Raw genomic sequence first — 71,731 nt, 5'->3', positions numbered from 1 at the left:
ATCTGGTACAAGAAAACTTCAAAGAGCAAAGCTCGACAAAATGCTGAAGGATCACAGTGAAGTGACTCCGTAAGCTGCTTCATGTAAAGAAATTTATTTATTCGCAATTCAAAATTATTTTAAGCAAACCCTTTCTTGATGTTTACCTGACCGAGTCAAACATCATTTTCGTTTATCATCTGATGAGAGAACCTTTCTCTCTGGAGATTATGCAAACTGGGTGAATACCCACAGGAAATTCGGAACAACCAGTCCACAATTTTCTAGAAAATCAGACTCCAAGTCTCCAAGGCGGAATCTTTTTTGTCAGTTTTTGTCTTAGGGACACCAAGAGAGAAAACTAATTAACACTTCAGCGGTAATATTAATGTTTGGTGCTGCCGGAAGAACCAAGTAAATGGTTTCTCTATAAAGGACCGGGAAAGGACCAACCTCGTTTCCAGGGATTTTCCCTGGAACGAGGTTAAAAATGAACAAGGTGTTGGTGTTGCGTGACTCTGGTTATTTGTACGCACAGGGTACAACGCAGTTAGATTTTGCTAGCAGGAAACTATTACAGTATATAAGCCATTTCATTTGCAATGGAGGCACCGTACCGAGTGGTTAGACCGCCTCCGGGCTTGAAATTTGGATGTTAATGGTAGCTTAATCTTAATGCCTCAATTAAATAATTATATAGCGTTATTTTTTCATTCTGAAAAACGGATTTACACTTAAGGTGATAGACTGGAATCAAGTCTCGTAGCATATTCATATACTAGTGTTAGTACTATAATTGCAATGCAGGTGGTTCAAAGCTCTGTATTTTGTAACTAGTTTGTAATTTCAAAAATGTTTCCCTTATAAATATGATATGATGCTTGAATATTCCTTCTCAAATGCATTAATAATTCATCAAGTTTAAACAAAGGAAATCATGACCGTGACGGTGTTTGGATATCTGATCTTAATTAGCATAGGTTTTTACGATTTTATTTCTCCGTTTTCTCCTTAGTTTTAGTTTGGATTGAGAAGATATATCAAACACGCAAGACAGTGCTTGGCCACATTTCCAAACACCTCGAAGTTCGTCAAAAATACCCCGCTAAGCCTCGTATTTTCAACTCTCTTCTCAGTGTTTGGAAATGTGGTCAAACACTGTCTTTCGTATTTGATATATTACTCAGCCGACTTCCCCCCCCCCCCCCCCCCCGCCTCCCCTACTGGAATCCTTTGTATCAGTTGAATGGAACGCAATCAGAAGTACAGCTTTTGACAAGCGCTTTATTACAGGGTATTTTTTTTTTAATAATGCTCTAACTACACTGCCTAATTTTGTCCCTGCTTCATGTCGTCGCAACTTGTCGAGTCTCTGCAACATTTTCTCTGGTATGTTCGCAGCTCCATACCATCACATCATCCGTTCTTTTTATACACTTCGAAGCTTACCACAATTCTTTACATTTTTTAAATAGCTGCATAGTTTACTGATTTGTTTTTTTTTTTTTTTGAACGTACAATTGCATGGTTTACTGACTGCGTTGTTTTACAATGATCTCGCGTAGTTTTATAAAGCGCCTTCACTTAAAAAAACTAGTGCATTGTCAATGGCCCCATTGAATAAGATAGTCTATTTGTGTTCTTTTTTGTCAGTTCTTTTTTAATGGACCAGGGTGTATCCCATGGCTCTGATTTTCTGGTTTCCACACGAGTTTTTGTCATCAGGAGTACCTCCAGTACCAAATCCGATTCTGGAATCCGCGCTTTCACAATCTTTTTCGTTGTTACCAAGCAAACCGATTTTTGCCTTAGATCTGTAACTATAGAAACTCTCAACATTGAAGCCTTCCTTGTTACAGTTGACCTGCAAAGATGCCTCTGAACCAAATCAGCGTCTTCCACGTGTTACGACCCAGTGAGGTGCCACGGTATTGGCCGTCAGCGATCAGTGAGTACAGAGAGTTGGCCTGTTTGTTGATGACAATGAAGTTGATCTGTTGGCCGATCTTCATACCAAAACAGATCTTGGAGAAGGATGTGTTCCAGTAACTCGGTAACTTGGTCTCTTGTGTGTCAAACCCAGTCTTGCCACCCGGGCGGTTAAACTCGTTCTTGTTGGTCCAGAGTGAGGAACTGTAGTGGAAGGTTGACTACATGAGAGGAAAGAAGAAGACGAAGAAGAAGGAGAAGAAAAAAAGACAGGCTTTCAAAACCATATCAACCTAATTGAACATTCGCGACATTTTTTCCATCGCAAAACGTCTTTCAATTTTGTAAAATGCAATATGGGAAAATTAAGTAAATAAACCAGGATCTTTGTTTTTGTCATACCTTATGGCCATCAGTTTTCATGACCAGTGTCCATCCTCCACCTCCACATCCCCCAATGCCGTAGCTGGTCATGTGACAGTACACAGGAATCTTTCCACTATCAGTCTGCAACACGTAATCTCTATTTACTCGCAACCTGTAGAATGGAAATTAGATGCTTCAGGTTCTGGCAAACAAAGCTATTGTTAGTGAAACGATATCAGTTTACAAGGAAAGCTATCCTTCAGGGGTTGGAAGTAAATCATTATTTTAAAACAATTCATATATGATTACATCTGTAGTCTTGTTACGTCTCTGATAAATGTCAGCGGGCGAGTAAGGATTGTTTTGAAGCAGAACGTGAAAATACACTCTAACTGTGAACTTACTTGTGTTTGTCATACAGTTCCTTACAGGAAGAAGCGAGAACAACTGTGAAGGAACCTATCTGAGGCGCTTGGTATGAAAAAAAGAAAAAAAAAACCGGAAGCAAAAAAAAATCTTACGAAGATCGGTCAATCCAAGTTTACCTGGCGGGGTAACCAGCGCGATAAGGTTTTCCAATTTCTTTTTCAAATCCTTGATGGCTGAACAGACATCCGTCTCCCCACAGGTGCCAGATTCGGCTCCATGTATAGCGAACAGAACGAGCAAGGTTACGCTAAAACAAACAGTGAACAACAAGCGCATTTTGAGAACTCGAGAAGATAAAAATGCGTTATGCGTTTAACTGGCTGAGTGTTGTCGATAACTGACTTCAGTGATTTAGCTTTCCCTGTTTACAAAGTTTACATGACGTTTTCGTACTAAAACAATATGCGCGAATATTTTCTCGCTTGCAGCCATGTCAACCAACCAAACAATTCCAGACTCATTTTTAACTAATAAAAATATGTGATCTCTTTCCGGTGTACGACTGCTGGCGAGAAATAAATTTGTAAGAAGAACGACGAAATAATTGCGAAAGGCTTAAATCTTAACATATTACGTCGGTTTTTCAAGGCGTATTGAGGCGAATTTTCGCGAAATACGCTTCATAAATGAGCTCATAAATAGCCTTTTGTTTGCAAGCCGGTGTAACAGAATAATTACGCACGTAGCAGACTAAATTGTTCTTTCAAAATTGTTCTTTCAAAATTAGGTAGGAAAGATTTTTTAAAACATCGGTTTAAACATTTGTTACCATTAATCAAATCGTTTTGAGTGATTGTAAAGTGCGCCCTTTTGCTTTTCAGTGTCATACAGAGACGATGTCACGGTTGCCAGTGTCATTTACTCTTCATGAAACAATCATAAATAATTATACACTAGTGGAGTCAAAACAAATCAATCACTTCCTTTTGAACAACTGTTGGTTTCGGCTGAGCGATCTTGAATATTTCTTGTGCATATGAATTTATCCTGAATAAATTCACTTTATTGGACATTTACTTAAGGACGTACGCATCAATTGTTTCTGTGTATCCTTACTGCACGCAAATTCACACATTATTTCGGGTGTCTGGAAAACCCGAATAGCGAATAGTCGCGAACAGCGAACAGCGAATAGTCCCGAATAGCGATAGCGAGTAGTGCGAATAGTGCGAATAGTCTCAAATAGTACAAATAGTAGCAAGTAGTGGCAAATCGTAGCAAATAGGGTACTCAGTATCTCGCAGTCAACCTCGCAGCAACGTAGGATGGGATTTTCCCGCTACAAAGCACATACGCTTATCAGGACAAAAGGTGTTTCTAAACGTGATTTCTTCTGTTTTAACTGCTGCAGAAGAGTAAATACGTCTTTGTGAGGTTATCCTTGTGTTTTCTGTTTTCTTTATGTCGGCGATGAACAGCCCTAGCCTGAGTCCGGAGAAGAAAACGTAATAAATTCACTGAAATTCTGTTGCTTATTTGGATAATTAATTAACGCAGGATATTAGATCTAAAGCGGTGACTATTGACGACTACTCGTCACTATTCGACCGTTCGCCACTATTCGCACTATTCGAGACTATTCGCACTATTCGGGACTATTCGCTATTCGCTATTCGCGACTATTCGTTATTAGCTATTCGGGTTTTCCAGACACCCCATTATTTCTCACAACATGCCCTGGTTTTGATAAAAAAAAATGTTATGTTATTATGTTTGTTCTTTTAATGATGGCTACTCCAAGCATCTAGCCCGCACTTCCTAACCGTTGGTTATTTCTATTTTCACTTATCATTTCCGGTGGGTTTGGTCAGGTGGCAACTTTACAGACTTAACAATTTTCTGTTAGGACCACCTTGTTCAGGATAATACACAGTACCACATGTAAATATACTGGTCATTAGCTTTCATTTGAATGGTCACACTCTAGAGTTCCATCCACAAACGAAAAATTAGAACCGCCTTGCACAGTATAATAAACAGCACCACATGACGTACAGCTCAATAGCTTTTATATGAATTGTCACACGGGGGTATATCAACAAACTTTAAAATTAGAACCACCATACATAGTATAATAAACAGTGCCACGTGAAAGGGCTACTCACTAGCTTTTATTTGAATAGTCACTCATAAGGACTAAGTCCACCAACTTAAAAAAAGTTTGAACCACTTTGCACGGCGTCCTAACTAGTACCGCACGAAACTACTTCTCAGTATCTTTCATTTGGATGGTCACACTCTAGGATTTTATCCACAGACTTAAATGTTAGAGCCATTCGCCACCGCGTATAGCATGATAAACAGTACGTTTCGGTGGCACATCAGGTTCGTTTGGTCTCGCCGTGGATATTTTAGCTCGACTACGCCTCCTCCAAGGCGAGACCAAACGAGCCTGATGAGCCGAAGCATACAAAAATGGTACGGTTAGGTATTTAACGTACCCAAATGCACGATACCGTAGTCATATCAGGTCAATGACTTGATATCGCAGGATATCAGGATATCAGGACAGTAGACACGGGTTCTGGCTCCACGGCTCCACGAAGTTGGGTACGGTAAGGCATGAAAGTACTGCTCATGGGCCTTCATCCACAAAAACACTCAACTGATAAATTGATCTGAATGCGGACACAGCACAGTTACTTAAACGCCTGGCTCGACTGGCTAGTGATAAGCTCACAAAGCCATGAGTATCACCCTTACGTTACTTATCTACGTCCGTTACTATTCCATAGAAACACATTGGCGAATTGTTCAAGAATGAGATCAAGATCAAAGATCTTCCTCCAATCAAGATTCTTGTCAAGACTGAACGGACAGGAACTAACGACCTGACTGGACTTGCTGAACTTTTTGATCCATCTAAGAGTTCAGAGACAACATAGACTAAAACGAAGTGAAAAAGTTCTCAGAACAAGCTATTTTAATCGAAAGACACAGAAAGCTCTCAGCGTTTGGTGCCAATCTTTTTTTTTTTTGTAAAAAGAACCAAAGTTCACAAGACTCCATTTTACAGTACCTTTCGTATTGCATTGCTTTTGACGATTGCTGTAGATATTAATTAAAAGTCAAACATGCTTTCCATAGAAATGACGTTTTCGTTCTCATTGCTTCCAGAGTTACATAAGACGCTTCTGACCAGCAATTTTTTTTAAACCAGTTGGGAAAAGTTTAAAATACGGGTGCGGGGGTGGGGGGAAGGACTGTGGTGTTCATTTCCGTCCTCACCCTCTTCAAAGTCAGAGTTTGTCTTTGTCTCGGCACATTCCTTTATTGCTCTTTTCGCCTTACCTAGATGCCATGACAAACGATTCTATTTGATATTTTTCGACGTTTAATGAGATAACCCGATGTTACAGTGGCATTAAAACCTGTGCCCGAGATCTTGAGACTTAGAAGTTTTGTAGTCGTTCAAAGCGCGTCTCAAAGGAAATCTACTGTTTCGTCCATTGAGTAATTAAACAAAGCACTGTATGCATAATAAATGGTGGGGTTATACGGAAATCTTGCCCTGAAATTTTCCGAAGCTTAAAATGCTTGCATGTGCAAAATGCGTGTTGTACATATAGTTTAAATTTTCTATTTCGGCCTCTTTTTGGGTGGTGTAATAAAAAGAACAGCCAACATAGCGACATCAGCGATTTCTAATTTAATCGTCCCGAAACCTAAATATGTTTTGGATATTGAGGTAATATTTGTTCTTGCAGATAATACTCCGAAAGGAAAATTAAAGATGGCGACTGGTACATTTGCCCATAATTCTTAGCGCATTAAAACTTTAACAACGCTCAAACCTAGCATATACAGTGCCATCGCATACACTGTCTTTAGCACAGGGACAAATATTGCAAAAATATGGCTTTCCTTGTACCTTATGGGGTTTGTAAGGATCGCATTGTGTTGTGGTACAATGTACAGCCGCCATCCTTCTTTTATCCTACGAAGGATTGAGAAATGAAAGAGAACTGCGCACTAGAGAATTGCAAACGGTAGCTGCGCCTGCAGTACAAGCGGCAGTCAAAACCGAGCTACCCTACCGAAACGACACGATAATAGTCTTTTTCTTCGCAGTTAACAAAAAATAAAGACTTTGCTAACTTGCTTTGGCCTCTGCTAATCCTTAAATCAAGAATTCTGGGTTTAATTTGACGAGGAACAGCATATTTTTTTTCAAAATGACACGACTTTTATCCTACCAGGCAACAGTGATCAAAGAGGGGGTTGCCAAACCCGCGTGACCAAGTTTTGGCGCCAAATTAAGAGCTTGGAGACACGAAATATAATGTTTCATATTTTTCACTTTTTACAATCTCATGGGATTTTTGGAGTTATAAATCCCTTTTCGTGAATATTAAAAGCCGTCTCTAGTGAGAAAAGTCGCCTGACTTCAATGCCTTTCCTTGTTGACATGCATTTTGACTTCAGGACGGTGCAGTTCTTGCTGAATCCTGAACACCTAGTAGCCACGAGCTTGGCGCGCAAGGACTGGGCTGTGTAATAAATCTGAGGTAAAACATCACAGCTTAGCAAACAATGAAACGCGACAATTTTTTTTTGCCATTACCACTTTTTATTTGTCGTACATCAACAACAACAACAACAACAACAACAACAACAACCACCTTTTTGTCTCCTTCACCCCCACCCCCCCCCCCCCCCCTTCCTGGTTGGGATGCTGGTCAACCTTGGTTGGAATGCTAGTCCATCGCAGGGTTACCCCCAACATTTCTTAGTCAGTACCAATTTATGACCCAGTTGTCAATTTTTACAATGATTGTCGAACCATAAAGCTTTCAATGTTAGTCTGCCGACCCTAGCCGCAACTTTCAAACCAAAACAAGTTCCTTTATAAAGGAACTTTTCTTTTCTAATGCTATTTTTATAACTAAGATTTTTGCACTGTTGCTTCCATGAAAGATTTGTGCGACTTATTTTGTAATGCTGCTGGCAGATGTCTTACGATAGCCAATGTCGCTACAAATTAATGTCTCGCCTGAATTATAACCAAGTCTAATAAATACTTTTCGAAAAATTTGAAGTAGCGCTTTAGCAACTCGCACGAAGTGCAAAAAGCCTTCCCGCTCTGTGCCGTTATCACACAAGCTGTATGAACCGTTGCCTGATATGTTCGCTATTCCACGGAAACATACCTTGTACTGACAAACCTGACACAACTGGCTCTAGCATAAAGAGCTTAAACCCCAGTCCTTCCCAATTACCGTGACAAAGAGATATGGTATTAATTAATATTCACATCAAAAATGATTAAATTCTGAGTTGTTTGAATAGGTATCTCCTTGCGCTGGAATTCTAGCAAAATTTAAAGATTTATGGCTCTATTGTAACCCGTCTTTTCGGCTAAAGTGGGATCTGATAAAACGCCGGTAAAAAAAAAAAAAAACCTTTCAACCTAGGGGAGTAAAACTTAGCCAAAACATTACTAGTAGATTGGTCTATTATTTGTTTTATTTTGGTAATCATAGCTTAAACTACAAGGACGCAGGAAACTTCGCAAGTTGATAATTACATTTTAGGCCTAAAACTGAAACGCCAACCTTTAACGTCAGATAAATTTCATACGACTTTACTCGATCTTTTGGAATGCTCAGCAAAGTAGTATTTAAAAAGTTCAAGGGTAAGTGAGTGAACCTACCAGCATTTGTTTGACATCCATCTATTCATTGATAAATAAATAAATAATAAATAAAATAAATATACATTTATATAGCGCCATTTTCCACTAATTGTCCATGGCGCTTTACAATACTTTAAAATTAAAATCCTAATTCTTTAAAAACCTAAAATCCTAAATCCTAAAAGTTAAAATCCTAAGAATTAAATACGCTATATAATACAATTAGGCTACAAACAAAAAGTAAAAACTACAAATCAAATGCACGCTTAAAAAGATAAGCCTTAAGATTAGCCTTAAAAACTGTCTGATGATGAAAGTCTGATCTGGAGGGGTAGTTTATTCCAGAGCCTTGGTGCTGCCACGGAAAAAGCCCTTTCACCATACGTTTTAAGATTTGCTCTAGGCTCATCAAGCAACCTGTTGTTTGAAGATCTTAGTGTCCGACCAGAAATGTTAAATCGCAGTAGGTCTCTAATGTAATCAGGGGCCAGTCCATTCAGAGCTTTGTAAGTTAACAACAATATTTTGAAAATAATCCTAAAATGAACTGGCAACCAATGTAAGCTCCTTAGTATTGGTGTGATGTGTTCCTGCCTTCTAGTCAAGGTAACAAGGCGAGCTGCTGAGTTCTGTACAAGCTGAAGTCTATTAATCAGATACTTTGGGAGACTGTACAGTAGGGCGTTACAATAGTCCAAACGCGATGTTATGTAAGCGTGAACAATGGTCTCAGTAGTACTCTGGGATAGGTATCGCCTAATTTAAGCTATACTACGAATGCGGAAAAATGCGCTCTTGCAGGTTATTTTAACGTGTTTTTTGAAATCCAAACACTGATCGAATGCAACTCCTAAATTCCTGGCCTGTTTACTAGACTTGATTACTTCATCACCAACTCGTATATAGTCGAGGGGTGGTCGTGGACGATATTTAGAACTAATAACCAAAAGTTCAGTCTTATCCCGATTTAACTTAAGTTTGTTGCGCAGCATCCAGTCTCCAATGTCCTTAACACATAATTCTACGGCCATCTTTGAGCTTGATAGATGATTAGGACAGTTGGACGTAAACGACAAGTACAACTGTGTGTCATCTGCATAGAGATGAAACGGTATGCTATGCTTTCTGGCTATGTCACCCAGCGGACTTGTATAAAGGGAATACAACAAGGGTCCCAGTACAGAACCCTGTGGTACCCCGTAGGGTAAATTCTTCTTTGACGATTCAATTCCATTAACAGAAACAAACTGTTCGCGTGAGTGAAGGTACGAATGAAACCAATTAAGAGCAGTGTTCCTAATACCAAAGCGATTCTGTAGTCTAGATAACAAAATCGAATGATCGACAGTATCAAACGCAGCCGATAAATCGAGCAATAGTAATATAACCGATCTGTTATAGTCAATAGCCTTCAAAATATCATTTTGAACTCTCACAAGCGCAGTCTCTGTACTGTGATGAGATTTATATGCCGACTGAAATTCTTCTAATAAACCTTCATTATCATTAAGGTGGTCCATTAATTGTGCTGCAACTGCTTTCTCCGTAACTTTGGATAGAAAATATAAATTCGAGACAGGACGAAAGTTAGAAAATAGTTCATGATCAGCTCCACTCTTTTTCAACAACGGCTTCAACATGGCAACCTTGAATCTATCAGGTACTTGGCCACTTGTAAGAGACAAGTTAACTATACGAGTGATCATTGGAAGCAGATAATGACGGCACCCTTTGAACACTGAGGATGGAATTGGATCAAGTGTACAGGACTTTGAACACAGGTGAGTCACAAAACCAGATACGACCTCCTCAGTGACCAGTTTAAATTCACTTAGCAGCTGACCAGCTAGACAGCTTTCAGACTCAGCATTGCATGAAGTAACTTGACCGTCATTCAGAGTTCCATCAACTTTGTCAAGATCATTGCGGATTTTAACAATTTTGTCACTAAAATATTCAACGAATGATTCGGACAGAGAACAGTTATTAGGCCCAGATGGATAACGCTGGACTGGATTGGAGTGCAGAAGCTTCTCTATTGTCTTAAAATGAAGTCCAGAGTTCCCTGAGTTTTCCTGGATCACTGATGAATAAAATGTGTCCTTCTCGGAGGCAATCATGTCATTAACAACACTGTTCTGAAACACATACCGTTCTCTATCTGCAAGTAATCTTGTACGTCGCCAGTTACGTTCGAGCTTCCTCCTTATGTTCTTTTGAACACTAATGTCAGTTGAATACCAAGGCGCACAAGGACGAAGAACTACCTCACGGGTCCTTTCGGGGGCATAAACATCAAGGGTGGACTTCAAGACCCGATGACAGGAATCAACTAACGAATCCAAATCACGCCGTGATTCATCAAACAAGGACGAATCCATGATAGTGTCATTGAATTCAGCATAATCAATCGAACGCAGCTTCGGGTGGCGAATAGTTTTTGTTGGAAATTGTGGTTTGTGCAATAATAAATGCATTAAAATAGCGTAATGATCAGAAATCAAAGGGTCATGAACCATAACATTGTCTATAAGTTTACACTGATTTCTAGTAATGATTAAATCCAAGATATGACCACCTGTGTGAGTCGGCGTAGTCACCCATTGTTTCAGATCGAAAGACGCTATTAGGTCACAAAAATGCAATGCGTTGACATCACGCGAAGAATCCACATGTAGATTAAAATCACCGACAATTAAAAGCTCGCCTGATGCTGTGGCCAATTCCTCAAGCAGGAGAGAAAATTCACGATAAAATGTTGACAAAGGCACAGATGACGGTGGGCGGTAAATAATTATCATCCTGATCATCTTTGAGCTCTTGAAACGAACATCCAAGAATTCGAACGACTGGAAGGAAGTGTTCCACTCACTATTTTTGCATTTAATATCCATACTTTCTTTGAAAAGCAAGCCGACACCACCACCTCTCGATTCCCGTGGAACGTGGATAAAATCATAACCAGTGGGACATAAATCACCAATCTCAACACAATCAATATTTCCAGGTCTGAGCCACGTCTCCGTCAAAGCAAGAATATCAATATCCTTGTCAACAACGTCTTTCAGTACGCTAGATTTATTCCTTATTGACCTGGAATTGAGCAAACAAAAGTTGATCGCGTGAGAAGTATCCTGGGTGTTAGCAACTTGTGAGATCTGCACCTTCACGAGATTGTCGCGATTAAGCAAAGATGCAAATTTCGAAAAACGATCATTTCGATTTGAAACAACCGTCGTTATGCTCCTCTGCCTCGTTCGTGACTTCGCCCATACACCTGCTCTACATCCTCTTGTCCGAAGCAAACTGAAATCCTTTAAGACCGAAACCAGATGAAAAGGCAAACGAGCCGGCGAAAAACGCCGCACTGATAACAACTCACTTCTTGAATATGTAATAAGTTGTGGCGACCGAAACGAATGATGATATAATCTTCAAAATGCTATAAATTGAGTCCATCCATAGGGCGAAAATCATCAGAATAGGCTAGAAATACAAAATAAATCAAGAGAACGCGAACGACACCGGCAGCCATCTTGGCGCGCATAATACATCGCTGACAAAATGGGAGTTTACCCGTTTAAATTGTCTCTTACCCCTGAAGTGTGCCACAAAGGTTACATTTTGAACTTCAAAATGCTATAAATTCACGAGGGAGTTATTGATTGAACAAGTATTCGCAAGAACCGTTAAACAGCCTGCAAATGACTGATCTATAGCTTTGTTTGGGATAAAAGCAAGTCAATGATTTTCCACTTTAAACAGAGACTAAAGGTGGCAAATGTGCCACACTTTACGTCTAGAGAGAGAAAGAGAAAAAGAAAGAAAGAAAGAAAGAAAGAGGTATCTGATAATAGGCTCCCCTAGCCTATTATTAGGCACCGATTTTTTTCTTTCTTTCGTTTTCCACTTGGTGATGTTAAAGTTTGTAGGCCGGATTCGATCGTCGTTTACACTAGAGTAACTCAAGGCAGTCAGTGGCGACCTTGATTAGTACAAAGCTTAGCTCTTTTAGGTTTTCATATTTTGTAAAGAGCGCTTAGTCAATCGAGATGTGTTTCGTATGAAAATATTTCTTTCTCTTTTTTTCTTTCTTTCGTTGGCTGTATTTCGGCTTCATTGAAACTTTCAGAATCTTGGTTTGAATTTCATTTTGTGCATGTAGCTTAAAGTTTCCATTTTGTCCTCTTTTTGGTTGATGCAATGTAAGAAGCTGTGGGGCATAACGAAATCAACAATAAAATCGTCCTAAGACTAAAATATCGTGATCAGTTGAATATTGAGGTATTATGTTTTTTCTCGCAGATATATTGACTTTCACTGAGAACTGAGGGAACTGTTCACCACAGGGCCTTAATGTTTATGTTTGACTAAGGTGGACAGAAACCAGCCCAGGGCTTGCACTCCCCGATTTTTGCATATAAATCCGAGCGCCCCAGCATTAGTAAAAAGAAGGAACATCTATTTTTTTTGCCATCACCACTTTTTATTTGTTCTACAGTACAAAGCGTATCGATGCTAATCTACTGAGCCGTTAAAAGCTTGTTTGACAGGACGGCATCTTACAAAGTTCTTATCACTGAACTAGAATGTATCCCATGGCTTTGATGTGTTTGTCTCCATTATCACCGCCATGCATTGCCACGTTTCCACAAATGATTTGTTTAGGTGATCCTATACCGAACCCGATTCTCGAGTCACAGGTGGTGCACGCGTTCTCGTTGTTACTAAGAATGCCAATTCTCGCCCTACGATAACTGTTGCACACGGCATTGAACCCTTCCTTGTTACAGTTGCGCTGTAAGGAGGCCTGTGAACCAATCAGCTTCTTCCACTTGTTACGACCCAGTGAGGTGGGGCGGTACTTCCCGTCAGCGATCAGTGAGTACAGAGAGTTGGCTGGCTTGTTGATGACGATGAACTTGGTCTGTTGGCCGATCTTCATACCGAGACAGATCTTGGAGAAGGGTGTGTTCCAGTAGGTCGGTAACTTGGTCTCTTGTAAGTCAAACCCAGTCTTGCCTCCTGGAAGGTTAAAATCCTTCTTGTCGGTCCAGTGCGGGGAATTGTTGTGGAAGGTTGACTGGATGAGAGGAAAGAAAAATAGGCAGAATGGAAACAAAATCATAGATTACTTAATTCCAAGTAACACACTATATAAACAATTGTCATCAATCCTATTCTTTCTCGTTTTCAGTCTTGGAAACTTAAGAGTTTTCATCGGCTTAGCTATTGTGGTATTCGAGCAAAATTATCATACAATCTTCTACAAATATGTTAAACGTACGCGCAAGATTTTGGGTCCTTTTTATTTTTTAGATCTCATTTGTGTTTTCTATATTTTGGGGGCGTTTTTAATAAAACAATTATTAGCTAATTACTCCACTCGCGCTTGTAGATCATTGTATGAGATCATTATAGCCAACTCGGGGGTACGCGCCTCATTGGCTATAAATCATCTGTCATATCCAACACGCACTCGTGAAATAATTGTTAAATGTACCTTGTTTCCGTCAATCTTCATGACTGGTGTCCATCCTCCTTCTCCACATCCAAAATCTCCCACGTGACAGAGAACAGAAATTGGTTTTGAGTCAAAGTGAAGAGTGACCAGCTGACTCACGTTGGATCTGTTAAATGATGAAAAAAATCTTAAAAGAGGCTACAGGAAATAAATTTAATTCTATTGAAACAACACTCCTTTTGTCTGTCTGTCTGTCTGTCTGTCTGTCTGTCTGTCTGTGTTGTTGTTTCAAGGTAGTTTCCAGTTTTTGCAGCAAAAGTTCGGAACATTGTATATGCAATTTTAACGAGGAGACAGTGTTCTTTTTTCTCAGTTATATAGATATATAGAAAATCATTGACAGGTGATCTCCTGGATTTGTGACTTATGCTATTTGTTTTTTGCCACAAATGGCACCTATCAAATGGTAGCTCTAAATCTTCGGGTGATAGCTTCTACAAAAAACCAATTCTTCAAATTAACGAAGGGTTCTTGATGAAAATGAAAAGCACTATTGTTATGTACTAATGTTATGTAAAGTTGTCATCATTTCGCTGACGAATGATACCCTAATATTTAGCCACAAATGTCCAAGGGTCGGTTAATTGTCTGTTACAAGTGTTAGATGATATGCGCCTGTCGATAAATCGTATTTATCTCGTAATATACTTCTATGCTTCTATGAGGTAATATACCATATTGATTTACACTCTTATCAGTTGGAAGCTAAAATTTCATCAGCTGGTGTAGCTACTCTCCAATGAATCTCACGTCAATCCTTTTGTAAAATCCATTTATTCAAGAGCGATTACCGTCAGGGAATCGACCTACCGTTGAGAAGAGAAACTTTACATGCATTGAATATAGTATTCAAACGAGGTGGTATTAGAAAGCTAATGCTATGACTTACCTGTAAACATCATAAACTTCCTTGCATGATTCCACACCTATTAGAGACAGACACATTGATGCTAACGCAGTTTCGCTCACTCGCTGACCCTGGCCATGAATAGTTCCATGGACCAAAAGTCTGTGGAGCAGGACTGGCGCGTCGGTCAGAGCGCTCGCCTGCCACTAAACCGCGATCAGGAGTTCTTTCCAAAAAAGAGAACGCCTGATCATATGTATAGCCTGCCACCAATGTGGCGCGGGCTTTAAACCTGGACCCGTCGTCACTGGTAGGTTGAGTTAATGTTTGTTTTTCTCATCCCTGCGCGGAGGTTTTATTCACCGGGTTCTTTGGTTTTTCCTATCTCCATTAAAACCAACATTTCAGATTTTAATACGATCTCTATGAACGAACACTTTGTAACGAGATAATGAGAGCTTTTCCTGTTTGTTGTGTAAATACAGTACATTTAAATTATTTGGCAAGTCAATCATGCTAGCCATAGAAACAGATTTAATTTTAAAAAGGTATATACTAGAATTTTATCGTGGAGTATCAATAAATCGATGGATACATAGATACTGTAATTAACAAAAAAGAAATTTGAGTGACTTAGTACCCCTACACTGACTGTGTTGGGCTTAAAAGATTTCTACAGGTTAGTTAACAAAGTGCAGCTACTGACGTTTACCTTTTTCGCAGTATTCTCCAATGAAACTTTTTTCACAACTACATTTGAATGTGTTCTCCTTGTAGTTTGGCACACAGGTACCTCCGTTGTGACATGGCGAGGAGGAACAAGGTGACTGAAATAAGATCATAAGCACATGATCAATATACAAGACTTGCTCTCATTACGAATCAAAATCAGAAAGCAAAATGAATATTAGTTGGACATTCTGCTTTGTGGATGTGTTGTGATTGGATTCACGTTGAGTTGTAAAGTGCTTCCAAACTCTTTTATAGAAAACAATCGTAAGAAAATACGCGCGCTGATTGGTTAAAAATCGTATTCCTATCAAACAATTAGATTATGAGCTCAAAATTTCTATAGCGTGATAGTTGACGAAGGCGAATCAAGAGCGAATAATCTAATTGTTTTAGTATAAATCTACTTGTCGTTCAAAACGTTATCCAATCCTCTTCATTAACACCTCGAAAACGCCAAGAAGAGGCCGTCATTCTGTTAACAAGCGCACACTGCTACGCTACTCACTATCTATAACGGAATAGATAGTGAGTAGCGTATAGCCAATCAGAGGAGGGCATTCGTGATAGAACGCTAGTAGATTTATACTAAAATTCGATAGAAACACGGTACATGTTTTCTATTTCTTAAGTATCGACTTGTTAAGTCATTAGTTTGTAAAATTCCTGCATCTTGGAAGCTGTGCCATATTCAGAATCCGCTATATTCCTCTTGGATTTCCGGCCTCTCTCTATACTAGAGAAAAATCTCCAAAACTGAAGTTACAAATTTGCTACAGCTATAAAGATATTGGAAGAAAATAATCAAGAAATATTGTTCCTTGTGTCTCCCCCGGGAGCTTTCTATAATAGGGTAAATTTGAAAAAGGGAGCTGAGAATACGTTTCCTCCGACTCATACCTTAAAATTCAGTAGAAGTATGATTCATCTTTCATATTACGTTATTAGACAGTGAATCTCACCATGATGGAGATGTGATGCGAACTTTTGTTTTGTTGATATTTCTCGGGGCTGTTGTACTTATCGGAAGGCAGAAGCTCACACCAAGGTTGTTTACGGACTGTTTGGGACGCAGCCAGGTTAACAGAGAAGCATGAAGGATTCCGCAGGCATTTAAAGCAACAATCAAATTCGTCAGTCGCCATAGTTGTTCCAACATTAGGCACATTCAGAGAGTGGAACTCGTGTACTGAATACAGACGCTCGTTATAATTCTCTTGCAGAATGTTTGATTCTGTGGGAAGTGAAAACAATGCGACCAGAACTTAGAAGACGTTTTAAGAAATATTTGACAAACTAGCTATTCTATTACGCTACGAAAGGTTACAAAGAAGTTTGAGGCCCCTGGCAATAAAGAGTAAGTTTATACGAGAGTTTGAATTTTCGGAAAATTTAGAAGGTATTTATAGAAATGTCACTAGGTCTTACTCTCCAACAAGTGTTTTAATAGAAATCTTCTTAGTTTTAAAAATTCAAACCGTCATAGTATGTCATTCTTTACTGAATGCTAGGGGCTTCAAACTCGGTCATTTTGATATTTTCCAGATGCTTTTTGCATTTCTGGCATTCTTTAACCCGTAGCCCATAATTGTATTAAAAGTAGGCCACGTGATGGCCTAGCTGCAAAGGGCCTATTATAGTATTGCAGAATATTGCCAAGGGGAATTTTTACAGGAAGTTTCTTATATCTGCACTGTTTTCATGAACCAGATACTATACGCTACAAACAATTTTCAGTCCTGTTCGTGAGCGTATGAGTCAAGATCACCATAAATAGACTGTTTTCCTTGATGACGTTTGGTCAACTAACTACAGGGTGCGCGCCTTTCGTTTGGATGACACTAGTTCCAAGATCACTAGGAACTGTTTCCGTAGTGGCGATAACATCCAGAGTAAACTTCGGCGTAATTTCTAATATAAACATGTTCTAGCTAGAAAAACAAACTGTCTCCGATTCATGTTAATTATACGTTGCAATGTCAACACGATGGTAAAATGAAAGTTCCGCCAAAGCTTACGACAGTGCGTCGCGTCAAAATGTGGTATATATGGTGCAACATTAATTATTTCAGCTAACGCCGCATTGAAAATAGTGAATAACGATCGAAATTCTCGTCCACAATTTTTATGTTGCAAAGCTAAGCAAACCTGCGAAAAAGGGCCAAAGGGGAATTTTATCGCAAATTTCCCAGCACCATTATCATTCAGAAACACTTTGGCGTTTGCAATTAGGTGCTTGCTGGGGAATAACGGGATCAGACAGTTCCGACTTAACCAAAGACTACCCTGCAAATTTCGTTTCTGTGCCATGTAACACTCCTTTCACCATGATAATTTAAGCCCGAATAGTCCTTTCAAACTTTGGCCAGTTGCACGAAACATTCACTATGATATGTTTAATCCCCTGATGCTGTACATGGAATTGAGAGAAAAAAACTAACCACTTTATTTAATAAGAGACAGCAGCTCTCATCATTTAAGGATTCAGTTATTCTACCGAACTATATATACATGCATTTTTAAAAGTTAAAATATAATACATACTCATTATTTCAAGCTGAACTTGCTCATTGTATTTTATCAATAAAATACAGAGATCGAATCTTACCTGCAGAACAGCTGGCTTTGTTCATAACAGACGACAGTGAGGCGACAAAACAGCAGACAAGAAACAGTAGATTGCTAAAAACCGCAATCATGATCGAATACAAAATTTTACTGCGATAGCAATTTTAACAGCGTACCTTTCAAGTTGCAGCAAGTGATGAGTTTTTTCAAAACTGTGAGAATGAGAGGTTTTTAATTTGAATCGAATTCAAGGTGCCACTCATTTTGGAGCTCTTTTGATTTGCAGGTGTCCATTTGAATAATGTAGTTGTCGGAATATGTTTTTCTTAGACGGATGAAATATTTGACACCAAGTGCGTAATTTAAACAAATCGACAATATATAACACGACTTTTTATTGACAATATTTCGCAGGCTGACTTTGCTCACGAGCGCGTCCGTTACAGCGTTACTACATCATGGTTAAAAATGCCGTTTTCCGCCAATTAAAAGCAGTAAGTCTAACTTTCATAACCGCATTTCTTTTCCTTTGACATGTCAGAACATATTGAAATAGTAATCAATGAGAATCCAAGGTTTTGGCCGTATGTCAACGGGTAAGTTTGTCCATGGAAGATCCTAATTCAATTATGCCTGCAACATCACATGACTCTATTGTGATGGCGTTGCACTGGATATCAATATTTAAAACTGTGCCATTTGGCGCTGGGGCCTAATGTTTCATGGATTGTTGCTTATCCTCACGCAAAACAGTCCACACCAAATGATTAGTTAGAGCTGTGTTCGCATTACAAAATTAAAACGCTTTGTGGAATAAAACTGCTTCTGTGTAATGACGTCCCATTGTCTAACAATATTGACGAGTCTAGTGAAACTGTGGCCTTTAACTTTAGTTTAAGATGCTTGAAAGTTGAAAACAATTTTCCGTGTAATAAAATTGCCTTTGATGGTCAGAACTTTTGACATTTCTTTGTCAAATTACAGTTTTATTTCCTGTAACGATCATAAACAAGAAATGCAAAATACTTAAAAGCAGTAACAGTTCACTTGGGATGAAAAATCAATCTTTCCTCGAGGCAGAGTAGAATAAAGTAAACTTAAGGTGACCGAACACAGTTTTCGCGCGCGCTTTTGCTGATGCAATTCAGCGCACGCACAAGGATTGCAAGAAACAAACATGCCGTCAATAGAGCGATCATTTTATTTACTCAACACCCGCAGTATCTGTGCTATTTTTCTCTATATTTGAACGCAGTGTATTGATGGCTTTAGTCTTTTATTACAAAGATATATTAGAAAAGGTAACGATGCAAAGAACCCTGCAATTTTCAGCTTTTTCTTTGTTACCAAAAGAACCCAGTTAAATGCAACGCACGCGCAGTTGCTCGAAAACTTGAGACCGATTGCTTTTGCAGAAACTTGCCGATTTCTAACGATCCAGTCGTTAGAATTTCAAGAAATTTGGCAAAAAAATAGTTCAGAAACCACGTGAATGATCTATCACAAAAAATCTGAATTTTGACATAGGGAATTTTAAACAATTCAGAACATGCAGTGAAAACGATTTACGGCGAATTACGAAAATCGTCTATGTCAAAATTTTATTAGAACAGTGTTGACAGAAGGGATTTAAAGTCAATTCGTAGTGGGCAAATGATGAAAAACATCTAACGACTGGATTTTTTTTAAATAAACAAAAACCATTTTTTAAGCTTTGTTTTTAACCAGCCCCGTTGCCATGGCAACAGCACACACCTTAGCCAAAATGCGAGAATAAACCCTTCTGAGGTTAACCTTGACTCTTGCAAAAAACGGGCGCCAAAGCATAAATAGTTTAAAAGTAATGGTGAATTAGGCATAGGCACTTGAAAACTGTGTTCGGCCACCTTAAATATTGCAACAGACATTTAGCCACATTTATTACATGTATACCCACACCAAAAATACACTTCACACTGCACTCTTAAAACATTAAGCAACAAGTTGACTATTTTAAAGAGGTATTTGCGCAAACTAAGGCGAACGTATTGAATATCACTAACACTACGTGAAAGATGGCATTTTGTTAAGAAAGCTACAATGGAATATGAATTTTATTTATGCACACAAGCTTGGAAGTTCTACAAACAATAATTAGAAGCACATGACTGTTTCCCATGAAATTACGTTCGTAGTCATGAAATGAAAGTCGCGAGGTCGAGCTCCCTCGTAGTCAAGGAGTTTCTTTATTTCATTAGTGGTCTAATTTGTTTTGTCGCTTCTAGGGCATTTCACAGGCAGTATTGGTCTGTAACTAGGATCGGCACTACTATATAGATAAATAAACACTGGAATTCACGGGAGTGCTATATATCGTAAGCAGCGGGCACATGCCGATTTCATGCATAACCAAGACAACTCTACCCTGATTAATAACGTTAATAAGAAAATGAAAGCCATCCAACATTTTACTTTGTCTGGGCTAAAATTTAACAGAGGTGTACATACAGACCTTGCATCGTGAGTACTAGGTAATGAAAGCAAATTTCCCAGAGAACGAACGCGGAAGGTAAACGACACACTGAGAAATAACAGCGTTTCATATTCGTGGAGAAATCTTCAGCGAAAAATTAGATAAGCTGTTCACAGCAGAATGTAATTTATAGAGCATGCTCACCGTCGAACACTTTGCTATGAAAGAAGACAAATAAACACCTGTCTAACATTGTATAACGTTAAAACCATACAATTTATTTCATTTAAAAACCTTGCTCATGTAAAGCGATCTCTGATTTGCTGTGGAGTCATCTTGCATGAAGCTAGGTAAACAAAGTTTCGTGAAGTCATTCTATTTTGTTGGTTGTATTTTAATTTACCATTGAAATGAAATAGGAAACGGCCGCTCGCTGTTTACAAAGCCCCAGGCAATTATACTCATTACATGCATGTAAACCTCAGTTCCTATGCTGCTCTGGTTTGTACGCTAACATCTAATTTCTTTTTTTAACGTCTGGATTTTTCGTGTCTGCATGACCTTCATCTTCTCCTTTAAATCGCCCTTTTTGGAAGATTTACTTTTCTAGAAGTCAATGTAACTGACTTTTCAAAGCGAAACCTTGCAAAAGAACGAATCAAACACGATGTACCGAAATATCTAAAAATCATATAACGTTCCCGTTTACCAATGGAATAGTAATGGCAGATGCGCCTCATTGCACCAAGATGTATTCCATGGCCTTAATGTGTACATTAAATTCGGCGTCCTCGTTTCCACACGTGTTAGTGTCATCGTGCCGTCCTCCTGTACCAAATCCTATTCTGGAGTCACACTTAATGCAGTCTTTCTCGTTGTTTCCAAGGATACCAATTCGAGCTTTACCCAAAGTGACGTGAACGCTAGCCGTGTTGAACCCTTCCTTGTCACAGTTGGATTGCAATGAGCCCTGTGATCCAATCAGCGTCTTCCACGTGTTACGACCCAGTGAGGTGTTGCGGTATTGCCCATCGGCGATCAGTGAGTCCAGGGATTTGGCCTGCTTGTTGATGACAATGAAGTTGATCTGTTGGCCGATCTTCATACCAAGACAGATCTTGGAGAAGGGCGTTTTCCAGTAGGTCGGTAACTTGGTCTCTTGTGTGTCAAACCCAGTCTCTCCTCCAAGAACGTTGAACTCATTATAATCGCTCCAGTACCCCGAATTATAATGAAAGGTGTTCTGCGAAAAAATGGAGCGAACATCATTCACTGTCTCTAAGCCTGGGGGGAGGGTACTCCCAGAAAAATTGGGTGGGGTTGTGTGGGCCACTTTCCGAAACCCTTACCCTAGTTAGGCCCAAAATCTGCGATTTTCCATACCCTGTTTATGACCTGACCAAAAAATCCGATACCGTATTTATGACCTGACCCTTAAATCAATACCCTGTTTCCGACCTGACTTAGAAATAGCTCCTTAGTTCAGACCGATTTTGAAGGCGTTGTGAGGGGTTTTCCTTCAATGTCTCATCAATAAATTTGCTGAAAAAGTAGCTTCTTGTAAAAAACTATACCCACTTCAAGACTAGGGTGCACAAACCATACCCTATTTATGACCAAATTGTACAAAATCGATACCCTATTCATTACCAAAATGGCTGAAAATCGCACCCTTTGGGGCCGCACATAGCTATATAGCACATATAAGGGAGATCCCCCCACCCCCCCCCCCCCTCCCCGCGTCCGGCCCTTTAAGTAACACATCAAATAAAACCGCCCATATTCTTTTTTTTATTATTATTTTCAGACCTAAATTGCAACCTGGAACTTAATTAAACAATCTCTCCATGCTAACCCAGATTTTTTTGAGATCATCATTCAGCGAGAGTGACAGCTTAATAACTTTAATTTATATCGTATCTGGGAACAAATTTCATTCGATTAAAAATATAACACAAACTGCGGTAATAAACATTTTGAAAACTTGCATTTTATGAACTTTTATTACCACTGTCTGTGTTGATTTGGTTTAATTAAATTTTTGTTTTTTACTGAACTCGTTGTTGCCTATACCGGTAGATTCCGCGTTTATTTAATGCAATTTTTCAGCAGCTTTTTTTCTTTTAGTCCATTTTATTATCTCGTCATCAGCATGAGTGAGAGTTGATGTCATAGAAAAAAAAAAAAAAAAAAAAAAAAAAGAAGAAATCTGTGACGCTACTTTTTTTGGCATAAAGTGACGTCTTAACTCAGAAGTTCGCGTTTCTAACCTCCAGAAGTCATATCTGAACATTCTCAGTTTTTGATACTGGGAACCCTATTCATGTCAAGAGACGATCATAGTCTCTTTCTCCTGGTCGTTGCCTGTAACCCCATAAAGCTCTGTTTCTAATAGGCCGCACGTTGATGGCTTACCTTGCTGCCATCAGTCTTCATGACTGGTGTCCATCCTCCATCTCCACATCCAAAGTCTCCCATGCGACAAAGAACGGGTGTTGGTTTTGAGTCAAAGTAGAATGAGACCACCTCACTTGCTGTGGATCTGTTGAGAATTTCAGAGGAAAAAAAAGGAAACTACGGGTAACTTCTACTTCTCGTTAGCTTTCGTTGGCGAGCTTCGACAAACAGGGCGAGATGCTAAGGGTCTCATATGATATTTTGCCAAAAACAGTTCGCCCATGAACCGCGTAAAGCTTTGTACTTTATCGAAATTAGCCCAATTAAATTTTTCATGACTTTTGCCCAATATTGTAGTCCATCTCAGATAGCCCAAGGTATTTTTGTCCACCTCTCGGACAATTCGCGAGCACTGAAATAACGAAGTATGAAATAAGAATAACAATAAATTCAGCATGGTTCTGGTGAAAACAACGAAAAAATACCCGGACAGGACTCGAACAGGAACGAGCATATTTAAAATCAAATTGAGGCTATTGTTTTAATAATCCTTCACCATACGCAGGATCTTTCGAAAATTGGGGAATGACGCCCTGGTATTCCACAGTTTCAGCTACCATATTCGGCCACGTGACGCGTTGAGACCAATCGCGTGCGTGCAAAAATATTCGATAGATTAAAAGCTCGAATTTTGTCCTTTGACTTTATATGTTCGGAGAAGTTCACAGTTTCCCTCGAGCTTCGCTCTTGGAGAGCTGTTCGCTTCTCGGAACACTGAGATAATGTTCGCGATAAATATCCGAGCATACACTGTCGCGCAAAATAGTGACTATTGTTTAATATATAACAATCTAAATCAACTGGTATCAAAAACCTCTGGGACAATATTCTCGGTAACATCAATTACACTGCAAGCTACTGTACTGATTAAATTTTGTGCTCAAATTGTTTAGATATATTAATGTTCAGTATGTGCAGGGAAGTTGAACAGTTAACAGGAGAACAACTTACTTGTGAAAATTGAACACTTCCATGCATGACTTCACAGCTGAAATATACCAAAAGACACTGCCTCAGTAAAGGTCACGCCTATAAATCCATGTGCCCAGTTCTTAATCAAAAATATTGCAAGAGGTGGTGAGCTTTGAGTTAAATTACTCTTCAGACGATTGAATCACAACCTGTTAACAAACACATAACCAATTGCAAATTTGAGTGCAAACCAGTGCACAGTTAAAGCCTGAACCATACTGCTTTTACCAGCAGCTGCACCAGGTGTAACTGTTCTTAATTGTTTCTTAAGTTGAAATACTTAGTGCCTCTTCATGGCATTTACCTTTCTCGCAGTATTCTCCTATGAAAGTCTTTTTGCAACGGCATTCAAACGTGCCATCCTTGTAATTAGGCACACAGGTACCTCCATTTTGACATGGCGATGAAAAACAAGGTGACTGAAATCAGATTATGATGTTAAATTATTAACAATTATTATATGGCTAGTGTTTGTAGCGGATATGACGCGCGCTCTGATTGGCAAATTGTAGGAAATTATTCTCCCGTAATGTCCACGGGCCCATTACGGGTCCGCAAAACCAAAGTAAAAGCCACATAATAAAAAAAATTATTAACCTCGAACGTTCGATCTTTAAGGGAGAATCTCAAACCTCAGCCTTGCCGTATCAATACGGCAAGGCTGAGGTTTGAGATTTTCCCGTAAAGACCGAACGTTGGAGGTTAATAAGTAGTTAATAATGATTAAGAATTATCCCACTAGCGCGCGTTAGATATGAGCTGGTAGATAGCCAACGATGCGCGTAGGGTCGAGTTGGCTATAACCATCTCATATCCAACAAGAGCGAGTGGAATAACTGATTTTCCCCATGTGGAGTTCCTTCGCGAAGAACAATAGGATTGAATAAAAAAATATGGTCAATGGCACACATGTCTTTGCAGTGTATAAAAATAAGGTTGACGGGCCTACACGACTCCTACGGTTCGTGTACCTTTACTGACCTTTCTTTGCTTCAGACGTGTTTATGAAGAGCACTGTATGTTGTGTTATTAGGACGAATTTTTAGTAGAGTGGCGCCGTTAGACTGTGCTATCGAAAATTTAAGAGGTAATACGTCTGTATGGCTTTTGCAGTTATCCGAATGGCGCTTCGCAGAGTATGTGTTATGTGCTTCGACTTTGTTTGGGCTCATTTCTATTGCAAGTTATGTTTTAATTTAAGTCTCCTAAGTATTTTCTTTCAAGGGACTAAGTTTGAATTATTCCGTGAACATGTTGCTTACTTGTGTTCTTTTGTGACGCCAGGCCCGGCTGTTTTGATATAAGAACTGTTTGCAAGTACAGTATGTTCGTCCAGTTTTTCTTCAGACACCGCCGTAGCTTTACTTCGAGAAAACTATACGTTTGCATCAGGACGTCTTTATGTTTCTTGCATCAATTTGATCGAGCCGGGCCCGGCTGTTTAATAAGAACTGTTTGCAAGTGTAGTATGTTGCTTCTTGTCACGGATATCATATTTATATATGTATCTTCGTCCAGTTTTTCTTCAGAGACCGCCGTAGCTTCACTTCGATAAAACTAAACGTTTGCATAACGACGTTTTTATGTTTCTTGCATCAATTTGATCGAGATTACGTATATCTAGCTGGATGTTTAGGTTTGTTCCTCCTTTGTTCGTTCCTGCACCACATGATTGGAATGGAGCTGCTTATATTACGAGCAAGTCTGTTGACTGTTTTGCATTTTGACATCTGCAGACCACTGAAAAACACAAGCCGGCGGTCATGTTACGGGTCCTGTAGGCGGTCTATAAGTGGACAGAAGGAACTTTTGTTAAATTTGTCCACAGGCGTTCTTTCGCTTTCTCTCGCCGTTTTTCGAGATGTGCCTCAACTAACTTAACGCCTAGAGGAGTCTAAAACCTCACGGAGCTTGCCTTCTCCAAGGCAACCACATATTTGCAGGCGATTCATATTTTTCAATATTCCTTCGAGTTTCATTGCTTTTTAAGTTAAGTAGATATAAATATAGAGAGGGAGCTCGCCATCCAGCCGTTCACTCGCTACTATTAAGTTTTTTTTTTTTTTTTTGTAAGAATAATTTTTTCCGGCCGAGGCTGAATTTTTTTATTTTTCTGCTGATTTTAGGCTGAAAATATTCTTGTGAATATGCTTTGATTATAGCGTATGACATTTCTGTTTCGAAGGTATTTGGTGTCTGGATGGTGTTAAAGTAATTTTTGAGCTAGCCTGCAGGCATGAAAGCCTGATATCACGCACATAACTTCTTGCTGATATATTATCAGCATCGAGCATACGGCTAGTGCTGTTTTTGTTGCTTTTGGGCTAGTTTTGCCGTTTAGAGAAGGAAGAATTTTATACGGTTTAGTTAAAGATATATGATTATGTTGCATTTAAAATTTTCGACACTCAAAATTGCATTCTTTTCAAAATCTTAGCCGCGGGGATTATTTTTGAAATATTCTTAAAATTTCGCGACTTTCAGCCTCGATATTGTTATAAAATACATCCTTATCAAAACGAAAGAGTTTAAAAACCTAAAATCCCTTTCTTAATTGGGTTAATGTACATATCAGTTCACGTTAGAGAATAAATATTTGTATAGTCCAAAAGGATCAGTTGCTGCGTGGCACAGATAACACTTAAAAGCTGCATATAGTAATAATACAGTGTCAAATTAAAAACGATGTTTATAGCAGACGTTTCGGGCCTAGCCCTTCCTCAGTGCTAAGTTTTGAATCATGTTAGAGAATAACCCACCAATATGGAGTAATGATGAGAACTCATGTTTCCTTTGTATGCCTCAGGGTTGTTGTATTTATCAGACGACAATAGCTCACACCACAGCTTTCCGTTGGTCCCTTTGGAAGATGCCAGGTTCACTGAGAAGCACAGGGGATTACTGAGGCATTTGAAGGTGCAAGCAAAGTCGTCGTGCGCCAGGATTGTCCCAACACCAGGCACATCGAGGCGGTGAAAATCACTCCTTAAATACAGACGCTGTCTAAAACTCTGTTGTAAAATGTTTGCTCCTGTGGTAAAAACAACCATTATTAAGTTTTAAAGAATGTTATGCAGTTTAAAGAATATGGTCAAACGGGGTTAAAGGAAATGAAATCTCCCAGACTGTTATTGGCGATAAAGGTATATGAGAAATATATTTCTTTGGAAGCGTGCACACGGGGATGGCGTAAGAATCAGGTCATTCCTAGAATAAAGTTTTAAGCGCCAGTAAAATATCACAATCTGTGCAAATTACTCCCAGTACTGGTTTGATAGGTGGAGTGGAAATATTGAACATCAGTTTATAATCCAATCATGTAATTACTTATAATCAGTTTAGAATGAGCAAATCTTAACACTGGATAAGGACTTCATACGTTGATGAGACGTTAGTCTTCAATCTCTTTATTCGAATACTTTGGCCTTCACTCAGATACTCCTTTAGCATTCTCTCGACGATTAACTAGAATCATTTGCATTTTTGTGCTTTATGTATATTTTACAAGGCATTTAACTTCGACAGGAAAAAACAAAGGTCTCATCAAGGATTGGAGAGGGTATTCTTGATGCTCTTATCGGTGAGGCGGCAGAAGCGATATAACCAATATTCTTTTGCACTTTTAATTTGAATGCCAGTATAACTGAGGATTTACAGAGCGAGTGATATTTGAAAATTCTCTGAAAATTTCACGAACGTTTAGGCGAGTGCAATTATTATTATTTGAAAAAATGTTAATAAGCTCTCTTGAGCGGTCTACATCCTTTATTAGTCAATCTTATGATTGCCCTTACGATTACTCATTAAGAATATGACTGAGTAAATTACAAAGAACGCCTGTATAAGTTTGCACTGCAGTGTAAATTAAAAATATTAACGTTCAATTTATGTTCTCTCAACCAATCACCACGACATGACTTTCTCAGTCGATAATTAAAGCTGATATTCAATACTTCTTTTTGCACCTCCACAGCGGGCAAAGTTTTCTACTGGACTTGAAAAACCAAAAGTTGAAATCAGCCCTCATTCAAAAGACGCCAACTAATCGCTGTTTACTACATATTGCCCAAGTTTTTCTCAGGTTCTCAGCAGATGGCGGAACTGAAAAAGGCAGATTTTCACTAACTGCTAACGCGAGCGGTAGCCCACTGTTCTGGTTTGAAAATAACATACTTCGCAGTGTAGCTTTTATTTTGTTGCTATCTTTTATTCATTTCGCTCACCTGATCCGAAATGATTCACCGAGAAACCTTTGAATGATCGAAAAAAGTTCAAGTGGCTAATCTGCATGCTACAAATTAAAGACACTAAATGGAAGTGATCTAACCTGGAGAACAGCTGGTCTGGTGTAACACAGTCGATAAAAAGAGGATGACACAACAGATGCCAGGTACAGGCATGATGGAATGTAAAATCGAATCTCGAGGGTAAGAACAAAGATAAACTTTGACGACCCACAGTTGAAACAGCATCCGTTTGTAATTATCCTTAGACTCCGTGCAACCTTGGGTATGTTGAAAAGGAACGGCCAATCAGCGTTGAGGCCAACGTCTATTAGGCAGGTGCTCGTTTGGATAACAAGAACCAGAAAATTTATACGTGTGAAAACGGTGATATCATGTTGTTATGCTCAGCTAGATTTTTCTAATATATTCTTTGATAATTCTACAACTCTCTTTGTTAATCAACTTGGTCGTTAATATTACAGCTGCCAATGTATTATATATTTCCCAAGACTATTTTCTAAGCCATGAAAAGGCGAGTTTTTACTTCAGTTCTAAAAGGCACAGTTCTCTTTCATTATTTCTCTTCAGTGGCCATAGAGTTAGTCTTAGTCTTTTTCCTTTTAAATTGTCCATATTATATAAAAACGTAAGCCTTATACGTTTTGTCCATTTAAAAGCGCGCCTTGTACGAGCATGAAAGTGAAACATATCTTTGCACAGGGCCAATGGCATAACGACGATACAGCGCCCGCAATACAAGCAGGGACTCTCTACATTATTATTATTAATACCGTTGCCTTGGACATAAATTTTTAATGCTCTAGCAGTTGGCGTTAAAACCCCAAGTGTTATTGATTGCAGCTCATTGCTCTTAAAATTATCATGTATAACTGCCCACCACAATAAACTTGCAGGAGTCGTGTTGACATTCTGAGAATATTAAAACTTCGCCTGTAATTTGATAGTATCTGTTCTCTGTCAAACTCTCGCCCTGATCTCTGGCGGAATAATTTTCCTTGCCCCGTTATATTTGCAGTAGTAGGGGGTTTACCAAACCACGACGGCAACGGCGACGGGAACGTCACTGAATAAAAGTACAATGGCTGCGTGCAAGTGCGATATAATTCTTGGTACATTTCTTTGCCGTCCTCTGCAAGACAACAACGTGAAATGACCCAATTTTGCGTTGCCTGGAGAACGTGAACCACAACGGCTATTTTTTAATTTTTATTTCAAGTTTATTGCTGTGTTCGGGATTTAGTTTTGCAATAGTTTTGAGAGTGATAAACAACGTAAATGACTTTAGAGTATCGCGAGATTCGTAGATTTAATATAAATTCATTTTTTAATCGAAGTTGTCCTCGGCCTCGCCGTCGTGGTTTCGTAAACTCCCTGGCGAAAGCTGAGGAAATTGTCGCAGTGTCGTATCTTTACGCGTTACTTTCTTAAATAGAGCCCCAATCTAAAGGCTAATACGCGAAGACGACAATGAATTGCTGATGCAAAGCAAAATTTCTTTTTGTTAACAGGACTTTTCGTTTCAAAAAACATTAGAAAACACCCTGCAAGAAGCGCAGGCGCAGGCCTGAAGCTGTACTGAGATTTAACAACATTTAACAAATATGGATTAGGACTGAGCTTGAGTTTTCTGTTTAACAATTAGATTATGAGCTCGAGATTTCTATGAGGTGATAGTTGATGAGGACGAAGGCCTCATAAAAATCGAGAGCGAATAATCTAATTGTTTTAGTAGAATACTAACTTAAATTAACGCAAATAATGGTTTCCAAATATTTTTCGACGCATTTTTTGAACTTTACGCTTTAACAAAATCGCATGTATTGAATTGTCCTTAGTAAATTTGCAGTTGTTTACGCGCGCGCGCCGGTTTATCAATAATTTCAAGTTTTTAAAGTCAAGAATATGTTTATGTCCTTCTTTCAGTCTTCTCGGGAATTTAATTATCCATTTACTTCCAAAACTTCGGGAAAACGTCGCATTTCGTGGACGACCGATAGCTACTGCATTCTAATGGCTGATAGTATACGAGTAGCTCAGCCAATCAGATTGCAGCATTTGCGTTGGTATACTAGTAGAATTCTACTAATAGGTGATTGTTTTGATGAGGTCGAAGATTGAATTAACCGAAATCTCAAGCTCATTAATTTGTTTTTCAAAACATGTACTGGTGCTTACGGTGGATTTAGCCACTTATATTTCTTGAAGTGTTTTCTAAAATTAATAAATTCGTCTCCACTAAATTGTGTAGAGAAACCGCTTCGTCTGTTCTCGCCGGCTATAGATCATGTTTTAGCAGTGCAATGCAAATCAGTTTTTGTTGCCTCAATAGCGAATATGCTTTAACATAGGTCAGTGAATTTCAGCAGTGAATTGCAGTTCAGCTAAGTCTTTAAAATGAAGTAGAAACAATCACTCCGATACCAGAAAAAAAAAAACAAAAAAAAAAAACAAAAAAAAAAAAGAAATGGCCTGCTTGGTTTCGAGTGTCAGTAACTGCGAACCACTTAGCTGAAAGCTGGGTAAAATTGTTGCAACAGCAATACTCGAAGATCTTTGAAATAGTTCACTCTAGACTTACTTTTGAAGCAATATACCTCGTCGAAAAGAGATTAATCCCATACAGTCATGTGAATAAATGTTGAAATAGCAACACCTGACTTTAAACAAAGGTTTGAATTGTTAAATATCAAGACTAACCATGCAACAAAGGGAGAATCTAACCTGAAGAACAGTTGGCGTCGGTTATCAGAGAAGAGAGCAAGAACAAGAAGCTATTTCTCAGAAAGAAATATTGTTTCGTTTCCGCAAAGATATTCAAAGTCTGAGAAAGGCTGGGGTTTTGATATCCTGTGCATGAGAAGTCCTGGGGTGAGGGGGATATGTGCTAATGCGCCGCTTTGCACCGCACTGATCTGCTCAGTTGCCAGAGCCTCAGGTTTTTCGTCCAGGTGAGGTTTAGTCCTGAACCTATTGTAAAAGAGAAAGGGCTAATTAATTTAAGTTGTCTACACATGTATCAGTTATTAAAGTCAACGCGCTTCGAAATGTATTTACTTGTGATACTTCACTTTGACTCTGCCCTAGGGGACGGGGGTGCTCTCTTATATCGGCTATATAGGTATGTCCAGCGTCAGAGGGACATGTTTTTTTAAGACATTTTAGTCAGAACACGTAGGGGCCAAACCACCCCACTAATGTTTCATGAAGGCTATATTTGCTTGGTTTATGTATTTCTGAGCCAAGTTTGGCAGATGAGCTTTCTTTGTTCTCCAGTTTATTTTAATTTGGAAGTTGTGACAAAATGTCAGATTATGACGTCATAATCGATGACGTCACCAAAACGTGCTATAATTTTTTGTAAAATCTGATAAAAAGATTATGTCATTGGAAAGGCCTTGACTTGAGGAGTAAAATGCCGGAAACCGTTTTTTGCTATGATGATTATTTTTCGAGATATGGTAAGTTAAATATTTTTTTGTTGTCCCCCCCCCGGAATTTGGTTAACCATACTGTCCTTCTTAAGTCAGTCTCTCTGGTTTTTTTTTTTTCAGTTTTATTCTAGGAAGGCTAATAATCTAGAAAAATAGAAAGCCTGATGTTGGCAAAAATCGTATGGTTTTTGAAATTTGATTTTCGGCTTTGTTAGGATGGTATTAACAGTAAAAAAAAAACGGGTGACGTCACAGGTTATGACGTAACGAAACTAATTTTAACGCAATAACACTAGAGGGATAATTTTTTATTCCTACGTGAAGTAGAGTACCGATATTGGTCATTCTGGTCTCAAACTGGGTATCGTTTTCGCACCCTAGTCTTGAATTAGGTGTGTTTCTTAGAAGAAGCTACTTTTTTCATCATTATCGATAAGACCAGCAACTAAAGCCATTCACAATACCTTTAACATCATTCCGATCTAGAGAACTACGGAAGGTCTGAAACAGGGTATTAATTTAAGGGTCAGGTCATAAATAGGTTAGAAAAATCGCAGACTTTGGTCTTAAATAGGGTAAGTGCTTTGGGAAGCGGGCCGCACAGCCCCGCCAATTTTTTTAAGAATTCAAAGTATTGTGTGTGAGGCTAAATAAAGCTTAGAGGCAAAAGAAGCTGACGCATAATTTTTCCACTTCTGTGCCGGGCAGTCCTTGATTCGAATCGATGCGGCACTCTACGTTTCGTTGTCAGTGACGCAGTATATTTTTCTTTTCAAAAAGGATGCCCCATGTGTGACGACAGTTGTGCAATTATTCCTCCACTTTCGCTTGAATATTATGAAGCTAAAATAGAAATGCTCTCAGTGTTTTCATAGAAACCAGCTCTTGAAATGCCGCGGTATGTCGAAACACAAATTTTCTTATTTTTAAGCGCGCTCTAAGAAGTAAAGCTACTGAAATTGTGGCGGAAAATTCGAGAAATTCAACTAAATCTGGAAAATGTCGACACCTACGATATGAAGAAAACCTCATAAAACAGCCATATTGTGCCTATTTAATTGCAATATAGCAACGTTAATTAAATTACAATATGATGAATTAGTTACCTTCCACAATATATCGTATCTGTAGTATCGTCCAAACGTATGGGGCGCCGTTTGTAAATTTATTATTTAGACCGAATTTATGCCATTTCCCCCTTATTTATAAATAATTGGAAGTGCCACAAAATTTGTTTATAAATAAGACACAAGAACTTGTCCGTTGATATGTAAATAATTATTTTAGGTACGTTCTGATTTATAAATAATCTTTTACCATAGAGTTATTATATATAAATAATAAACTAAACAACTTCAATTATTTATAAATCAGGTCATCTCTAAAATAGTTATTTACATATCATAAAGTTTGTAAATGCCATTATTTATAAATAAATTACTTCGCCGGGGGTGTAAATTCATTATTTAGAACTAATAAATTTCACCTCACCGAGTGTAAATTTATTATTTATAAATAATGAACTTCACTGAGTGTGTAAATTTATTATTTATAAATAATAAACTTCACTGAGTGTGTAAATTAATTATTTAGAAATAATGAATTTCTCCTCGCCGAGTGTAAATTTATTGTTTATAAATAATGAACTTCATTGAGTGTGTAAATTCATTATTTAGAAATAATGAAGTTTCATTTCGCCGACTGTAAATTTATTATTTAGAAATAATGAATTTAACCGTGTGTGTAAATTCATTATTTAGAAATTCATTATTTAGAAATAATGAAGTTTCATTTCGCCGACTGTAAATTTATTATTTAGAAATAATGAATTTAACCGTGTGTGTAAATTCATTATTTAGAAATTCATTATTTAGAAATAATGAAGTTTCATCTCGCCGACTGTAAATTTATTATTTAGAAATAATGAATTTAACCGTGTGTGTAAATTCATTATTTAGAAATTCATTATTTAGAAATAATGAAGTTTCATCTCGCCGAATGTAAATTTATTACTTAGCTCTTATTAACCGAGCTGGAGGTCTGTATGGGAGAATCTTGACCGAGGTCGTGAGTACAGACCGAACACAGTGAGGTCTGTACACACGACCGAGGTCAAGATTCTCCCATACAGACCGACTTAGCTCGGTTAATAAGATGTTTATTATATGGCAAAGAAGAAAACTTTAATTCGTTTAATGTAACTGGTTTGTCGACAGTTTGCTTGCGAACGGCGATGAGCTTAACTTAAACCTGCCGAAATTTGCTCGTTCTCTTTACTTGTTTGTTTTGTCATCAGGCTTTTTGGCAGTGCCATAAATGATTGAGAAGAAAATAAAAGAAAATGGTGAACATTTTTGTATTTTAGTTTGCTACTTTGTCAACGCAAAATGAAACCGGTCTAGTTAGATGCCGGTCTAGATGGGAAAATCTAGACCGCGGTCAATATCGATTTCAGCCAATAATATTCGTGAATTCGGTAGTTCCTAGTGTTTGTGAGACGCAGCCATATAATAATTAGAAATAATGAACTTCACTGAGTATGTAAATTCATTATTTAGAAATAATAAAAGTATGAATGACTGACCCAGCGTCTCTTGCCCGATCGATTTCGGAGGCTTTTTCTCGCGCTATAAGTGAGACAGTTAATGCTGCCATTGCTCAGGTACGTATGCAGCCTGAAATTCAGCAGTGGCGGATCTAGGGAAGGCCCCCCCCCCCCCTATTTTGGTTAATTGAGTTTAAGCGAGAATCACGCTTCAAATATCTATTATGTAGTTCTTATTCACTCAACAATTCGGCAGCTCACACTGCAACAGGAACAACGACAACGACAACGACAACGACAACAACTACTCCAACAACAACAACAACAATTTATTGGTATTCCCATATAGATGGTGTTACCTAAATGCAGAATCGCTAAATAAAAATTCAAAAACGAAACAAAATACAACAGCAACCAGAAAGAAAAATAAAAATAGTTAGTTACAAGATTCTTCATTTTAAGTTCCAGGGTTACAAAGTTCTCTTATTTGTAGTGCTTCATATGTAAAGTAACCTAGTTTTTTTACAAATAAAAGTATCAGCATTGTTACTCAAAGGCCGAGGTAACAGGTAAATTTTAAGCCAAGAAATTGCTGCATGAAGAAAATGCAGAACTTTTAAAATCGGGAAATCGAATAATGTCTTTAGATGTTTAGATAATTCTTTGTAGCCTGTGAACAGGCTCACGTTGGAGCACAAACGCGCTCGGCGTAGCTGAGAGCGAGAAATCCACGGGCGAAGCCGCGAGAGGAGAAAGTCACTTTCTTGGCGTCTCTTTCCCGCCGATCGCTATTCCTCTTCGTCACTCGCGTGTTTGATTCAAACGTGAGCCCGCTCGCAGGTTAAATTCTTTGTGACCTTTGTGACCTTTGGACGGATAGCTGTGTGACACACTTTGTTTGGCTTGATGAAGTCACGGCTGGGCATGTCTATTCCAGGCAAGTCTAAAGATCGTACACGTGGAAAGCTAAATTCATTTACGTTTAAACCATTATTGAATTTCAATAGAAATCAGACCTTTCACTTAACACGCCAAGCGATTTTTATTTTCTTCATGCAGCAGTTTCTTTTCTTAAAATTTACCTGTTACCTCGGCCTTTGAGTAGTTGTTCCTGTTGCAGTGTGAGCTGCCGAATTGCTGAGTGAATAAGAACTCCATAATAGAGAGTTGAGGCGGGGGGTTGGGGGTGGGGGGGAGAACGGGCTCCCCGGGCCCCTCCCCCAGATCCGCCAGTGCTGAATCTCAGGCTACATACCGCCGCCGTTACCTACTTGAGCAAGGGTAGCATTAACTGTCTCACTTATAGCGCGAGAAACAGCCTCCGAAATCGATCGGGCAAGAGACGCTGGGTCAGCCATTCATACTTTCATTATTTCTAAATAATGAATTTACATACTCAGTGAAGTTCATTATTTCTAAGTAACAAATTTACACTCGGCGAGATGAAACTTCATTATTTCTAAATAATTAATTTGTAAATAATGAATTTACACACATGGTTAAATTCATTATCTCTAAATAATAAATTTACAGTCGGCGAAATGAAACTTCATTATTTCTAAATAATGAATTTACACACTCAATGAAGTTCATTATTTATAAATAATAAATTAACACTTGGCGAGGAGAAATTCATTATTTCTAAATAATGAATTTACACACTCAGTGAAGTTCATTATTTATAAATAATAAATTTACACTCGGCGAGGTGAAATTTATTAGTTCTAAATAATGAATTTACACTCCCGGTGAAGTAATTTATTTATAAATAATGGCATTTACAAACTTTATGATATGTAAATAACTATTTTAGAGATGACCTGATATATAAATAATTGAAGTTGTTTAGTTTATTATTTATATATAATAACTCTATGGTAAAAGATTATTTATAAATCAGAACGTACCTAAAATAATTATTTACATATCAACGGACAAGTTCTTGTGTCTTATTTATAAACAAATTTTGTGGCGTTTCCAATTATTTATAAATAAGGGGAAAATGGCATAAATTCGGTCTAAATAATAAATTTACAAACGGCGCCCCATACCAAACGCCCCAAATTAAATGCGTGTTCTTTTCCCGTAAACAGCCACAGAATAGGGGCGGGATTGTTATTCCTGATAAGTGTTCTGATTGACCAAAATTATGTCGCCGTAGTTGTGATCTTTATCACATTTAAATCAAGCACGGAAACAGATATCTTCGTTTCTCTAGAATACATCGTTTCAGTAAGACTTAGGAACATTTAAGTCGCCAATTATTTCTACCAGCATAACATTTTAATTTCCTTTTCTTTCCGTGTCACGAAATAAAATTTAGTTTCGAGAAGTTACTTTTGCTGAGCTTGTTTACCTTGTGAATTGCAAGCGTTTACCCTGATAACATTCATACTCACTATGTCAATAAATCACTCTCAAACGGAAAACAGTACCATTTCTTTGTTGAACTAAACAAAACTAACTGCTTCCATCGGCTTCAAAATATCGCATTGGTGGACAAATCGCGTGGTGTGGTGGTGTCTCTACTTCGAAAATATATTTCTTTTTCACTATCACGATCAAGTCCAGTTCGCAGTTTTCTTGGCTGTGTTAGATAATACCGAGAAACGAGAGTTTCATTGAAATGTTGCAAATGATACATTTTGTTGCGATGCACCGAATTCTGGCTGAAATTTTGCCGCCGTATTTACATTAACAATTACGAACTTTACTCTGATTGGATATTATAAATCGCCATGTAAATAGTTCACCCCTGAACTGAAAACAAGACCGTTTCGTTTTTCAGGAAACGAAAAAAAAAAATAAAATAACACAATAAAATGAAACTGAAACCATGATCGACTGCAAACGCGAGAAGGGTCGAAATGATGTTGTGCAGCATGAAAAAATATATACATTTTTAAATTCATGATCAGTTTTCGCCAGTTTAGTAAACAAAGAAAAGCATTCTCTGGCATGGTGTCGGATCTGCGCATTTTTAATAGAATCACGAAAGAACACAACGGAAAAGGGTTTTCTTAAAAACATTCTACCATGTTTGTATATACGAATCATTATTTAGAATCAAGGAATCTACTAAGACAGTAAGGATGAAGACTAAAAATGAAAATGATAAATCATTTACGCCAAACTGGAGTTTTAAGTAGTTTTTATCGTGAAAAGTCGAGCTCTAGTTTAATTCAAATATATAATTTTCTTTTGTCCTACTCGATTTTTCTTTCTCATGCTATCATCCCTGGCAAAGTTCAATGAAATGCTTATAATGAAGTGGAAACGGTCACTTCGTCACTACAAAAACTTTATCGCCTGCTTGGTGTCGGAGTGACAGCAACCGCGAACCATTTATCGCTCAAACCTGGAAAAATGCTTCGGCAGCAATAATAGCTGATCTTTAATATATTTTACCCCAGCTGACTTGCTTTTGTAGCAACAAACCTCGTCGTCGTCAGTCATGTAAACAAATGTTAAAATTGCAACACCTGACTTTAAAAGCGTGTTTGAATTGTTAAATATTATATTGAGATCATGCAAAGAGCGACAATCTAACCAGAAAAAGAGTTGGCCTCGGTTATCAGAGAAAAGAACAAGGATAAAACAGGCATTTAGCTTTTAGTAGTCAGTTTTTATGACCCTTGTTTTATACCCTGTTGTACTTATACAATCTTTCCGCAAAATCAGAATTGCTGCTCCGCGACAACATTCTCTCTCGGAGTCTAGGATTAATTGTAACTGGAATCCATTTTGTTAGGTTTTTTCTTTTCGCCTTAAAAACAAGAATTTTGGTCCTTTTTTGGGGGTGGTAATTTTGCGGAGCTCGTATCGAAATTATGGTTGGAAAAAACTCTTAGGCGTTTAAAAATTTAACTAAAATGTTAAGTCGTGATCACTTATATGGAAGATAATGTGGAGAACAGCTGACTTGCGAGACAAGTAAAAAATGTATGAAAGTTGTACAAAATAAAAGGCTGTTTTATGAAAGGTCAGGCGAATTTGCTTGACCGAAGTTCCTTTTTTGCGGTTGTCATGGTAAAAAAAGGATAACATCGAAGAAAATCAATTTCATGACAAACAGGTGGGGCCACTGACGTGCTGTTTGCATTTAAGTGGATGTGACGAAACCGCGCCACAAAGGTGGGCTCTCTCTAACAAAAAAAAACTAAGCATAAACGAACCCGAGAAAACACGCAACAACTACCTAAGTCTACAAGCATTTATTATAACAATTACACTAAAATAACATTATACTTTAAATAGGGTAACTAACAATAATACAATAAGCTAAATAATTAACCTTAATTTATTTACAAGAATATAATAAACAAGCTAAATACTTCAATACACTTAATCTATTTACAAGAATATTCCTTAAAAAAAAATAGGCGTTTCCGTAGTTCAGTTCAGTTCAGTTCACCTTGCGTTTGAAGTCCTTGTCCATGAACTTGACCCCAACAACGTTCCACCAACACATGACACACACAACGAACCAATTCAAACTCCCGTTTATTACTCCCACCTTTCAACTTACTTCTTCCGATTACGTCTTCACTCAGTCCGGTATATTTCAACTTGACTTCTCCGACTTACTCCAGCTGTCCGGTTTACAACGGCCGACTTCGACAGAACTTTACGCTTGTCCTTCGATTGCTTCGACCAGCTATTTAGCACTCACGTTCCCCGGCAAATGGCTCTTTGTCGTGGATTTAGGAATGGTTTACTGATGGCTTCTCAGTAATGAAAATGTGCTTCCGGACGTGTTCCTGCCACTTTCTAGCCTCGCTCGTAACTACACTTCAACCTGCTTCTTCTACAAACAGAAAAACCTCTCAACACGTATCACCCCAAAAAACCCTAAATATGTAAACGCAAGGTGTTACAATCAAAGAAAGGAAAAGAAAACTATTGGTCAAGGACCAAACACAAAAGCACCGAACAGAACTGGTTACACAATGAAAGAATACAAATCACATAATGGAGTGCCACGGAATAAACACGATTCCAAACAAGCCGTTCCCATGGGATGTAATTAAGCATTCCATGACACCTACACCAAAACTATTGTTACGGAATAAATATGATTCTAAACATGCTGTTCCTATGGGATGTAATTAAGCATTCCATGACAGTGGAATGACATAAAAACGAGAACATCGATCGGAAGGACAACGTACATTTTTTTATAAATAAAACTAGCTACTAAACAAAAGCATACTTATCCTCATACAACAGGTAACATTCCCACCTTCCTGTTTAGATAGGTGGGGCTCAAATTCACATAAATGAAAAGGTAAAATAATAATTCTTTAGGCGCTAAACATTTGAATCATCTAGCTAGAATCGCGGCATCTTTAAGGAGCCCAAAATGTGTAAAGCAGGTGACTTTGTTGACTGGAACGGACACAGTAGATAAATGATAACTTGCTTTTATGAGGGTTTGAACAAAAATTAAAGCAGCTTATAGATTTTTGTTAATTTATGAAAAATATACACGTACTATTATAATTAAATCGATTGGCAAAAGCGAGTTAATGAGACAAAAGGCTAGACCCAAACCTTGTCAGAACAGTTCAACTGTTTGGAATCGTAGTAGTAAGTCAGTTTTTTTCAAGAATTCAAGATCGCTAACATCATTGGATCTGCTACGTTGGGGCTTTTAGTGAACTTTCATCTTGGTGGAAGGGGAAAGTGGAAGGGGAAAGTGGAAGGGTAGGGTGGAGAGGGGGGAAATTGTTACTGTCGGAACTTTGTAATATAAGGAGTTTGAGGGCGAGTAAAGCACTTCATAAAGGAATCTGCATCATTATTGATTGATTAGATGTAGTAGGCAATCATGATCAAGCGCGCTCTATATTTTTTCTGACACCTTTTATTTTCATTTCAGCAAACAAAGATTTCAATTGTTTAGCATCAAATCATTTGACTGTCTCTTAATTAATAGTTACATATGCTTTAAATTTGTAGCTGCTGTTACATTTAAATGCTCTAGTTTATCAGTCTTTACTCGTTCATTTCCAAATTAGCCGCCAATATATAATTGCGGTACATGTGATTGTTACACTGCTTATGTTTGCTTTTCTACCGAGTAACATCGTGAGAAATAAATATTTCTCTCTAAGAATGTTACATAACAGTGACTTCGATAAACTTTATCCCAACTCTTTCGTCTTTACTTCCTTTGTAAACCTCGAGAGTAAGACCTTTGCTGAGTAGCAGTCGCTTGCTGTAGGCAGCGGTCTTCACAAAGCCTCCGTCATGCGCAGTGTAGCATGATCCCCAGTGTTCGTTTAACTTGAGCGTGATGACAAACTGACCGTCATAGAAGTAGTCGTTTGGTCTGGGGGGACTGTTCATCCACATTCTTCCACTCAAACTATTACCAGAAATTCCTTCCATCTGAAAACAGGGAGCGTAAGCACCGTAGTTACCTCTATCGACCGTCTCAAACCCAAGAAAGTTGACGCCGTCTGACACACCATATATTGGATCGCTGTCCTCTTTCTCTCCAATACTTTCATCCATAGAAACCACAATTTTGAGAGTAATCAAAGTTGAATCTTCCAAGATATCGGCGGGAATTATGGGTACCTTAAGGAGAACGGCGTAATCCAATGCCGGGCCTGGCTTGAATGTCAGCTGTTCAGTGGTACTGGAACGAAATGGGTCGATGTACGACGCATGCGCCTCGAGCCAAGAGGGTGTCATGTTTTGGTGGTAAATGACCTTGTTTTCCTAAAAGATAATATTGTTGACACTGATTGAAATTTATGTAAAAGAAATAGAAAGTTCTTTTTTGGGAGAAAAAAAGGAGAGAATTGGGGAACCGTTACAAATTGTAGTTTTTGGCAGAGCGGGAACGTAGTATTTTTTTGAATATTGCCATGGACAAGACGTGAGTACGAATCCATTCTGATTCCGAAACAATCGTTCTTATTGGGAAATATATAACGAGAAAGGCATGCCCTTTCCTGTGCTGATAAGTTTGCAAAGCTGTCAATAAGATAATAAAGATTGGAAAACGAAATATTATGTAGACATGAGCTATAAAAGAAAGCCTATTCATCCTTCGCGCGCGCGTTTTCCGAGAAAGGATCACTGGTATGCATTGTAACTTTGAGGCGAGGTTTTCTGTGGATTGTTTGGCTTTATGGTTTGGTAAGTAGTTTCTTAGAAATCGAGTTTGAAATAAAAACTAGCGCTAAAAGGTCACGACGTTTCGACCTCTCCCAGGTCATTTTCAAGTGAGTAAAATTTTCTAAATTAGCATAAATATGTTAAAAACAAGTTATAACAGATAAAAATGTGGCGAATGCTAAAATGTGATAAAATATGTGAAAAAGTGTTAAAAATATACAATGGAAAAATAAAATAATCTTAGCAATAATTGCTCTAAACAAATAATTTGGGGCGACTTGAATCGCACTGTTTGTTTAGCGTTGGTTTCAGTTCTTTGATAAAAAACATTTCAAAAATAAGGCAGTCAAATTTGTTCTGACACTTTCTTAAGATTCGAAAACTCTGTGTGATGTCTTCTGGCTCCATATCGTGCTGCTCTCTAAGGTGTTTTCGATTGCCGATAATTGTGTTCTTTAATTCGTTGGTGTAGGTGTCGGCACGTGTAGCCAACATAGCCTGCATCACACAGGCCACACTGAAATGAATACACCACGCATTGTTGACTCACAAGAGACATTGTTGACTGACATTTTTGCGTTCGCCACATTCTTATCTATTATAACTTCTTTTTAACATATTTATGCTAATGTAGAAAATTTTGCTCACTTGAAAATGACTTCGGAGAGGTCGAAACGTCGTGACTTTTTAGCGTTAGTTTTTATTATGGCCTAGCTATTCACGAAAAGTCCAAAAAAACCTGGTATCACAAAGCGTTTCCTCATGTAGTGCCTGCTCATAGCCTAAAAATCTCCGAGAATACAATAGTTCAAGTATCCAGCATTAGCAAGCGCGATTCCTAATTTTGCGATTTTAACCCATCAGTACGATCGCTTATTTATCTCATTATTTGATTATTGTTAGACGGTTCAGCAGTGCAGCAACTGCTATTTTTGACCACTGCTATATTTATTATTATTTTGGAAATGTACTCAAGCAAGATTGATGTATCATAAAACAGACCCTACCAGAAGGAAAAGATGATGGGAAGTTTTGCTTGCTCTGTAATCTAGGGAGTTTCTGTATCTATTAGAAGACAGCAGCTCGCACCAAAGTTTTCCATTGGCATCTTTGGAGGCGGCCAGATTGACAGACAGGCAATAAGGATTCCTGAGGCATTTAAAGGTACAGTCAAAGTCGCCATATGCTGTAGACGATCCAACTCGAGCCGCATTCAGGTAATGGAACTCGTCCATTGAAAACAGAAGCCAATCATGCGACTGAGACGAATCGTCATGTTCCAAAACGTTTGTTTCTGTTGTGAGGACAATAATATATGGAGTATTTTGAGTAAAAAATATTACAATTTCTCAACATAGATGTGTACGTTACGTTTTCCTATGCTGGTCTTTCCTTATGAACGACTATGACGGCCACACTATCTTCTTAACGAAAATGAACAAGGTGTAAATTGATAAGACTCCATCAATATCTCTATTCAGTTTAAATTTTCTACTGTCATCAAAACTAACCAGACAAAGAGCAAATTATCCTACCTTCCTGGATGTTAGGTAATTAATCTGCATGTTATTAACAAAACAAGAGCAAAAATAAAAACAAAAACAAAAACAAAAACAAAAACAAAACAAAAAATAAAAAGATGTAAGAAGTTTGGCTAAATGTTTGATTTCAATATATTAGCACTTTAGTTTTTCTAAATTAAAGCAACCTTGATATACAATGGGAATGAGGTTAATTTTCGATTCAGTTGGGAAGTTTTGTGGTTAAAATAAGCCGTTTGTGACGGTTGACGGTTAAATGTACGTTAGGTCATTTCACGGCTAGTTTTTTGAAATGACGTTTATAACACGAAATTAAAGCAAACATTTTGCTGTAAGTTTCTATGAATGCATAAAATAATACTCCTATTTGGAATTTGTGCATTAAAAATTAGGTTTTATGTGTGTAATTAACGTAATTAGGGACTTTAAGCAAATCGCTACGGCTGGCGCTGATACGGCTGCCGGAAGTAAATTTCCCCCAAAATGAGACACTGCGCGTGTACGTCGGTTGCATCCAGCGGTAGTGTAAAATCTGACTACGTGAGTCGGGATGTTTTGCCGCAGTGGCTACTACGTCGGGTTTTTGTTCGCTTCTCTGACCCTTTTTAACGGACTTCTCGGCATTTTAAGAATTCCATTGGATACTATGTCCTTTAAAGTCAATTTAAGTTAAAGATTGCGTAAAGGTTGTCTCTCACTAGCTTGTAAATCCGTATCCTGGATTTACGATATGTTTTGGCAAAGGTGTTGGAATGGCATAGTGAGTCAAGTGAAATATTCGTGTTGAGCACGAGGTTGTTTTTCTTCGGTTAAGTTTGCTTTGAGGATTTGGCGAAGATGTTTTATATTTGGATAACTATACGATGCTATTTTGCTTCTTTGAGTATTGATATATTTGTGTTCTTCACTCGATATTCTTTGAGATATTTGTCTCTGAAGTTATATATTTCATCCATCAAATTGTTACTGTACGAAGTGTATGGCATTCGCTTTCGCTTAGAAATAATCTGTTCCTGCTAGGAAGGCGAATAACGACCATCGTAATTTGAGCAAAGCCATTTGGCTGCGAGAAACTAAATAAAAAAGATTTTAAACTCCTTAGCCGATGTTTCTTTCATCTTTGTATTTCTCTTTTCTCGCTGAACTTAAAATTTGGCAGACCTCCGAGACGTACTCTCCCCAGACCTTTTCAGTCACGGAAGCCGTAGTTGCACAAGCCGTAGTGATTTGCTTAAACACCCTATTACTTCCCCTTTGGTACCGCTGGACGTATCAATCGCCTGCTCCTAACATTAGAAGTTAAAGGACTGCACTGTTAATGTATCTTTGTAATATAATCAAAGTGGCTGTGAACCACTGAACTTGGAAAATAAATCATGAAAGGGTGTTATGAGGCATTGCTCATTAAGGAACTACTTGTGATGTGAGGGCAGTCTAGCTTTCGAACAAGCCCATAAAGCCTTTTTCTATGGAAAGCCATAACTTTCTTATGTGGTTGTTTATCATTATTTGGTGTGGTTTCTTCATTATGTGTTGTAGTTACTTCATTATGTTGTGTGGTTTCTTCATTATGTGTTGTAGTTACTTCATTATGTCTTGTGGTTTCTTCATTATGTCTTTAATGTAGTCCTGACGTGACGTGTTTTTATCATGATGTTGTGTAATAACTTCATTACGTGGTGTGGTTTTATTGTGATGTACTGAGGTTTCTAAGTTATATTTTGTGCTCTTGTCATGATGTAATGTGGTTACGCTATTATGTTGTCTGGTATCTTCGCTATGTGGTTTGATCATAACGTGATGTGGTTTTGTCTTTATGTCTTCTTGACCTCACTTCCGATACCAAGCTATAGTATCCAGGCTTCTTGCTATCACGAACTGGTTAAACCAGTTTTTAGATGGGTCCCAGTTCCTTCTCTTCCCCGGTGTTAAAGACAACAAAATGGGGGGAACAAGCAAAGACACTTTGTCAACCATACTTGATAAGATGCACCTTGGGCATCTTATTGAGAACTTCCAGCGTGAAAAGGTAACTGTGGATCAAATACGTAAGTTATCTTCTGAAGAAATGGAACTTTAAGGTGTGAACGATCGCAACGCAATGATGAATTTAAGGTCAGAGTGTTTAAACTACGGTAGCAATCCACCGCCAAGGAAACCAGGAACACAAGCGTGTGGCGCTCCTGAGTACTTATAATTTCTAAGTCAGATTTAAAGGGGTGCCTGGAGGATGGCTTTAATATTGACGACATTGCGTCGTTACGTTTTCTTTCACAAAGTACTGTTTATCGTAGAATGGGTCGTTACGGCCTCAGTCAGTTGCAATTCACAGAAATAACAGAAGGTGAGCTTGATGAAGTTGAAGAGGAAATAACTAGGGAATATCCTTCTTATGGAGAGGGACTGCTAAAGCAAATACTGGCAGATCGGGGAATAAAGGTTCAGAGGATGAGGCGCTGTGACAGCATTCATAGGTTCGATCATGAAGGAGTCGAAAACAGGAAGGTAGGTCGTCTACGTCAAAGGACCTATAACGTTCAGGGTCCATTTCTTCAGAAGATAGCTCACATATTTGATCCACAGTTACCTTTTCACGCTTCAAGTTCTCAATAAGATGCCCAAGGTGTATCTTATCGAGTATAGTTGACAAAATGTCATTGCTTGTTCCCCCCATTTTGTTGTCTTTAATACCGGGAAAGTAAAGGAACTGGGACCCATCTAAAAACCGGTTTAACCAGTTTGTGGTAGCAAGAAGCCTGGGTACTAAAGCTTGGAATCGGAAGTGAGGTCAAGAAGACATAAAGAGGAAACCACATCACGTGATGATCAAACCACATAGCGAAGATACCAGACAACATAACAGCGTAACCACATTGCATCATGACAAGAGCACAAAATATAACTTACAAACCTCAGGACATCATGATAAAACCACACCACGTAATGAAGTTATTACACTGACAACATCATGATAAATACACGTCACGTCAGGACTACATTAAAGACATAATGAAGAAACCATAAAACATAATGAAGTAACTGCAACACATAATGAAGAAACCACACCAAATAATGATATGAGAAAGTTATGGCTTTCCATATTTTTCCATTTAGGGGTGTGTTGGGATATTTGCAAAATGAAAAAGTTCAACGTTAAGAAACTGTTTGTTACTCAGGCCTGCCTACACGTTTCACATTTAATGTATCTGTTCATGTCTTCCTTGTGCTGTAGTGAGAAACGCCAAGATCATTTTGCTTGGTCAAAAGTGAGGTATAGGCTGAGCAAAACACTTGAGCCTGCGGTACGGAAATAAATAATAACACGTAGTATTTTTGCCTTCCGGTAACTGATGTGTAGCTAGCGCAGTGTGATAAGCACGCCACGCGAGACGTTGAGAGTTCGATTCTTAGTGATGAGTACTGATTATTTTTCCTTTTCTTCTTCATTGGTTTTTCTTTGTCTGTCAAGAAACCATTTACCGAAAGGCAGCGTTTGTCTTTCCGTTTCTTGTGTTAAAAAAATCGCCCGGATCCTTTAATCATTTGTTTATATCGATTGCTTTTGAACTCACAATATCACGTGGGTTTATGAAGGAAAAAGCACGAATACTTTCCCTGAATGGAATCGCTAAGGAAGAACCATAAGTGTTTTCCTTACAAGGAAAAAAGTCGTTATACCTTCTACCTCCTTAGAAGGCTGATGTTCAAAACCCGGGGGGACTCCTATATTAAAAGGTCTAGGATGCTCGTCGTCTCGGATACAAAATCAAAGATTCTGGTCTCAGTTAGGGTGTTGATGACGAAACGACACAATTTCTAGCTGTCAAAGTATCCTTTAGGGTGTACTCGAGGAAATAATAATAAAAGAAACGCTCTCATTTAATTTCTGTTTTCAGGCTTGATTTCTGCTGATCTCGATCTCGAATACGCGAGTCGGGTCTACAAGTGCGCGCGGGATCCTTTCTTGAACAGTGGCTAGTGATCGAGCCTCTTCCGTTTTAAGTGGTATCTTTTAGGAGTCTAATAGAGCTCAAGCAACGTCCACATTAGTCTCCCTTAGGAGTAACATTCATATTTTCCGACCAGCATCCCTTGCCTTTTCATATTGATGTACCCCTAGGTTTCTAAATGTCTAACGGGAAGTGAAGGAGTAAAGGAGTAATGGAGTGAAATCGTTCCACCACTACAACTTGGAAAATAAAAAAAGTTTAAAAAACCGTCTATCATAAATAATTAACCTTATCCCATTTAAGTCAGTCGTTAAGTTCTTAATTAAGGATATTTAAGACATTTGCATTGACGCTAATATTGGCTTGCTTATTTGACGGTTGACTGTAAAAATACCGCGCTTTGGACAGTTGACATTTAGTTTTTCGGTCATTTGACGGTTGGCGGTTAACAGTTAACCCTATTGAGACCCTCGTACTGGCCCCCCGCCATCGGCAACAGGAAAGTATTTCAGTATTGAAATAAAAAACTGTGTATCCGACACTGGTTTTTCATAATATATATAGTTGACGCTTTTCGTTAGGCGGTCGGATATCGTTAACTGTTATCAAAAAATGTGACACTGATCACCATTCCCATTTCAACTTTAGGGAATGTGAAATGTATATCACTTCCGTTGAAACATGCGAGTTTGGATTGTATCGTAGTCGAGTCGAGTTCATTTAAATAGATATTTTTCTTTTTTCATTTTACTTCCATCCCTGGTGGAAAGGCTTTTGCGGTCATTCAGATAGATAGATAGATAGATAGATAGATAGATAGATAGATAGATAGATAGATAGATAGTTGGTGGCAATTTCCTCCCTTGCAACCAGAGGCTGAATTGCGGAGGAACCAGAGAGGTGACATCGGACGTCAGCATATGAATGCGCACTTAAAACATTCAAACAATTCAAACATCATGTAACCAGGCATTATTATTTTGCAGGCCTGTTTTTAACTTTAACGTCCCAGTAGCGTGTATCTTTGAGTCTTTAAGGGCGACGCAGTGTTAAATATTAGCTGGGCAACTGGGGTAAGCTATGGTTACGTGACGGAGCTAAACGGTATGGCCAATCTAGCTTTTCATCTCTCACTGACACTGACACAGCGAATCATTTATAGCAGAAACCTAGAAAAATGCTGCAGTAGAAATACAAGCAGACCAACTCACCAGTCACCTCGTCGCCTATTGATTCATTCCATTCAGAAACGCAATGTTAAAATGACAACCCCTGCCTTTAAACAGAAATTTATGCAACAAGCGAGAGTCTAACCTGAAGAACAGTTGGCGTCGGTTATTAGAGAGGAGAGCACCAAAAACACAAAATAGAATGAAACGGTAAGCATGATCTTCAATTTAAAAGTGGAGAAGAGTCTAGAGGATGTTATGTTTCTGAAAGACGATCTGTTATGACTTTCGAAGCATGCTCAAGTTAGTTTTAAGTTGTTCCTGTTTATGAATGCTTTTAATTAAGTGGTTGTCAAGGAAAAACTGACCCGCCTTCTTTTTACTTGGCAGTGATTAAAAATAAAAGAAAATTGGTCTCTTTAATTGTAAGCAGGTGACTTCGTGGAAAATTAAACAGCTCGTGATTAAGAAAAGGCAAGCCGTTGCATAATTATTTTCTTATGATGAATTTCTTTTTACATAAAACGCTCAACGTTTGTAACTTTCGTCGCAAACGGTTTTGGTAAAACCTCTGTATCATTTTGTTTTGTGTTTGGTGGGAAAGGGGCAGGGGATTTTCGGATTATCGATCGCGTATATGAACTAACATGTCGTCTGATCAAAGATTTCGTTGATTATTTGGTTCCATATTTGTGGACAATGTGAGAAAATTAATTATAAAAATCGATGTTCCAAGCAAACGGAGTAAGATCACGCGGGAATCTATGTAATAGGGCATTTAGCTTTTACTGGTCAGTTTCTATGAGGCTTGTATATAATTCCCGGCTGTACGTATACAATTTTTCCGCAAAATAAATTGCTGCTTGAGAGGCATTATTATTTTGCAGGCCTGTTTTTAACTTTAACGTCCCAGTAGCGCGTGTCTTTGAGTTTATAAGGATGACGCAGTGCTAAAGATTAGTTGGGCAACCGGGAGAAGTTATGTTAACGCGACAGAGTTAAACGGTATGGCCAATGACGACGCGAAAGTTTACAGTTTATGGTAAGACAAACTTTTCATCTCTCGCTGACACTGACAGCGAATCAGCAGAAAACTTGAAAAATGCTGCAGGAGAGACACAAGCAGACCAACTCACCAGTCACCTCGTCGAATATTGATTTATTCCATTCAGAAATGCAATGTTAAAATAATAACCCCTGCCTATAAACAGAAATTTATGCAACAAGCGAGAGTCTAACCTGAAGAACAGTTGGCGTCGGTTATCAGAGAGGAGAGCACAGTAAAACACAAAATAAAATGAAACGATAAGCATGATCTTTAATTTCAAAGTCGAGAGGAGTCTAGAAGATGTCATGTTTCTGCAAGACGATCTGTTATGTTCAAGTTAGTTTTAAGTTGTTCCTGTTTATGAATGCTTTCAATTAAGTGGTTGTCAAGAATCACTGACCCGCATTCTCTTTACTTGGCACTGATTAAAAATAAAAGAAAATTGATCTCTCTAATTGTAAGCAGGTGACCTCGTGGAAAATTAAACAGCTCGTGATTAAGAAAAGGCAAGCCGTTGTATAATCATTTTCTTATGATGAATTTCTTTTTACATAAAACGCTCAACGTTTGTAAATTTCGTCGTAAACGTTTTTGGTAAAACGTCTTTATCATTGTTGGTGTGGTTTGTGGTGGTGGTGGTGGTAGAAGGGGGGAGGGGAATCAAATTTGATTATTTGGTTCCATATTTGTGGACAATAAGAGAAAATCAAAAGCAAATGTTTTAACTAGTCCGATGTTCCAAGCAAACGGAATACGATCACGCGGAAATCTATGTAATAGGGCATTATGCTTTTACTAGTCAGTTTTTAGGAGCCTTGTATAATACCCGGCTGTACGTATACAATTTTTCTGCAAAATAAATTGCTGCTGCGTGACAACATTCTCTCTCGGAGTCTGGGATTAGTTTTAACTGGAATCAATTTTGCTAGGTGTCTTCTTTTTGCCTTAAAAAAAAAAAACATTTTGGCCGTTTTATGGGGGTAGTAATTTTGCAGAGCTCGAAAGTATAGAAATGGAAATTAAGGTTAGAAAAAACCCTTACGCGTCTGAAAATTTAACTGCAATGTTAAGTCGTGATCATTTATATTGAGAATAATGTGGAGAGCAGCTGACTTGGGAGACTTGGGAAAAAAGCGTGCAATTTAGATAAGAGTGTATATTTAGCTCATTGAGTAGGAAAGCATATTAGTCTGGTTCAAGTTGTGGGAAAGGAGAGTCACTTTTCAATGTGCAGTTTTACCCAATTTGCTAAACTTTAAAAGTTCCTGTTTTGCGGTTGTCAAGGTGCCACTGACGTCTTGATTGCATATAGTTGACAACATGCAACCATCTAACATTGGAGGACTAAGTACTTATTGACTGAGTGGGAAGGCAGGCGGGAAAATATTTCTCTCTCGGCAAGATCTCGCGGCTTCGCCGCTCACAATCGCAGCTTCGCTGCGAGAAAACAAACAAAACGAACGACGAGAACAAACCTCTGGCACCCAGGGTATGTGTTGCTTGCCGTCGGTGAAGAAGCAAAAACGTGACTTCCATGCTTTGTTTTCGTTCAATGTATAATAAAATAATTGTTAGATTCTGGATATCGTGATATCCAGAATAATCAAGGTCTCGGTACTTCTACCTAGACCTTGATTACTCTGGATATCACAAAAACCTCATCTAATAATTGTTTAAAATAAAGCTACTGGCAAAAGCAGACCGCTTCCATCTGTGAGGTTACTCTACCACTCTCGTCTCAAGAGTCTGCGCGTTATCGTATGAGATAAAATATCCTTTCGGAGAACTCCCTTTAAAACTGACAGGTCGCTTGTTTTAAACTGTGCAAGGAGCCACTATATGGTGGTAGAATCTTATTCTGTGGCCTTGCAATTGGCTGCACTCATCTGACCTGTTAAGGCTACCAATACTAAAGACACCAACAAATGAATTCACATTGGCAGTGAGCTTTTTTTGTCTCTTTTATGGCGATAAAGGCGATTTGTAAATGTAAACTTGCAAAGAAAAAGCCCAGAAAGTTAATATCTTTATAAACAAGTAACTACGCTTAAACTTAAACAATTTATTAATAAGACGAGACTTTCCGTAGAAGCCCGCAAAACCGCGCAGCGTTCCACGCAGCGCAGCGTTTATAAATTTCGTGATAAAAAAATGTAAAATCAGCACATTTGCCCGGTGCTCTGTCAGGCCAGAGCTTATCACGGTTTCTGTAGCATGAAGCGACTAGGAGTATTTCTACTCCCCCCTGGATGGGATGCTAGTCCATCGCTGGGTTACCCCCATTATTAAATTTCCCGGTACCAATTTATACACCTGGGTGGAGAGAGACTCTGTGAATTTTAAGTGTCTTGTCCAAGAGCACAACGTAGTGTCCCCGGCCAGGGCTCGAACCCGGAGCGCTCGGTCTGGAGACGAGCGCACTAACCATGAGGCCACCGTGCCTCCCTTTCGTGATAAAGGGTCTGGGTAAAATTCTTTTATCTACGAGTGTCTGAACGAACGTTTCAAACGATGTTTTTTTAGTACTCCTCGATTATTTGTTTCTATCTTTAGAAGGTAATTACGGAATTTTAATGGGGGGAGGGGGTAATAATAAATCGCAACTAGGGGTTTGAAACGTAATTACACAATTTTCTGCAAAGTAAATTACTGTTATGCCACCAACATTTTCTCTCCGAGTCTAGGGTGAACTGCTTGTGAACGCAATGTTATTCGGTCGCCTTTTGTTTTTCCGCAATAACGAAATGGTCGATATATTATCATGCTGGTAAGTACATTGATGCGGGGCTCAAATGTGTACAAATGGAGAAGTCAAATGAGACCCTACATTAGGCGTATGAAATTTCACTAAAATGTCAAGTCGTGAGCATTTATTTGGAATATAATGTGAAGAGCAGCTAACTTGCCAGACAAGTGAAAAACATATGAAAGTTGTAAATAATAATATTTTATGGAAGTTAAGGCAAATTTGCTTCACCAAAACTTCTGTTTTGGGGTTGTCATGGTGAAAAATGGGACACGACGAAGAAAATCAATTTCATGACAAACAGGTGGGGCCACTGACGTGCTGTTTGCATTTGGTTGGAACAACATCAAAACGAGAACATCAGAAGGACAACATTTATTTTATAAATAAAGTTACTGAGCAGAAACAGAATTATTCTCATACAACAGGCAACTGGAAGACATTCCCACCTTCCGGTTAAGATAGGTGGGGCTCAATTTCAGATAAACGAAAAAGTAACATAAAATCCGCTTAGGCATTTTAAAAGGTGAAAAATCTAATTAAAATCGCGGCATCTTAAAAGAGTCAAAAATGTGTAAAACAGGTGGCTTTGGTTGTTGGCTGGGACGGACACAGTAGATAAATGATAATTGCTTTTATGAGGCTTTGAACGAAAATTAAAGCAGCTTATAGATTTTTGTTAATTTATGAAAAATATACACGTGCTATCACAATTAAATCGATTGGCAAAAACGAGTTAACTAGACAAAAGGAGAGTCCCAAATGTTGTCAGAACAGTTTAACTGTTCAGCATCGTAGCAGTAAGTCAGTTATGTTCAAGGATTCAAGATGGCTAACATCAGTGGATTTGCTACATTGGGGCTTTCAGTGAACTTTCAGCTTGGTGGAGGGGGAAAGTAGAAGGGTAGGGTAGGGAGCAGGAGGAATTGTTGCTATTAGAACTTTATAATAAGGAGTTAGAGGACGAGTAAAGCACTTCATAAAAGCATCTGCATCATTATTCATTGAATAGATGCAATAGGCAATCATGATCAAGCGTGCTCTATATTTTTTCTGACACCTTTTATTTTCATTTCAGCAAACAAAAATGTCAATTGTTTAGCATCAAATCACCTGACTGTGTCTTAATTAATAGTTACATATGCCTTAATTTTGTAGTTGCTGTTACATTTAAATGCTCTAGTTTAACAGTCTCTACTCGTTCATTTCCAAATTAGCCACCAATATATAATTGCTGTACCGTGTGAGTGCTAGACTGCTTATGTTCACATCGTGACCGACTGATATTTCTCTCTAAGAAGGTTACATAATAGTGACTTCGATAAACTTTATCCCAACTCTTTCTTTTTTACTGTTTTTGTAAACCTCGAGAGTAAGACCTTTGCTGAGCAGCAGTCGCTTTTTGTAGGCAGCGGTCTTCACAAAGCCTCCGTCATGCGCAGTGTAGCATGAGCCCCAGTGTTCTTTTAACTTGAGCGTGATGACAAACTGACCGTCATAGAAGGAGTCGTTTGGTCTGGGGACCCTGCCCATCTCCATTCTTCCAGTCAAACTATTACCAGAAATTCCTTCAATTCCAAAACAAGGAGCGTCGCCATTAGCGTAATTGTGTTTATCGACCGTGTGAAACCCAAGAAAGCTGACCCCGTCTGACACACCATATATTGGATCGCTGTCCTCTTTCTCTCCAATACTTTCATCCATAGAAACCACAATTTTGAGAGTAATCAAAGTTGAATCTTCCAAGATATCGGCGGGAATTATGGGTACCTTAAGGAGAACGGCGAAAAGCAATGCCGGGCCTCCCTTGAATGTCAGCTGTTCAGTGGTACTGGAACGAAATGGGTCGATGTACGACGCGTGCGCCTCGAGCCAAGAGGGTGTCATGTTTTGGTGGTAAATGACTCTGTTTTCCTAAAAGATAATATTGTTGACACTGATTGAAATTTATGTAAAAGAGATAGAAAGTTTTTTTGGAGAAAAAAAAAAGGAGAGAACTGGGAAACCATTACAAATTATAGTTTTTGGCAGAGAGGGAACGTAGTATTTTTTTTGAATATTACCGTGGACAAGACGTGAGTACAAATCCATTCTGATTCCGAAACAATCGTTCTTGTTGGAAAATATATAACGAGAAAGGTATGCCCTTTCCTATGCTGATAAGTTTGCAAAGCTGTCATTAGGAAAATAAACATTGGAAAACGAAATATTATGTAGACATGACCTATAAAAGAAAGCCTATTTACCTTTCGCGCGCGCGTTTTCCAAGCAAGGATCAGGGGAATGCATTGTAACTTTGGGGCGAGGTTTTCTGTAGATTGTTTGGCTTTATGTTTTGAGTTTGAAAAATCTCAGAGTACAGAAGACAAAAGCAGTTAAAAACATTTGTATACAAGAAAAAATTATTTAATCCTGGATAAGCGTTGAACGGCTTTCGAACAACCCGGCCCTGATTACAGAAAGTTAACCTTGGCTAATCCCGCGATCCACACGAAAAACCAGTACATGGTCAGAGGTCAACTTAAAAAAAAAAAACTGTGAGCTCGATCAGCGCTAAAATTAAACCCGCAATATGGTCACGTGCTACTGGTAGCCAGATACCTTGTTTTGACAGTAACAGCCATGTCAATATCAAAGCTGTTGGCTATAAACCAAAGCTGCATGTCTCGGTCATCTTAGTAGCTGGACTATGGCTGCCATGTTGCGCGGGGCTGTTGTCGTTGTCATCAGGGCGCTTATATGTGGGGCGGTGAAACAAGTGGGTCCGAGCAAAAAGGTGTGATGCAGTAGACTGGGGTCTACTAAGACGAGCAGATTCCGATTACTTGCACTCGAACTTAGATTTTTAAAGAAATTCCACGAAACTCCCTTCTATACGAATTAGCAACTTCTTTTGGTGCATCTTTTGTTCGGAAGCAATTGGAAAAGGTGAGTTTTTCAGGGCTGAAAACAGAACTTTAAATTTCGCGCTGTGAAATGAGTAAGACCTGCTCGCGCTAGTTGTACGCGTAAGCTTTTTACTTAAGAATAAAGTTTATGCAAGAAAACTCTCTACTCTACTCTGGTATCGAGTTATTTCTCAGAACAATGTTTAATCATAACCAAAATCTGTTTCGATAGTTTCTTATTGTTTCTGCTCGTTTGGCGAGTGTGCAGAAGCTTTTGAAAGGAAAATAAATCTGACGCGTGAAAGTAGCAAATTTGCATAGTGCAGCGCGTGCACTTTCAAGTCCAAATCGGTGTTTTCAAGTGAATTGTCAATATAAAATCTTGACAAAGATTATTTTCGTCATCTTTTGTGCTGAGATGATGCAACAATTATCGCAACGCTATAAGGCTACTATCATCATGTGTGTTTCTTCAACATAGTGAAATTTTATACTGCGAAAATGAAATAGACGTGGAGTTTTGAGAACTCAAACGACAAAATGGAAATTGAATCGTTACTCGGGTTGATCAATGAAAGCGCTACCGTAACTGTGCTGATTGTTTCTGTTGTGTTCCCATATTTCAAGCTAAACTTTTAATGTGTTCTCAAACATTCATCAGTCTTAAACATATTTAAAGCCAGAGATATTGTTTGAGTTCGATGTAGGTTTTTTACACGAAAGAGTAGAATTGAAGTCCAATTTGTCATGTTTATAGCTACAAAACACGCATCGGCGGGCGCTCTTTTTCTGTCTTTTTCATCGGCAACCAGCGATTTATTGGATTTTCTGACAAACAAAACTGAGCAGTATTCACAGACGAAAGTTTTTGTGCCTTGATGAAACATCGCGTATGGTTTGCAATCCAGGCGAAACTCAAACTCAAAATTTTATTACTTTTCGGTCTCTATGGCAAAATCCAACCAAGCGTGTGGCAAGAGTAGAGAGACTTTGAAGTTCTAAAACGCTGCTATATCCAAATATATCCAGCTGGTTTTCTACTATGTTATGTAAAGGCTATCGATATTCAACATATGTAAAATTTAGAGTGGAGTATTGTGGAGTACTCGTAAAAGAAGAAGCAGATCACGGCTTGGTCATGATAAGCGGGATATACCTGCATTCGACACTGTCTTAATTCACTCAAATTTGGGCAGCGTACGACAAAAGTACTTAAGCATCATTACAACAGACATAAACGTCTTGACTTTTGGGTCTAAAGCATCAAAGAGGATTTTAAAGATACACCACTGGTGGCTCAACAATAACGAAAGAAAAGTTGATTTCCGGTTCGTCGAGAGGAAATTTTTTGCAGCCATTAATCTCACCGTAAGCGCGGAAGGAGAACTCGTGCCAGTCCTTCTCCGTACCACACATTGGACCAAGAGCAGACTGCCCGTTTCACTGCCTGGCCTTTTTCCGCCCTGTTGTCATCGCGCGTACGCGCCCACGAGCAATACTGCTAGCCGTTTTTAGCATGAGAAAAGCAATTCATGGGTTTCTGTAAATATGGGGATCCGCTTGGGGGATCTTCGGGCCGCCGCAGCTCCCGTATTATATAGAGATGGCCTAGCTATGTACGAAAAGTCCAAAAAAATCAGGAATCACAAAGCGTTTCTTCATGTAGTGCCTGCTCATAGCCTAAAAGTCTCCGAGAATACAACAGTTCACGTCTCCAGCTTTAACAAGTGTGATTCGTAATTATGCGATTTTAACCCATCACTACGGTCGCTTATTTCCCTTATTATTCGATTATTGTTCGACGGTTCAGCAGTACCGCAACTGCTATTTTTGACCACTGTTATATTTATTATTATTTTGGAAATGTACTCAAGCAAGATTGATGTATCATAAAGCAGACCCTACCAGAAGGAAAAGATGATGGGAAGTTTTGCTTGCTCTGTAATCCAAGGAGTTTCTGTATCTATTAGAGGACAGCAGCTCGCACCAAAGTTTTCCATTGGCATCTTTGGAGGCGGCCAGATTGACAGACAGGCAATAAGGATTCCTGAGGCATTTAAAGGTACAGTCAAAGTCGCCATATGCTGTAGACGATCCAACTCGAGCCGCATTCAGGTAATGGAACTCGTCCACTGAAAACAGAAGCCAATCATGCGACTGAGACGAATCGTCATGTTCCAAAACGTTTGTTTCTGTTGTGAGGACAATAATATGTGGAGTATCTTGAGTGAAACATATTACAATTTCTCAACATAGATGTGTACGTTACGTTTTCCTATGCTGTTCTTTCCTTTTAAACGACTAAGACGGCCACTCAATCTTCTTAAAGAAAATGAACAAGGTGCAAATTGATAAGACTTTATCAATATCTCTTTATTCAGTTTAAACTTCCTACTTTCCTCAAAACTAACCAGACAAAGAGCAAATTATCCTATTTGGAATTTGTGCATTGAAAATTAGGTTTAATGTGTGTAATTAACGTAATAACTTCCCCTTTGGTACCGCTGGACGTATCAATCGCCTGCTCCTAAAATTAGAAGTTAAAGGACTACACTGTAAATGTATCTTTGTAATATAATTAAAGTGGCTATGAGCCACTGAACTTGGAAAATAAATTATGAAAGGGTGTATCAGGCATTGCTCATTAAGGAACTACTTGTAATGTTAGGACAGTCTAGCTTTCGAACAAGCCCATAAAGCCTTTTTCCATTCAGGGGTGTGTTGTGATATTTGCAAAATGAAAAAGTTCAACATTTAGAAACTGTTTGTTACTCAGGCCTGTAACACCCGCGAGTCTTTCTCTAGATAAATGCCGTTTAATAACAAAACACTTGGCCGACTACATTTGACAACGTGGCACTATAAAGCGATGTATGCGCATGCGAAAAGCTGAACTATACTGAAATTGTCGGAATGGTGGACTGGATATTACATTTCTGCCTTTTTCCAGAGACAGTCTTTTCCTTAAATGAAAACGCAACTAGAAAACGATGTCCTAAATGTCCAATGTTCTAAGCTTGAAACAGAAAAATGTTTCAGGGCATATAAATGTCTATGTCCGCTGAGCATAAGCTTAGTACAGTCTAGGTAACGTAGTCTTTCAGATAGTCTGGTCGCCTCCAGTCACGCCTTGGTCTGGTTACAGCTGCTGGGAACTCTGATGGTTTGTTCTGTTCCATTTTGTCACTGCTGCTAGTTTCGACCACTTCCTCTGCATTGGTGATAATCTCCTCTTGGACTGACTGAGGGTTGGCATTCAGCAGGATTTTCTCTCTCCGATCCTCTGAGTTTGGTTCTTCTTCCCGGTCGTTTCTCCCTTCACTGGTATTGACCTGGATCAAAGCGTTAGCAATCTTGAATTGGCTTGGGTCTCGATATACTTCCCGTCCATCTGTGATCCTACGTGCTGCAATGCTTGATCCGTCGGTTCGGGTTACGGTGTAGAAAGCTGGTTCATATACTGTGGACCATTTGTTCCTCTTCTTTTGCTTCAGCAATACATGATCTCCTACAATGAAGTTGTGTCCCTCGGTGTTTCTGTTCTCAGCGTTCTGTTTGAGCTTCTCTTTGTATCTCTCGTCCCTCTCATTGATGGTTGTGTCACGAGCATTCTCGCTGCTCTCCCTCATTTGATGGTCTAACTTGGTTCTCACTTGTCTGTTCATGAGGGCTTCATAGGGTGCTACTCCGGTGGCAGGGTGTGGTGTTGAGCGGTAGCCTGTCAGCATTTCTTGAATAGCTATGCTGCTATTTCCGCCTTTAAGGTGGGCGATCTGCTCTGTCTTTTTAAGCAGTTTCATGAAGCTTTCCGCCTCGCCATTAGCACGTGCATGTTTTAGGGTGACTCGATGATGATGAAATCCCTCTGTTTTAGCGAAGTCTGCAAACTCTCTGGAATTAAACGGTGGTCAGTTGTCACTTTCCAGCAGTCTTGGGGTGCCATGAGTGACAAGCATTGTTTTGAGCTTTTCCTTGGTTGGCTGAAAAGCTGTTGAGTGGGTCTTCGCGACTTCAGGATATCTTGCTCTCTTGTCTATGGCTACTAGATTATAATGGCCATCATGGTAGGGTCCACTGAAGTCTACAGCTATGACATCCCACGGCTTCTTGGGTATGTCTGTAACTTTGATGGGTTCCTGCCTGTGTTGCTTTGTGGTAACCTGACATTCATAACACTGGCCAATGATCTGTTCAATCATACTGTTCATGGTTGGAAACCAATTTGCTTTGTTTTGGTCGTTCCCAGATGTCCAAGGTGGTGTGCAGCCTTGATGACTTGTCTCTGTAGGCTTCTGGGGATAATGATCTGATTCATTCGGAAGAGTAGGCCATCCACTGCATACAACTCATTCTGCACACTTTAGAACGGTGCAATGTCTGGGTCCTTTTTGTGATGTTCCCAGTCCCCGGTAGGTATCCTGACGGACAGCTTTTGAAGTTGGGTATCTTTGCAAGTTTCTTCCCTGATCTAATCTACAACGACAGCACGGTCGGCTGTCAAGACATATTTGATTACTCTCTCTACAGCATCCTTTCCTTTCTCTGGCAATGGGTGTCTTGATAGGAAGTCGAGTGGGTCTGCGTCATCCTTTCCAGGCTCATAGATTAGCTCGAAGTCGACATCTTGCATTCCCATGACCCATTTTTCAATCCTCGGTGGGAGTCGCATGACTGCTTTGTTAAACAGTGGAAGCAGTGGCTTGTGTGCTGTGATAATCTTGAACTTTGGTGCTCCAAGGAGGTAAATGCTGAACCTGTTCTTTGCCCAATGTACTGATAGGGCGTCTTTCTCTGTCTGGCTATACCGTTTCTCCGTGTCGGTCATAGTACGACTAATGAAGTGGACTGGCTGGAGACCACGGCCCGTCTCTTGGAATAATCCGGCTGAGAGCCCTTCATGGAAGCTGGCTTCCACTCTCACAACGATTGGTCTAGCTGGGTTGAAGTATGCCATTGTGCTTTCACTTGTTATGCTTGCTTTCAGCTTCTCAAATGCTTCATTCTCTTCTGCTCCCCATTTGAACTTTGTATCTTTATGGGTCAGCTTTCGCAAGGGTGCGGTTAGTGATGCGTATCCTGAGATGAACTTTGATAAATATCCGGTCATGCCAAGGAAACTTCTCACAGCTTCTTTTGATTTTGGTGGGCTGCTTTCTTTTACAGCTCTGATTTTCTCTGGGTTTGGCTTTAATCCGTCTTTCGTGAATTTGTGTCCATAGAACTCTATCTCCTCGACTCCAAACTGGCATTTGTCAGGGTTGAAAGTGATTCCAAAATCCACTGCTCTCTGCAGGACTGCTTCCAATGTCTTGTTGTGCTCTTCCCTGTTTCTTCCTCCTAGCAGGATATCATTCCGTTGGTTGAGGCATCTTGGTATGTCTCCAAATATTCGGTAGATAGCTTCATCAAAGAGATCTTGTGATGCTTTTGCTCCAAAGATCAGACGTTTCGGTCGCATGTTCTTTTAGCACCCCCACGGGGTGCTAAAAGTAGCAATTTTTCTGGACTCTGGATCGAGTAGGAGTTGGTGGTACCCCTGCCGCATGTCAAGTTTGGAGAAAACAGTACAATCATGAAATTTGTACATGACGTCTTCATTAATAGGTCCCTGGGTGATCCTATTTCTTTCCATGAATTGGTTTGGTACCCTGAGGTCCACGCTGGCCCTGATCATGTGCGGTTCAAGTTTCTCCTTGTCTACAGTGTTGAACTTCGGCTTTGGTTGAACAACCAAGGGTGAGCACCATGTGACTGCCTCACCTTCAGGCACCTCTTCGAATATCTCCTCTTCTACACATTTGCCCAGCCATTTCTTCAATGGTTCTTGGAGGTAGTAAGCCACTGGTCTCGGTCTTTGAGCTACGGGCACTGCTTCTGGTCTCATGCTGAACTTTGCATAGAACCCTTTTCCATTCTTGATGTCTCTGATCTTCCCGATACCGTTAAATACTAACTGTAGTGGTCGGTTATTTCTTTGATTTCAGGTTTAAAATCTTCATCTTGCTTGACACTTTTGATGCCTGGTGGTTCTTCCTGGATTCTCAGGTCATTGGTCTCGGCGAAAGAGCCATCTTCTCTGATCTGTAACACACCCAGCTCTTGAAGGGTACTTTTGCTGATGAGGGGTGGGGAATTGATTCTTCCTCTGGTCAAAACAAATCTTGTGACTGCTCCACAGGTCTGGTTTCTTATTGTGGCTGTAAACTCCCCTTTCACAGGTAGCTCACTCTGCAAAGTGCTTAGTTTTACTCTGCTTGGTTGTAGGGTAAGTTTCACACTGGACCGATTTGCCAGTACTTTAAATTGGTGTTCATCCATGACATTTTCTTCTGCTCCACTGTCGGGCTCAGCTCTTACATCAACATCTTCTATCTTTACTGATACGGTTCTGTCTTCACCATCTGTTTTGATTTTCTTCACTTGCTTCAGGTATCTTACGGCTTGGCAGAAGAACTCGTCATCGGAACTTGTTGAGTTGTCGGCATCTTCTTCTTCAGTGGTTCTTTTTACACGGCGCTTGTGCGTTGAATTCTCTGGTGGCCTGTGATCGCGTTTTTGCTCGTTGCATTCCTTTCTGTTGTGCGGGCCTTTGGGCTTAAACACAGAACTGAAGTGATTGAACTTTTGGCATTTCATACATTTTTTTTCCATACGCTGGACAGTTATTGCCTTCCTCGTGTGTGTCTGTTTGTCCACAGTATCCACAGGGTTGCTTTCCCTTACCGCTTTGTTTGTCCTTGGGTGGACGCCACTTCTTGAAACGTCGTTCAAGCTTCTTCACATCTTGAGGAATTTTCATGTCACTTATTTGAAGAGATATGTCTTCGATTTGAGCAGCTTCGGTTAAAAACCGTGTCAAATCCCATTTCTTGTTGATGGCTTTCTGTATAAGCGATCGATTCTGTGTTGTTTGGATGAGGTACTTCAAGATTCGTTCATCGCAGTTGGCTTCGAATTCGCGGTCATTGGCTTTCTCCCTTAAACGTGCAGCATACGCGTTCGTTGTGTCGTCATGTGTCGGTCTCATTTTGAGGAATACGTATATTGCGTGGTGTTTATTTTTCTTCGGTTTGAAGTAGTCATTCAGCTTCTTTCTCAACTTTTCGTAGTCGTTATCGCCATCTGTCGGGTTTTGCAAACTGTTCCCCAGGCGAGCGATTTCCTTCCTGCCATAAATGATGACTGCATCTTTCTTGTCGAGCGGCTCCGTAATCTTGAAATATCTGAATTCCCGTTCGATTTCGTCGAGCCAGTCGTCCCACGCTTTCCCTTTGGCTATCGGGCCATCTCCTGGGATAAATGGTTGAGATTTTAGATTTCTCGTTGCCGTAATAACTTGTACTGGAGCTGCTGCGCCGGCGTCTCTTTGTTCTGTGTCAGACATGTTTTGTTGATCGACCGATTCACGCGTTGAAGTATTTTGCCTGCTTGCCTCTTTCGCTGGGCTTCAGACTTCGCTTGCTACGTTTCTCTTGCTCTCGTTCTGCTTTTGTTGCTTAATTGAGCGTGTTTTTTTTCCTTGTCGCCAGTGTAAAACCCTCGAGTCTTCCTCTAGATAAATGCCGTTTAATAACAAAATACTTCGCCGACTACATCTGACAACGTGGCACTATAAAGCGATGTATGCGCATGTGCAAAACTGAACTATACTGAAATTGTCGGAATGGTGGACTGGATATTGCAAGGCCCTGCCTACACGTTTTACGTTGCATGTATTTGTACATGTCTTCCTTGTGCTGTAGTGAAAAACGGCAAGATCATTTTGCTGGGTCAAAAGTGTGGTATAGACTGAGCAAAACACTTGAGCCTGCGGTGCGTAAATAAATAACAACACGTAATATTTTTGCCCTCCGGAAGCTGATGTGCAGCTAGCGCAGTGTGATAAGCTCTAGCTCGCCATGCGAGACATCGAGAGTTCGAATCTTAATGATGAGTACTGGTTATTTTTCCTTTTCTTCTTCATTGTTTTTTCTTTTTCTGTCAAGAAACAATTTACCGAAAGCTAGCGCTACCGTTTGTCTTTCCGTTTCTTGTGTTAAAATAATCCCCTAGATCCTTTAATCATTGGTTTATATCGATTGCTTTCGAACTCACAATATCACGTACGTTTATGACGGAAAAACCACGAACACTTTCCCTGAATGGAATCCCTAAGGAAAAACCATAACTATTTTGCTTACAATGAAAAGAATCGTTATACCTTCTACCTCTCGAAAATAACTAACTTGACATATGACACGTTGCAAGCGACTGTAAAACGGCCTAAGACGGCTGATGTTCGAAACTTGGGGTGACTCCTATATGAAAAGGTCGGGGATGCTCGTCTTTTCGGGTACAAATCAAGGATTCTGGTCTCAGTTAGGGTGTTGATGACGAAACGTCGCCATTTCCAGCGGTCAAAGCATCCTTTAGGGTGTACTCGAGGAAATAATAATAAAAGAATCGCTCTCATTTGATTTCCGTTTTCAGGCTTGATTTCCGCTGATCTCGATCTCGAGTACGCGAGTCGGGTTTACAAGTGCGCGCTGGATCCTTTCCTGAACAGTGGCTAGTGATCGAGCCTCTTCCGTTTTAAGTGGTATATTTTTATAAAGCTCAAGCTACGTCCACATTAGTCTCCCTTAGGAGTAAAATTCATATTTTCCGACGAGCATCAATGCCTTTTCATATGGAAGTCCCCCCTAACCTAAAGAACAGTTGGCGTCGGTTATCAGAGAGGAGAGCACAGTAAAATACAAAATAGAATGAAACGGTAAGCATGATCTTCAATTTAAATGTAGAAAAGAGTCTAGAAGATGTTATGTTTCTGCAAGACGATCTGTTATGACTTTCAAAGCATGCTCACGTTAGTTTTAAGTTGTTCCTGTTTATGAATGGTTTCAATGAAGTGGTTGTCAAGAAACACTGACCCGCCTTCTCTTTACTTAGCAGTGAATAAAAATAAAAGAAAATTGATCTCTTTAATTGTAAGCAGGTGACTTCGTAGAAAATTAAACAGCTCGTGATTAAACAGCTCGTGATTAATCACTTTCTTATGATGAATTTCTTTTTACATAAAACGCTCAACGTTTGTAACTTTCATCGCAAACGGTTTTGGTTAAACTTCTGTATCATTTTTTTTTTTTTGCGTTTGGTGGGAAAAGGGCGGGGGAATGGATTACCGAATATCGCGTATATGAACTGACATGTCGTCCGATCAAATTGTTTGTTGATTATTCGGTTCCATAGTTGTGGACAATGAGAGAAAATCAATTGCAAAAGTTTCATCTAGTCCGATGTTCCAAGCAAACGGAATAAGATCACACGGGTGTTCTGCGGCATTTTGTAATAACTACGCATTTTGTAATACCTTACGCATTTTGTAATAAAAGTTGCAGCATTTTGTAATTACCTGCAGTATTTTGTATTAAATGCAAACGACGCATTTTGTAATAAGAGCTGCAGCATTTTGTAATAAACGTCAGTCTACGCAATTTGTAATAACGTGGTGACGCAAATTGTAATAAGTCTCTTCACACGATAATTTCACCAAGCATACAGATTGGCTGGATTCCCTTCAACACCAACCTGATGGAAAATCAGTTATTATATTATTACAGGATTTTTTAAACTGAATATGAGTACAGTATCTGCATGGGTATTTGTACAGTAGATGCACGCGATTTTTTTAGATAAGTTCTTTTTTCTCACTTTTGTCCGAGTCTTGGAATCAAGTTAGGTTCACGAAAAAGAAAGTAATAAAACGTCAACATTTGCGTGACAATGGGTGGAACTATTTCACCTGGTGGTATTCCATTCTCCATTATGAAGATTTAGGAAATTTTTAAGGAATTGAGAATTTTATTGTCCAAAATTTATACACCTCTCAGACTAAAACTATGCCACATGCTTATTGAAAATATAGATTTACATAGAAGTATGTGGGTTGTTTAGCTCCCAATATCTGCTAAAAAAGAGCACTTGACAAACTATATTAAGCCAGTGTTGAAGGGAATCCAGCCAATCTGTATGCTTGGTGAAATTATCGTGTGAAGAGACTTATTACAATTTGCGTCACCACGTTATTACAAATTGCGTAGACTAACGTTCAGGGGCGTTAAGGGCGACGCAGTGTTAAAGATTAGCTGGGCAACCAGGGCAAGCTATGGCAACGTAACAGAGTTAAACGGTATGACCAATGACGGCGCGAAAGTTTACAGTTTTTGGTAAGACAAGCTTTTCATCTCTCACTGACAAGGACGGCGAATCATTTATAACAGAAACCTAAAAAAAAAAAAAAAAAAAAAAAAATGCTAAAGTAGAAATACAAGCAGACCAACTCACCAGTCACCTCGTCGCCTATTGATTCATTCCATTCAGAAATGTAAAATTAAAATAACAACCCCTAACGCTGAACAGAAATTCATGCAACAAGCGAGAATCTAACCTGAAGAACAGTTGGCGTCGGTTATCAGAGAGGAGAGCACCAAAAACACAAAATAGAATGAAACGGTAAGCATGATCTTCAATATAAATGTCGAGAAGAGTCTAGAAGATGTTATATTTCTGTAAGACGATCTGTTATGACTTGTGAAGCATGCTCAAGTTAGTTTTCAGCTGTTCATGTTTATTAATGCTTTCAATTAATTGGTTTAGCAAAACTAACCGGCCTTCTGTTCCTTGGCATTGAATTAAAAACAAAAGAAAATTAATCTATTTATTGTAAGCAGGTGACTTAGTCGAAAATTAAACAACTCATGAGTAAGAAAAGGCAGGCCGTTGTATAATCATTTTCTTATGACGATTTTTTTTCCCCCATAAACAGCTCAACGTTTGTAAATTTCGTTTCAAACGGTTTTGGTAAAACCTCTGTATCATTTTTGTTGTGGTTTGTGTTGAGGGGGGCGGAGCAGATGGATTACCGATCGCGCATATGAATTAACATGTCGTCTGATCAAATTTTTTGTTGATTATTTGGTTCCATATTTGTGAACAATGAGGGAAAGTTAAATTCAAAAGTTTCAAGTTGTCCGATGTTCCAAGCAAACAGAATAAGATCATGCGGGAATCGATGTAATAGGGTATTAAGCTTCTACTATAGCTAGTCAGTTTTTATGAGCCTTGTATAATACCCGGCTGTACTTATACAATTTTTCCGCAAAATAAATTGCTGCTGCGTGACAGCATTCTCTCTCGGAGTCTAGGATTAATTGTAACTGGAATCAATCTTGTTAGGTGTCTTCTTTTTGCCGTAAATACAAGACTTTTTGGTCATTTTATGGGGGTGGCAATTTTGCAGAGCTCGAAAGTATAGAAATGGAAATTAAGATAAGAAAAAATCCTTAGGCATCTAAACGTTTAACTACAATGTTAAGTAGTGATCATTTATATTGAGAATAATGTGGAGAGCAGCTGACTTGGGATACTTGTGAAAAAAGTGTGCAATTTAGATAAGAATGTATATTTAGCTCATTGAGTAGGAAAGTATAAGTCTGGTTCAAATTATGGGAAAGGAAAGTCACTTTTTCAATGTTCAGTTTTACCCAATTTGCTAAACTTTAAAAGTTCCTGTTTTGCGGTTGTCAAGGTGCCAATGACGTCTTGTTTGCATATAGCTGACAACATCAAACCGATGACATTGCAGGACTAAGTACTTATTGACTGAGTGGGAGGGCAGGCGGAAAAATATTTTTCTCTCGGCAAGATCTCGATCGCGGGTTCGCCGCTCACAATCGCAGCTTCGCTACCGAAAAAAAAAAAAAAAACACATTTAAACGACGAAAACAAACCTCTGGCACCCAGGGTATGTGTTGCTTGCCGTCGGTGAAGAAGCAAAGACGTGACTTCCATTTTTTTGTTTTGTTTTATTTCGTTTTTTTTTTTCGTTCGATGTATAATAAAATAATTATTAGATTCTAGATATTGTGATATCCAGAATAATCAAGGTCTCGGTACTCCTACCTAGACCTTGATTATTCTGGATATCAGAAAAACCTCATCCAACAATTGTTTAAAATAAAGCTACTGGCAAAAGCAGACCGCTTCCATCTGTGAGGTTACTGTACCACTATCGTGTCAAGAGTCTGCGCGTTTTCGTTTAAAATAAGATATCCTTTTGGGGAACTCCCTTTAAAACTGACAGGGCGCTTATTTGAAACTGTGCAAGGAACCACTATATGGTGGTGGAATCTTATTCTGTGGCCTTGGCTGCACTAATCTGACCTGTTAAGGCTACCAATACTAAAGAAACCAACAAATGAATTCACAGTAGTAGTAATTTCATTTCAGTCCGATATTTTTAAAGGTAAAAAGTATGAAAACTGCTCAAATGTTCTTTGAAGACTGCGTGGCACCAAGTTAAAGTGCAATTTAATTAAATCAGATTTTCAACGTGTCAGAGAGGTTTTTTTCTCTTTCTTTCTATTTTCGGTGAAGTAATGTTGTGTTGTGTTGTGTTGTGTTGTGTTGTGTTGTGTAAAAAGGGTAAACTTACGACCCGCATAAAATGCGAATAGGTCTCTTATTTAACCGGAGTATTTTTGAGCAAAAATTCCTCTTGGGTGAGTGAGGGAGTTATGCATGTGCGCGTGTCACACAAATCACAGTGTGGGTTGTATCAAAGAACGCATCAAATTACCTGTTAGAAAATAAGATGGTATCTACATTAATCTGGAGACGTGTCAGATTACTGTAGTTTGTTCAGTCAAATATTTTATGGCTTATTATTTAGTTATCTTACCATGACCAATGTAACGTTGCATGTACATCATAAATTCCCGGTTTCTTTCTTGCTGTACATCGCAACCAAACAACTTGTCAAATTAACGAAATTATTAATGTAAACAGCTCCATAAATGCTCCTCTCTCCGACACTTCACAAAAAAAATAACTCTTGCACGCCTTGTGTGCCTATGTTTTTTTTTTTTTGGTGTGTGTGCGTGTGTCTGTGTGTGTGAGTGTAAGGGGTGGGAAGGGTGAAGGGGCGGGGGATGGATTACCGAACGCGTAGATGAACTAACATGTCGTCTGATCAAATTTTTCGTTGATTATTTGGTTCCATATTTGTAGGAATCGATGTAATAGGGCATTAAGCTTTTACTAGTCAGTTTTTATGAGCCTTGTTTAATACCCGGCTGTACTTACACAATTTTTCCGCAAAATAAATTGCTGCTGCGTGACAACATTCTTTCTCAGAGTCTAGGATTAATTAGGATTAAGTCATACATAGTCATCCAATGTTAGCGGTTTGATGTTGTCAACTATATGCAAACAACACGTCAGTGGCACCTTGACAGCCGCAAAACAGGAACTTTTAAAGTTTAGCAAATTAGGTAAACTTGTACATTAAAAAAATGACTTCCATTTCCCACAACTTGAACCAGATTTATGCTTCCTACTCAATGAGCTAAATATTGATTCTCATCTAAGTTGCACGCTTTTTTCACAAGTCTCCAAAGTCAGCTGCCCTCCACATTATCTTCTATATACATGATCACTACTTACACTGTAATTAAATTTTTAGACGCCTAACCGGTTTTTTTTAGGAAGCATAAATCTGGTTCATGTACTTATTGACAGAGTTGGAGGGCCGGACGGGAAAATATTTGGCTCGACGCGAGTCCGTACGTTTTGACCGAGAGCGAAATATTTTCCCGTAAGGTCCGACCTTACTCAGTCAATGAGGATTTTATCATATGACCACTTAGTGTTGAAAATTTCGAAAATTCTGTTTGAACCTAAATAGGACGCGATTACATAACATAAGAGGGCCGCACGCGGAACAAATAAAAACTTGTCAGTTTTTTCCTCGCGTCGAACAAGCAACTCAAAATTCATTGAGAAACACGACTCATTTTCTCATTTTTGTGTTTCAATGTAAGGCCACAATTACAATTCACGCTAAAAAGCCGCCTGAAAGTTGACATTAAGCTGTCAACAATATGTCAAACCCATCAAAAACTTAGCGAGTGACAAAACTTCGCTTGACGCTTCACTGAAATTGTTCACAAATCTTCATCTGATAGCTAAAGGAAATTTCGGCGTCGTTTCAAGCTATTTGTCGACCTCTTGGATTCTCTTGAACAAGGGAGAACTAGCAACTGAATATTAATGACCTTGCTGGCTTTGCTGTGAAGTGGAAATTACACTATTAAACACAAGCGAGTTATACAGGCTAACTGAATGAACTGTACGGTAATGAACGTGCGTTCGTACTCAGTTTTGTCTCTTCAAACAACACGTACCGATGTAAAAACTGCGTATGCATAGCAATTTATCCTACTGTACACAAGCTTTTTTTTGTGATTTCTCTGGTTTAACCAACTTCTCCCAGAAACTCGAAGAAAACGTTTATATTTTAAGCTTATAGTGTACTTTGTGGCCTTCGCGTTGCCGGTTTTCTGACTTTTGACTCACGCTGAACTATTTGATGCTTTCCACTGAAAGGAGTTTCGCCTTGTTTCATCCGAAAAAGTTGTTTTCTTGACCGCCTGTCTGCTTGTTGTTGAATTCTGAGAAAGTTGTGAACTTCTTCATTTGTGAGGAGTGTTGATTTTCTTTCACTACTTTCTGAATACCTGTATGTTTCAACGTTAGGAAATGTTTAAGGTACATTATTTCCGTTGAAACATGCGAGTTTGCATTGTATCGTGGTCGAGTCGAGTTCATTTAAGTAGACATTTTTCCTTTTTGAAACTGTAAGCATGATCTTCAAATTAAAAGTCGAGAAGAGTCTAGATGATTTCATATTTCTGTAAGACGACCTGTTATGACTTGTGACGCATGGTCAAGTTAGTTTTAAGCTGTTCATGTTTGTTAATGCTTTCAATTAATTGGTTGTTGAGAAAAACTAACCCGAGTTCTGTTCCTTGGCATTGAATTAAAAACAAAAGAAAATTAATCCATTTATTGCAAGCAGGTGACTTCGTCGAAAATTAAACAGCTCACGAGTAATAAAAAGCAAGTCGTTGAATAATCATTTTCTTATGACGAATTTCTTTTCACATAAAACGCTCAACGTTTGTACCTTTCTTCGTAAACGGTTTTGGTAAATCCTCTGTATCATTATTGTTGTGGTTTCAGGTGGGGGGTGGGGGGAGGGGGTGTGGAGGGGGTCGGAGCAAATGGATTACCGATCGCGTATATGAATTAACATGTCGTTTGATCAAATTTTTCGTTGATTATTTGGTTCCATATTTGTGGCCAATGAGAGAAAATCATTTGCAAGATTTTCAACTGGTCCGATATTCCAAGCAAACGGAATAAGATCACGCGGGAATATATGTAATATGGCATTAAGAGTGCCAGACAAATTAATCAGACAAATTCTTAAGAGTGCCTGCCTGTAAAAATCAGACAAATTCTTAATTTCGCGGCAAGGGTCGAAAATTCGATTTCGCTCATATTCTTATGGTAGATAGGCTAGCGCATGACAAAAACTACTGGATAGTTTTTTTGGCAAAATATCCTTTTATTTCAAAGAAATATGCAAATTACCAAATTGCGTTAAAATCGTCATTTGACGCACTATTTTATTAAACAAGTTTGAGAGCCTCGCATGCAAAACCACATCATTCTTCCGTCTTTAAAACACTCAAATATTTTTCTGCAATGTTTAAATATGTACTGGGTTGATTTTAGGGAATATGACGTTGTCTTTTTGGGTGCACAATAATTAAATTTCGAAGACATGTATTTCATTCACTTAAAAGTACTTCGTGAATATAATTAATTTTCACCATGTGCGAAACCTTCAAATGGACCAAGCTACTGGTGGTTGAATCGCAGAAGGATGGTCTACAGATTCCTGTAAAAATTTCTTTGGGCAAATGATTGTGAGCGACGCGAGAGCTTTTCAAAGTACGTCAAAAATGCAAATATTTGACCATCCGTCGTCAAATTTCAATTTACGAGTTAGACGTATATTTTAGCATGCGCCACATGACTTGACCTATGTTAAGCTGAAATAGACACAGAGCTGATAATTTCGAAATGTTCTAACCTCATTTGCTGTAAAAGGCAGGTCCAAAGCCGATTTGACGTGTTTTTCTCACCATTCGTCGCACGTAGAGCAGAAGTTTGCTTTTGTTTACATAACGTCCGATGTACATCGCCAACTGTCAACTTATTTAACGGTCGAATACGATGAATCTGTGACCCTCGTTCGACACATATGATCACCACTGCATCTAAGCCAAAAACGGCTAAGTCATTCGTAGATAGTTGCTTGCTTTGCACTACACCGAAATATTACGTTTGATCATCATGGTTTGATGGCTTGAATCCGTGCTTGCAGCGGTTCCTTGTTCGTCACGCAATTCTGTCATCCCATTTTAGGGGGTAGGGGTGGGACAATTTCTATCCTAATACGTAAGGCTCTGTAAGGCTTGGAATCACTGGGAGCACACAATCGTGTTGAGTAGGAAGAGATTGAATTAAGAAATGAAAAGAATTAATAATTTACCATTGCCCCTGTTGTTATCTTTTACTCGACCACCGCTACCTACCATGCCCCTGCGTAATACTGTAACGTTAAACTCATACCTAGGTCTTTTCGCGCTATGCAATTATTTTTGGTTTACATGTAATACAGTGGGCTACCCTCGGGGAAATGGTTGGCGACCGCTTAATGGGGCTAGCCGCTTAAATAGAGGTTGGTGTACCTTGAATATTTAATTTTGCACTATCGGGCTATAAATTTCTTGGTGAACATGGAGTCAATTCAATACAATCATGATAGACGTGTGTTTGAATTATCACTCGTCATGCACCTTCAATTTCAGACTCATATCTGCCATCGCCCTTTCCAAAACAAAGTTCTTAAATTTTGGGTGGCTGCTTAATAGGGGTAAAGACAATAATGAAACCCTTGTCGGAATGACCAAATGATGGCCGCGGAGGTAACCGGTCAACAGGTGTTTTATTTACAATATTTCACTGACGATAATTTTGGACTGTATTGAAAACAGTCCTCTATTTTCTGTTACATACCAATGCCTCGCCACTAAGCAGACAAAATACGCCAAATAAAATGGCATGGCCAGGGCTATTTACTCACGTAATTACTAATTAAATTTAGTCTGTTTTTCTCCCGAATTAGACACGTTGTGATTTCCTATTTTTATTTCAGCTAGTTCTTGCTTCATGAATCTATAATTTTTTTATGGCGAT

General features: G+C 38.9%; 5 protein-coding genes and 1 pseudogene across 6 annotated transcripts; all 6 read right to left on the bottom strand.

The window, feature by feature from the left end:
* Positions 1-1,470: 1,470 nt before the first annotated feature.
* Positions 1,471-3,060, bottom strand: LOC149110258 (putative skeletal organic matrix protein 5; annotated as a pseudogene). Its single transcript, XR_016207961.1, has 2 exons — positions 2,311-3,060; positions 1,471-2,129 (listed from the first exon to the last, which is right to left on the bottom strand). The product of XR_016207961.1 is annotated as a putative skeletal organic matrix protein 5 (transcript).
* A 9,742-nt stretch (positions 3,061-12,802) lies between these two features.
* On the bottom strand, positions 12,803-18,446 carry LOC110055286 (uncharacterized). Its single transcript, XM_089291956.1, has 6 exons — positions 18,047-18,446; positions 16,401-16,672; positions 15,422-15,536; positions 14,752-14,788; positions 13,842-13,968; positions 12,803-13,421 (listed from the first exon to the last, which is right to left on the bottom strand). Exons 1-6 carry the CDS (start codon positions 18,135-18,137, stop codon positions 12,915-12,917), a joined length of 1,149 nt encoding a protein of 382 aa, XP_089148082.1. The 5' UTR covers positions 18,138-18,446; the 3' UTR covers positions 12,803-12,914.
* A 1,637-nt stretch (positions 18,447-20,083) lies between these two features.
* LOC149110257 (putative skeletal organic matrix protein 5) lies at positions 20,084-22,998 on the bottom strand. The gene is made up of 2 exons (XM_089292962.1): positions 22,874-22,998; positions 20,084-21,701 (listed from the first exon to the last, which is right to left on the bottom strand). Exons 1-2 carry the CDS (start codon positions 22,934-22,936, stop codon positions 21,195-21,197), a joined length of 570 nt encoding a protein of 189 aa, XP_089149088.1. The 5' UTR covers positions 22,937-22,998; the 3' UTR covers positions 20,084-21,194.
* Positions 22,999-39,956: 16,958 nt separating this feature from the next.
* Positions 39,957-42,873, bottom strand: LOC149110256 (uncharacterized). The gene is made up of 2 exons (XM_089292957.1): positions 42,249-42,873; positions 39,957-40,839 (listed from the first exon to the last, which is right to left on the bottom strand). Exons 1-2 carry the CDS (start codon positions 42,474-42,476, stop codon positions 40,231-40,233), a joined length of 837 nt encoding a protein of 278 aa, XP_089149083.1. The 5' UTR covers positions 42,477-42,873; the 3' UTR covers positions 39,957-40,230.
* A 9,865-nt stretch (positions 42,874-52,738) lies between these two features.
* Positions 52,739-56,812, bottom strand: LOC149110255 (uncharacterized). The gene is made up of 2 exons (XM_089292672.1): positions 56,489-56,812; positions 52,739-53,609 (listed from the first exon to the last, which is right to left on the bottom strand). Exon 2 carries the CDS (start codon positions 53,580-53,582, stop codon positions 52,998-53,000), a length of 585 nt encoding a protein of 194 aa, XP_089148798.1. The 5' UTR covers positions 53,583-53,609; positions 56,489-56,812; the 3' UTR covers positions 52,739-52,997.
* Positions 56,813-57,259: 447 nt separating this feature from the next.
* On the bottom strand, positions 57,260-58,427 carry LOC149110254 (uncharacterized). The gene has a single exon (XM_089292671.1). It carries the CDS (start codon positions 58,381-58,383, stop codon positions 57,667-57,669), a length of 717 nt encoding a protein of 238 aa, XP_089148797.1. The 5' UTR covers positions 58,384-58,427; the 3' UTR covers positions 57,260-57,666.
* Between the last annotated feature and the right edge of the window lie 13,304 nt (positions 58,428-71,731).

This window comes from Orbicella faveolata, unplaced genomic scaffold (assembly GCF_042242905.1).
Source record: "Orbicella faveolata isolate gen_17 unplaced genomic scaffold, um_ofav_v1 contig_24, whole genome shotgun sequence".
In the NCBI taxonomy this organism is placed as follows: domain Eukaryota; kingdom Metazoa; phylum Cnidaria; class Anthozoa; order Scleractinia; family Merulinidae; genus Orbicella; species Orbicella faveolata.
Note: the sequence above shows the minus strand (reverse complement) of the source record. Positions and strands in the feature narration are given on the sequence as shown.

Coding starts and splice junctions, on each gene's coding strand:
- LOC110055286 (XM_089291956.1), bottom strand. CDS start 18,137: ATGATTGCGGTTTTTAGCAATCTACTGTTTCTTGTCTGCTGTTTTGTC. Junction 16,673..18,046: donor CAAAGCCAGCTGTTCTGCAG/GTAAGATTCGAT, acceptor CACTTCCCACAG/AATCAAACATTCTGCAAGAG. Junction 13,969..14,751: donor GAAGTTTATGATGTTTACAG/GTAAGTCATAGC, acceptor ATCATTTAACAG/ATCCAACGTGAGTCAGCTGG.
- LOC149110257 (XM_089292962.1), bottom strand. CDS start 22,936: ATGGGAGACTTTGGATGTGGAGATGGAGGATGGACACCAGTCATGAAG. Junction 21,702..22,873: donor TGAAGACTGATGGCAGCAAG/GTAAGCCATCAA, acceptor ATTTTTTCGCAG/AACACCTTTCATTATAATTC.
- LOC149110256 (XM_089292957.1), bottom strand. CDS start 42,476: ATGGACGAGTTCCATTACCTGAATGCGGCTCGAGTTGGATCGTCTACA. Junction 40,840..42,248: donor CCCATCATCTTTTCCTTCTG/GTAGGGTCTGTT, acceptor ATTATCTTTTAG/GAAAACAAGGTCATTTACCA.
- LOC149110255 (XM_089292672.1), bottom strand. CDS start 53,582: ATGACACCCTCTTGGCTCGAGGCGCACGCGTCGTACATCGACCCATTT.
- LOC149110254 (XM_089292671.1), bottom strand. CDS start 58,383: ATGAAACTGCTTAAAAAGACAGAGCAGATCGCCCACCTTAAAGGCGGA.